Source organism: Trachemys scripta, chromosome 9 (assembly GCF_013100865.1).
Source record: "Trachemys scripta elegans isolate TJP31775 chromosome 9, CAS_Tse_1.0, whole genome shotgun sequence".
NCBI lineage: Eukaryota > Metazoa > Chordata > Testudines > Emydidae > Trachemys > Trachemys scripta.
The window spans coordinates 83338570-83410658 of NC_048306.1; the positions used below are offsets into that span (position 1 = coordinate 83338570).

At 44.4% G+C, this 72089-nt stretch overlaps 1 protein-coding gene across 1 annotated transcript; it reads right to left on the minus strand.

Moving 5' to 3' along the window:
- Window positions 1-26210: 26210 nt before the first annotated feature.
- On the minus strand, window positions 26211-46406 carry NMD3 (NMD3 ribosome export adaptor). The gene is made up of 16 exons (XM_034781562.1): window positions 46253-46406; window positions 45900-45960; window positions 45274-45408; window positions 44722-44818; window positions 43181-43261; window positions 42414-42542; window positions 39242-39332; window positions 38928-39006; window positions 38473-38569; window positions 36679-36796; window positions 35595-35740; window positions 34623-34735; window positions 33210-33282; window positions 29121-29227; window positions 27639-27709; window positions 26211-27271 (listed from the first exon to the last, which is right to left on the minus strand). The coding sequence occupies exons 2-16, from the start codon at window positions 45941-45943 to the stop codon at window positions 27138-27140; spliced, it is 1515 nt and encodes a 504-aa protein (XP_034637453.1). The 5' UTR covers window positions 45944-45960; window positions 46253-46406; the 3' UTR covers window positions 26211-27137.
- Between the last annotated feature and the right edge of the window lie 25683 nt (window positions 46407-72089).

Here is a 72089-nt window from a genome sequence, read left to right on the forward strand (position 1 = left end):
CAGAAAGCCTCTGTTCTAGGCTCTCCTGTCACTCTGCAGGTTAGAGATTGGCACTGTCCAGCACTTCCACCCTGTGAGCATTTCCCTGGATTGTCTAGCTCTTGGTTCACTGGACACTCGAAGTATTCGCAGATTTGCGGCTTCCCAAGAAGCAGTACATCCCAGCTTGCCAGTTTCATCTCCGATGGCTTCTCTGCTTAACACAGCACTTGGATATGTTTATAGTGAAAACAAGTGTTAGTCTATTTAACAAAGAACAGAGATTCAAGTAGTAGTAAGTAGAAGTATTGGAAACAAATGGTTACATATAAAATAAAATCATGACACATATTCTGGAACCTAGACTTAATTAACAAGATGCTCTCTGGTCTAACCAAGTATTGCTCACCCAAAATCCTTGCTGTACCTTGACAACCAGGTTGACTGTGACCTTTCTTTCATTAGTCGAGCATTGCCTCCTTGGTGAAAGATCCAGTATGTCGCTTTCCACTCTAAGATACACCTGAACAATCCTTTTTCTTTATTCGGGACACACCCCTGTTGTTTATTTCTTCCTGTAGATTTCTTCTCTTGCATATTTCACAATATCTCAATTAGCCCTTTTCTCCATATGCAAATAACCATTCATTATGAGTGTACCAAAGGGCCAGTACCCAAATGGAGATAGATATGTTACCTTCCGCCTGAAAAGAACACTTCTGGAATAGGCCACTTCCTGGTGGCCTGCCTTAACTCTTAGACCTTAAGAACATTTTTGGTATAGGTACATAACTCCTTAGATATTATCATTACATACATTTCACAATGATTATGATGACCAGGGAGCTACTGGCTCTTAGTGGAGACCTCACATACCACCCTATGCAGGGCCGGCTCTAGGTTTTTTGCCGCCCCAAGTAAAAAAAAATTTGGCTGCACCCCCGTCCCAGCCCTGGGCTCACCGGACCCCCCTGCTGCTCCAGCCCTGGGCTCTTCCCCCCCCACCCACACTCCCTGCCACCCCAGCTCTGGGCTCCCTCATTCCCCCCGACAGTTGCCCCCCCCACACACCTCCTGCCACCCCAGCCCTGGGCTCTCTTCCCTCACCCACCTGCACCCTCCTTCCGCCGCAGCCCTAGGTCACTGGTAACTCGCTCCCACGGCAGGTCATTCAGCAGGAATTTTAGATGCGCACAGAACATAGACAGGATTGGTTCCCATATGGTTACAGAACTGCAGTAAAGTAGAACAATTTTCAGCTTGTGTAATTGGAGGATATCTAGATGCATATTATAAGACTGTCCTACATAAATGAAGAAAAGTTGAGGTGCCTTTATTATTCTTTTGTTCCTCTCTTTCTTTCTATGGGGAATTTGCCAATGCAATATCACTGTCTTCCTTTTAAACAAACAAACAAACAAACAAAAAAAGGCAATGGCTGTTGAAAATAGCAATTCCAGTCCTAATAACCACTGGGAAGCATTTCTTGCTCAATTTTATCCTACTTTTTCTACAGCAAGTTACAGTGGATCAGTATATTTGATTTGGGAGAAATGAAGTAACAGCTGCCCAAACTGAGCTTGAGCACTCCTGAATTTTGAGGTGTTCAAATCTGGAAGGCAGGTGCTGGGGGGGGGAGAGGGGGAGAGAGGGCTGTAGCTCTGCGGGGGAGCACGGCAGCATGTATGCAGCAGTGTGTCTGGCGCTGCATGGAGCCAGACACGCTGGTCTGAGTGGCACAGTAAGGGGGCAGGAGGGTTGGATGGGGCAGAGGTTCGGGGGGGGGGGGTCAGGGGCAGGGAGAAGGGGGGTTAGATGGGTCAGGGGTTGGGGGGGCAGTCAGGGGACAGGCAATGGTTGGATATGCATGGGAGTCCCAGGAGTTTGTCAGGGGACAGGTAGGGGGTGGGGTCCTGTGGGGAAGTTGGAGGGGGCGGTCCTCAGGAGGGGCCAGTTGCGGACAAGGAGAAGGGAGGCTTAGATAGGGGGTGGGATCCTGGGGGGCAGTTGGGGCAGGGGTCCCGGGAGGGGCTGATCAGGGGACAGGGAGCAGGAGGGGTTGGATGGGTTGGGGTTTCTGTGGGGCTCAGTCGGAGGGAGTGGATGGGGGCAGGGTGGGGCTACCCTCCCTCCCCGTGGAGTGTCCTATTTTTTGAATGTTAAAATATGGAATCCCTACTCACAGTGCAGCTCTCCATTCACTGCAGCATGAGGTCTCAGCTACCTCGCTCCCTCCCCCTCTTTCCTGTTGGTAGTGGCCAAGGGAATGCTGGGAAATGTAGTTCTTTCCCTGCTCCAGGCCTGGCTCTATAGGCAGGGAGCTAACCAAGGAACTACAACTCCCAGGGGCCCCTGTTGGTTCTCAGCACCCATGCTGGATCCCTGCCACCCCTGCAAATGGCCTGCCCCAAGCACGTGCTTGCTTTGCTGGTGCCTAGAGCCGCCCCTGACCCTATGGTGAACTATTTGCAGATTTCTGACCCAAGGGATGCCTATAAAACAGTATGCATCCCCTGTGTCCTCTGCCAGAGATCCCTCACCAAGAGGCCCCTCTGTCAAGATGTATATAGATAATATGTATAAGCTGAATGTATTAATGATATCACTTGAAGATGTTAATGTTCATCACTTATGCAGCTCTGTACACATTCAAGGCATGAAACAAACATTAACTTCCACAATATCATCTGTGCAAATATTTTCCCAATTTGCAGTTAGTGAAACTGAGGCAGGGTGTGTAAAGACTGACTGGAGTTCAGAAGGGCAGTTTGAGCCTAACTAATTTCATTTCTGTTGAGTTGGTTGTTCTTTGAGCTCTGAAAACAGTTTCTCCTGCCTTCCATTCCTGAGATGCTTTCATATCAGAAACTGAGGTGTATAAGGTGTCTCTGCTCATTCTTCCTTTCCTGACACAACCACCTTGGGAAAGGGCACAGGCTGGGGTGATGAGTCCCTAGAACTGCTCCCTCCAGCCTGGATCAGGGGAAAGGGACCTTGCTGCAGTCCTCCCAAAGCCTGGGAGAGAGGGGTGACGAGCCTCAGGAGGAGCAGAGGTGAGGCTTAGGGGGCTGAACTGCTGGAGGCACAGGAGAATGAGTGATTTGAAGGTAGGGGCAGAATTAATTGCTGGGCAGGGATGCGCAGATGTGGAGGTGAGAGCTCCTGCAGTGGGAGCCAACATCCTGCCTTACCCAATACATTTCTCACAAACAGGATGGGCAGAGAGAGTTTAAAAATCACCACAGACCAAAAAATGCAATCTTATCTTTTGTTAAAATAATAAAAAAACCTCAGGTGTTTTGGGTTAACCTCATGATTTTTTTGGAGGTCTGACTTACTATTTTTGATCTCTTGAGATTGGCAATATGGAGTAACCGAAGACAATTGGGAAAAGTCCATGCTAAATGCAGCACAGTAAGTATTGGCCTGGGAAATAGGAACTTCAGAATTCTAATCTTTGCTCTGCTACTGACACACAGCTTGGCCTTGAGTAAGCCACATCACTTCTCATTGTTTCATATTCCCCACCCTGTAAAATAGGGAGGATAATTGCATGTGTCAAGACTGTGAGGATCACACAGTTAATTATAGCACTTCTAGAAAACTAGTATAGCTGCAGAAACAGATTTGTACAGTACCCAGTTATTAGTTCTTATGAAGGGAAATTCTGATTAAAAATGTAACTTGTTATGCTGGAAGATGTTAATAGCTGCTGTCAAGCATGTGAGATCTATAGGCAATTACAGACTTTGTTAAAGCTGGTGGGTGTGCAGCAGCTAGCCATCCTTCATTCAGGCTAAATGGAAGACAGCAGAAGCCACTGTCTGAGGTGCTAAGCCGCATGCAAATCTGAGGCCTGGTCTACACTACGATTTTAGGTCGAATTTAGCAGCGTTACCTCGATTTAACCCTGCACCCGTCCACATGATGAAGCCCTTTTTTTCGACTTAAACGGCTCTTAAAATCTATTTCTTTACTCCACCCCCGACGAGGGGATTAGTGCTGAAATCGGCCTTGCCGGGTCGAATTTGGGGTAATTCGTGGACGCAATTCGACGGTATTGGCCTCCGGGAGCTATCCCAGAGTGCTCCATTGTGAGCGCTCTGGACAGCGCTAACTCAGATGCATTGGCCAGGCAGACAGGAAAAGGCCTGTGAACTTTTGAATCTCATTTCTTGTTTGGCCAGCGTGGCAAGGTGCAGGTGAGTGCAGATCTCATCAGCAGAGGTGACCATGATGGAGTCCCAGAATCGCAAAAGAGCTCCAGCATGGACCGAACAGGAGGTACGGGATCTGATAGCTGTATGGGGAGACGAATTCATGCTATCAAAACTCCGTTCCAGTAAACAAAATGCCAAAACATTTGAAAAAATTTCCAAGGGCATGAAGGACAGAGGCTATAACAGGGACTCGCAGCAGTGCCACGTGAAACTGAAGGAGCTTAGGCAAGCCTACCAAAAAACCAGAGAGGCAAATGGCTGCTCCGGGTCACAGCCCCAAACATGCTGCTTCTATGATGAGATGCATGCCATTCTAGGTGGTGCAGCCATCAGTACCCCAAGCCTGTGCGTTGACTCCGTCAATGGAGTAAGGCGCAACACGGAAGCGGGTTTTGGGGACGAGGAAGATAGCTCATAGCAAGGAAGTGGAGAAACCAGTTTCCCCAACAGCCAGGATCTGTTTCTCACCCTGGACCTGCAGCCAATAACCCCCGAACCCACCCAAGGCGGGCTCCCGGACCCTAAAGGTGGAGAAGGGACCTCTGATGAGTGCACCTTTGTAAATATTAGATATGGTTTAAACGCAAGAGTGTTTAATAATTAATTTGCCCTGGCATTCACGGCCAGTACAGCTACTGGAAAAGTCTGTTAACATGTCTGGGGATGGAGTGGAAATCCTCCAGGGACATCTCCATAAAGCTCTCCTGGATGTACTCCCAAAGCCTTTGCAAAAGGTTTCTGGGGAGCAGCCTTATTCTGTCCTCCATAGTAGGGTTAGTTGGGTTTGTGCTGCACGTTAATCTGGAAACCGCAGCCTCTCCTTTTAAATTGCCAACCCATTTTAAATGGCCAACCCAACGGCTGTTTGGTATGGGAAATGAGGGCGCTGCTGTTTGAAACCATTCCCACATGTTATGAAGGTTAAAGAAGCCAAAAGACTGTGGCTTACCATGGCCGCCTGCAAGCCAAATTCTGTTGCCTGGCCCTACGTGAGTGATCTCTCACATCAAACCGGCAGGCCCTCAATAAGAGGCAAAATGTGACCTTTAACAAAAGCACATGTGCTATGTAATGTTAACAGCAAGGTTTACCATGAAAGAGTGTACCCATTGTTCTATAAAAAAATGTGTCTTTTTAACTACCGCTCTCCCTTTTTTCCCCTCCACCAGCTGCATATGTTTCTCCTTCCCAGAGGCTAGCGAAGATTAGAAGGCGAAAATTAAAAAGCACTTGGGATGAAATGTTCTCAGGGCTCATGGTGTCCTCCCACACTGACAGAGGACAGCAGAATGCATAGAGGCAGACAATGTCAGAGTGCAGGAAAGCCCAATATGAACGTGAGGAGAGGTAGTGGGATGAAGAGAGTAAGTGGCGGGCTGAAGATGATAGGTGGCGTCAGCTTGCTGACAGAAGGCAGGAGTCAATGCTCAGGCTGCTGGAGGATCAAACTCATATGCTCCAGCATATGGTTGAGCGGCAGGAAAGGCAGCAGGAGCACAGACCACCGCTACAGCCCCTGTGTAACCAACTGCCCTCGTCCCCAAGTTCCATAGCCTCCTCACCAAGACGCCCAAGAACGTGGTGGGGGGGCCTCTGGCCACCCAGCCACTCCACCCCAGAGGATTGCCCAAGCAACAGAAGGCTGGCATTCAATAAGTTTTAAAGTGCAGTGTGACCTTGTTCTTCCCTCCTCCTCCACCCCTCCCGGGCTCCCTTGGCAGTTATCCCCCTATTTGTGTGATGAATTAATAAAGAATGCATGAATGTGAAGCAACAATGACTTTATTGCCTCTGCAAGCAGTGATCGAAGGGGGGAGGGGAGGGTGGTTAGCTTACAGGGAAGTAGAGTGAATCAAGGGGGGTGGAGGTTCATCAAGGAGAGAGAAACAGAACTTTCACACCATAGCCTGGCCAGTCATGAAACTGATTTTCAAAGCTTCTCTGATGCGCATTGCACCCTCCTGTACTCTTCTAACCACCCTGGTGTCTGGCTGCGTGTAATCAGCAGCCAGGCGATTTGCCTCAACCTCCCACCCCACCATAAATGTCTCCCCCTTACACTCACAGATATTGTGGAGTGCACAGCAAACAGTAATAACAATGGGAATATTGATTTAGCTGAGGTCTATCCGAGTCAGTAAACTGTGCCAGTGCACTTTTAAACGTCCAAATGCACATTTTACTACCATTCTGCACTTGCTCAGCCTATAGTTGAACAGCTCCTGACTACTATTCAGGCTGCCTGTGTATGGCTTCATGAGCCATGGCATTAAGGGGTAGGCTGGGTCCCCAAGGATAACTATAGGCATTTCAATATCTCCAATGGTTATTTTCTGGTCTGGGATGAAAGTCCCTTCCTGCAGCTCTTGAAACACCAGAGTTCCTGAAGATGCGAGCGTCATGAACCCTTCCCAGCCATCCCATGTTGATGTTGGTAAAATGTCCCTTGTGATCCACCAGTACTTGCAGCACCATTGAAAAGTACCCCTTTCAGTTTATGTACTTGCTGGCTTGGTGCTCTGGTGCCAAGATAGAGATATGGGTTCCGTCTATCGCCCCACCACAGTTAGGGAATCCCATTGCAGCAAAGGCATCCACTATGGAGGCTTCTCAAAGCTGTTGTAGGGGGGTTTCAGGATTGCTGTACTGACTTCTGTGCTGCTTTCAGAGCCCAGCTCTGAAGGCAGCAGCTGCAGAGATTCCTGCAACTGGAGGAGGCTCCTGAAGGTAGGTCCGATCTCCCCAGTGCTGCTGGGAGTACCCCAGGCACTTCTAGCTGCTAGTCAGGGCCAGCGGTGGATTAACAGGTGGGCCCTTGGGGCCTGTGCCCAGGGGCCCCGGACAATTTGAAATATGGATGCCCCAGGCCTGGCAGGACCTGTGGGGGCTGAAGCCCCAAGCTCAGGTGCCCTGAGCCCCGGCGGGCACTGCAGCGGTGGAAACCCCGAGCCCAGGCAGAGGCCAGGAGGCAGGGGCAGAAGTCCCAAGCCTGGGTGGCCTAGAGTACAGGTAGAAGCCATGGGAGACAGTAGCTCTGAGTCTGGGCACCCTGAGCTTGGGCAGGAGTCATGGGGAGTGGGAGTGCGGAAACCTGAAGCTGCGGGGGGCGAAAGCCCTGATTCCTGGCTGGAGATGGGGCGGGGGGAGGCATGGCAGACCCCAACCCAGGTCTCTGATCCTAGGCAGGTGCTGCAGGGGGTGGAAGCTCCAAGTCCTGGATGGAGCCCGAGTGCCCCCTAGACCTTGCAGGAGCCGGGGGAGTGGGGCAGCAGCAGCCCAGAGCCTGGGCAGGAGCCATGGTGGGGAGGGAGTGAAAGCCCTGTAGCTCGGGCGCCTTGAGCCTGGGTAGGAGCTGCGGGGGCAGCAGCACCCATTCCGGGTTTCCCGAGCCCAGGCAGGAGCCACAGGGGGTGGAAGGCCCCAGCCCAGGAGCCACAGGGGGAGGGCGCCACCGTCATTTCTGCGCTGCCTGTGGAGGTGGGTCTAATCTCTCCCCATAACAGCCTTGCAGGGAAAGGACAAGGCCTGTTCCTCCCCAGCCCGGCTGATTTCAGGGACATCAGATTTCATGAGGAAGGGCTTATTTCGTCATCTCTGACATGTTTTTCACGGCTGTGAAATTGTTAGGGCCCTAAAGATAGAATCATAGAGATTCCACCACCTCCCTAGGTAACCCATTCCAATGCTTCACCACCCTCCTAGTGAAAAAGTTTTTCCTAATATCCAACCTAGACCTCCCGCACTGCAACTTGAGACCATTACTCCTTGTTCTGTCATCTGCCACCACTGAGAACAGTCTAGACCCATCTTCTTTGGAACCCCCTTTCAGGTAGTTGAAAGCAGCTATCAAATCCCTCCTCATTCTTCTCTTCTGCAGACTAAACAATCCCAGTTCCCTCAGCCTCTCCTCATAAGTCACGTGCTCCAGACCCCTAATCATTTTTGTTGCCCTCCGCTGGACTCTTTCCAATTTTTCCACATGCTTCTTGTAGTGTGGGGCCCAAAACTGGACACAGTACTCCGGATGAGGCCTCACCAATGCAGAATAGAGGGGAACGATCACGTACCTCGATCTGCTGGCAATGCCCCTACTTATACAGCCCCAAATGCTGTTAGCCTTCTTGGCAACAAGGGCACACTGTTGACTCATATACAGCTTTTCGTCCACTGTAACCCCTAGGTCCTTTTCTCCAGAACTGCTGCCTAGCCATTCGGTCCCTAGTCTGTAGCAGTGCATGGGATTCTTCCGTCCTAAGTACAGGACTCTGCACTTGTCCTTGTTGAACCTCATCAGATTTCTTTTGGCCCAATCCTCTAATTTGTCTAGGTCCCTCTGTATGCTATCCCTACCCTCCAGCGTATCTACCACTCCTCCCAGTTTAGTGTCATATGCAAACTTGCTGAGGGTGCAGTCCATGCCATCCTCCAGATCATTAATGAAGATATTGAACAAAACCGGCCCCAGGACTGACCCTTGGGGCACTCTGCTTGATACCAGCTGCCAACTAGACATGGAGCCATTGATCACTACCCACTGAGCCCGACGATCTAGCCAGCTTTCTATCCACCTTATAGTCCATTCATCCAGCCCATACTTCTTTACCTTGCCAGCAAGAATACTGTGGGAGACTGTATCAAAAGCTTTGCTAAAGTCAAGGAGTAACACATCCACTACTTTCCCCTCATCCATACAGCCAGTTATCTCGTCATAGAAGGCAATTAGGTTAGTCAGGCATGACTTGCCCTTGGTGAATCCATGCTGATTGTTCCTGATTACTTTCCTCTCCTCTAAGTGCTTCAGAATTGATTCCTTGAGGACCTCCTCCATGATTTTTCCAGGGACTGAGGTGAGGATGACTGGCCGGTAGTTCCCCGGATCCTCCTTCTTCCCTTTTTTAAAGATGGGTACTACACAGGGCCGGCGCTTCCACTAGGCGACCCTAGGTGGTTGCCTAGGGCGGCAGGATTTGGGGGGGCGGCATTTTGCCGCCCTCAGCGGAAATTCGGTGGCAGGGGGGTCTTTCCACTCTGGGTCTTCAGTGGAAATTCGGCGGCGGGTCCTTCACTTGCTCTGGGACCCACCGCCAAAGTGTCCCAAAGACGCGGAGCGGAAGGACCCCCGCCACCGAATGTTCAGAGAAGGAGTGCTGCCGCCTAGGGCGGCAAAAACCCTGGCGCCGCTCTTGGTACTACATTAGCCGTTTTCCAGTCATCCGGGACCTCCTTTGATCACCATGAGTTTTCAAAGATAATGGCCAATGGCTCTGCAATCACATCCGCCAACTGCTTTAGCACCCTCGGATGCAGCGCATCCGGCCCCATGGACTTGTGCTCGTCCAGCTTTTCTAAATAGTCCCGAACCACTTCTTTCTCCACAGAGGGCTGGTCACCTCCTCCCCATGCTGTGCTGCCCAGTGCAGTAGTCTGGGAGCTAACCTTGTTTGTGAAGACAGAGGCAAAAAAAGCATTGAGTACATTAGCTTTTTCCACATCCTCTGTCACTAGGTTGCCTCCCTCATTCAGTAAGGGGCCCACATTTTCCTTGACTTTCTTCTTGTTGCTAACATACCTGAAGAAACCCTTCTTGTTACTCTTAACATCCCTTGCTAGCTGCAACTCCAAGTGTGATTTGGCCATCCTGATTTTACTCCTGCATGCCTGAGCAATATTTGTATACTCCTCCCTGATCATTTGTCCAAACTTCCACTTCTTGTAAGCTTCTTTTTTGTGTTTAAGATCAGCAAGGATTTCACTGTTAAGCCAAGCTGGTCGCCTGCCATATTTACTATTCTTTCTACACATTGGGATGGTTTGTTCCTGCAACCTCATTAAGGATTCTTTAAAATACAGCCTGCTCTCCTGGACTGCTTTGCCCCTCACGTTATTCTCCCAGGGGATCCTGCCCATCAGTTTCCTGAGGGAGTCAGTCTGCTTTTCTGAAGTCCAGCGTCCATATTCTGCTGCTCTCCTTTCTTCCTTGTGTCAGGATCCTGAACTCGATCATCTCATGGTCACTGTCTCCCAGGTTCCCATCCACTTTTGTTTCCCCTACTAATTCTTCCCTGTTTGTAGGCAGCAGGTCAAGAAGAGCTCTGTCCCTAGTTGGTTCCTCCAGCACTTGCACCAGGAAATTGTCTCCTACACTTTCCAAAAACTTCCTGGATTGTCTATGCACCGCTGTATTGCTCTCCCAGCAGATATCAGGGTGATTGAAGTCTCCCATGAAAACCAGGGACTGTGATCTAGTAACTTCTGTTAGTTGCCGGAAGAAATCCTCGTCCACCTCATCCCCCTGGTCTGGTGATCTATAGCAGACTCCCACCACGACATCACCCTTATTGCTCACACTTCTAAACTTAATCCAGAGACTCTCAGGTTTTTCTGCAGTTTCATGCCGGAGCTCTGGGCAGTCATACTGCTCTCTTACATACAATGCAACCCCCCCACCTTTTCTGCCCTGCCTGTCCTTCCTGAATAGTTTATATCCATCCATGACAGTACTCCAGTCATGTGAGTTATCCCACCACGTCTCTGTTTTTCCAATCACATCATAGTTCTTTGACTGTGCCAGGACTTCCAGTTCTCTCTGCTTGTTTCCCAGTCTTCTTGCATTTGTGTAGGTAAGCAGAGTCAGGATGAGCTCTACCCTGACATCTGGTGGTGAATTAGGGCGAGTGTGGAAAAGAACTTCAGGGGCTGATCTTGTTTGCATAGGCACACCCACCCCCCCTAGCATGAGCCAAAAGCAGCCCAAAATGGTCACTTTAGCAGCTGTGGGATCCCCAGTTTCTCTGTTATTGGGGCAGGAGGAATAAAGTGTTGTTACCCTGATTCTTTTCAGAGTAACAGCCGTGTTAGTCTGTATCCGCAAAAAGAAGAACAGGAGTACTTGTGGCACCTTAGAGACTAACAAATTTATTAGANCACTCTGCTCACTCGCTATTCCATGGGCCGCTCCAACCATCCCACACACTGCTGTGCTCTGAGCTCAGTAATTTTAGCAATTTCAGCTTGTAGTAATGGAGCCTCAGGGCTGGTGCACTATTGGCCCAAACTGACTTCAGCTTACCAGTCTCTAGCTAGACTCCTAATAGAATCAAAACTAGCTCTACTATTCAACAATGAAGAAAAAAGATGGTGCAATTGGTGTTCTAGACCCTCAAGGGAGACCCAGCCCATCAGATACATATACCTACTCTCAACCTCTCTCAATTCACTGGGTTTTGGAACCCATGTCCCTTGTCTAGCGAGTGCTACTTAGGTGATGGTGAGACCCTCTGTCAGTTGTCAGTTTCATTTTCCTTGATTTACAGAATCAGGGTAAAAAGAAGAACAGGAGTACTTGTGGCACCTTAGAGACTAACATCCGAAGAAGGGGGTTGTAGTCCACGAAAGAGTTGGTAAGACAACTCCCACCTGTTTATGCTNTCCTCAATATATGTTCCATTCTATATGCATCCGAAGAAGTGGGCTGTAGTCCACGAAAGCTTATGCTCTAATAAATTTGTTAGTCTCTAAGGTGCCACAAGTACTCCTGTTCTTCTTTTTACCCTGATTCTGTAAATCAAGGAAAATGAAACTGACAACTGACAGAGGGTCTCACCATCACCTAAGTAGCACTCGCTAGACAAGGGACATGGGTTCCAAAACCCAGTGAATTGAGAGAGGTTGAGAGTAGGTATATGTATCTGATGGGCTGGGTCTCCCTTGAGGGTCTAGAACACCAATTGCACCATCTTTTTTCTTCATTGTTGAATAGTAGAGCTAGTTTTGATTCTATTAGGAGTCTAGCTAGAGACTGGTAAGCTGAAGTCAGTTTGGGCCAATAGTGCACCAGCCCTGAGGCTCCATTACTACAAGCTGAAATTGCTAAAATTACTGAGCTCAGAGCACAGCAGTGTGTGGGATGGTTGGAGCGGCCCATGGAATAGCGAGTGAGCAGAGTGGAGCAGTTTGCAGGGACGGCTGGAGTGGCCCCTGGAACAGTGAGCAGAGCGGAGCAGTTTGTGGGGATGGCTGGAAGAGCGGCTAGTAGAGTGGAGCCATTCGTGGTGAAGGCTGCAGCAGAACTCCATGGAGAGGTGGGGCAGTTGGCCCCGGACCATGTAAGGTGCCCCTTAACACCCCGTGTGCTCCCCCCATTTCCACCCAGGTTGGGGGGGTAAAACTCTGTGGATAAAATTTTGAACTCTGGGGCGGCACTGACCAGGGACAGAGACTTTTGGGTTGTTGGACTTTGGGGTGACTGGACTTTAAGACCCTGAGGGGAAAATGACACTGCCAGACTTACTTGGAGGTGAGTCTTTTGCTCATGGTTTGTGCTATGAATTCTGTTTGTGGTGTTTCCCCAACATAATGCCGCATTGTTTCCCTCCTTTATTAAAAGGCTTTTGCTACACTCAGACTTTGTGCTTGCAAGAGGGGAAGTATTGCCTCTTATAGGTGTCTGGGGGGTGGTATGCAATTATCCCAGGTCACTGGATGGGGACTCAAGCTGGTTTTGCATTGCATTATTAAAACGGAACCCCTAGATACTGAACCTGGCCCTTGTTGTTGCCAACTTAGAGGGGCAGAAGGGTTACATGGATAAGGGATACCAGTGAGTTGGAGGAAAAGGAGCCAGGTGGGGGAGAGAGAGCAGACAATGGAGAAGAGGGAAATTACAGAAGCAGCAAGAATGGACAGGCAGTGAGAGGAGATGGGATCAAGAAATTAGAAACAGAATAGCAGGGAAAACTGGGAATCAGAGGTGAAGAAAGGTTGGAGCTCTAGCTGGCAGGGGATAAGAGAAAAGTTCCAGCTGGATAGTTTTTCAGTTATGTTTTTGAAAAAAATATTGGCAAGCTCCTGGGCAGAGATTGAGGTTCAGAAAAGCGGGGTTGCAAGAAGAGTTGTTGAAAGTAAAGAGGAATTGGCAAGGGTTGAAATTACAAAGGTATATTTGAGAGAAGGCAAGAAGAGGGCAGACTTGTAAGAAGAGATAACTTCACAGTGCAAGAAGTCTGTATAGTCATGAGTCTTATGGTTATGGAGGATTTGGTTGATGGTCAGAGCCTGCTTTCTTTTCAACCATCACAGGACAAATGTAGATTATCCCAGGATCAGGAATTATGCAATCAGGTAAGAAGCCATTTCACTTAGATTCTTCTGGCAACTCCTTGCATTGCTATACACTTACAGGTTATTTTATAGATGCCTCATGCCATTTTAAATTGTAGGAACGTTTTTGAGGCTGTGTATTTTGCATATGCTGACTCAGTCTTTCAGTTGTTAAAAATAAAGGAGACAGACTGCAGGTGAAATGTACATCAAAATAATGAGTATTGGTGGTCTGTTTCGACTGGAGTAGCTAGTCAGGTTTCAGGGCCCTGAGGATGTTTCAGTTGGGAGCAGAAATTATTAGAGTCTGATATTTTGATACAGTCTTGTTTATGTACAAGGAATGTACAGAAGTCCTGATCCTCTGAATGCAGGAGGAACCAAGAACAGAAAGCCAATAGACCCAAAAACACACGCTCAAGCTTTTTCCAGGGTCACGGGCTACTGTTTGGCTTTCTTGCTTTTTTCCTTTCCTCTCTCTTGGTTTTTGTCTGTTTTCAGTTTCTGTGTGTTCTCACACCCCTGTGTGCGCATGCACACACACACGCCCGGGTCACAATACCCAATGGAACCCCTTGCCCCACTTGGTTTTTAGATTGTTAGGCCTTATTTTATATGTGGCCCTTAAGTGTTTTACAATTATTTTAAGTGAAGGATGTGTTCTATGAGTTTGAATTAGGCTTTAACGAAATCCATCACATGGTTACACCTAGCTCATAAGAATATTTTAACTTTGAGCCGCAGCTGTGTTTTGTATCTAAAGAACCATAAAATGCTCAATGCCTCCTAAGTTGTATCAATGCAGTTAAAAGGAAGAGGAGAAAAGATGAGAAATGGGAAGTGACGTTGCCACCTCTTTTCTGACACAGAAAAAAAGCTTATATTGGTCTGTTGCATCACCTAAGGCTACAGATGTTACATAAATGTTGGGCATCAAAGGGCGCTTGGGTCCAGATGCTCAAAGGTGCTTAGGTGTTGCTTGGCTCAGAATTGTAATGCCTAATCCCTGGGTGAACTGACACCTAGCGGAATCCTTAGCCTCCAGTTACCTGCCCAGGTTCACCATGTAACGAATGGGGAGAGTTTAGGCATCTAAGGGAGGGGCTCCTCAGATCCCAGTAAGGTGAGTAGGGAGCAGCCTGAGCTAGCCAGGAATGAAATGCAGAGGAAAAGGGAAGAACGTAGACCCAGGTTCTCAAAGGTAATTTAGATGTGTGGCCAATTATTTTATTTAATAGAGGATTTACTGCTGTGATTAAGTATAATCAATTAATGTGTGCTGAATAGGTTTAAGTAGGCTAGGATCATAGAAGTATAAACAAAGTAAGGTCGTAAAGCAAGGCTATCAGCCTGAGGCCTGTATGATTTCTTTAGCTATACTAGGCCTCAGGAGGGTTGATGTAAAAAGGTGACCCAGGAATACCCCTGTCCCAATAAAGTTACAAGATTACTGTAAAGAACGTGCCAATGGGTAATGTTTGGGAAAGTATGCCACAACAATGTACCCATCTAGACTGCAAGACACCTGATTGTCACATCACAGGAAATTCTGCTGTCACCACAGGTTACTATGGGGATGTGTGTACCTAGATGCTAATAAGAATAAGGGCAACTAAAAGGACAACCTATGAAAAGCAGGGTACCCCAAATTTTATGGGGTGTGGAAGTACAGATAATGAGAAAAGGGTTGGAACCATCATGCATATGTATAAGGTAGTAGGTGTGGCCATAACACAGGATAAAAAGGGTTCCCTGGTACGGATAGGGAGGGAAGATCCCAGCAGGAGACCCTGACTCTCCCCCCCCGCCCCCGCCCCCCCATGACAATCTGTTGAGAGATCTACCTCTGATATTTTTTGGGATGTGAATATGAATACAGTGTTTGCTATTGCATGGGCTCTTTCAGGTTTTGTAAGTGTGTGATTATCGTTGATTGTTAAGAGAAACTTATAATACAGACAAATTCCTTATTTTAACAACCTAAGAAAATCCCTCAGCGTAACTCTAATTCTGCTGATCTTAAAACTGTAGCAGCATAGGAGGTGGACGTACTCATTAGGGACACTGGTTTAACAGAGGACTATTGATTGCTATATTAATTCAATATAAATACAGGCTACCGATGCCTCAGGTGAGATCCACAAACGTATTTAGGCACCAAACTGCCTCTTCTGGGTTGGGACCAATTTATGGTTCTAGGGCAGGGTAAAGGTTTTGGCCAGTTTGTGGCTCTCGGCAAGGGTTAGGTTTAGGGCTGATTGGTGGTCCCAGGCTAGGGATGGTGCCAGTTTGTGGCCCAAAGCTAGGGTTAAGGTTATTGCTGGTTCCAGTCTAGGGTTATGGATGGTACTGGGACTAGCTGTTTGAGTCCGAGCCTGCTTGACGCCCCTCCCGCCCCACCCCCGGGTCCAAGCTTGGGTGGCTAGCTCAAGCTGCCACTTGTGCCACAACATCTACACTGCTATTTTTAGTGCACTAATTCGAGTGACGCTAACATGAGTCTATCTTCCCATGCTGGGAATGTAGACATACCCTTGCTGGTCCTTGAAGTAGGGTTAAGGTTTGTAACTGTTTTTGGCCCTATGCTCAGGGCTGACGAGGGGGGGAAAGCCGGTACAAATTACCGGGGTCTAGAAGGGGGGTGTCTTCCCCCCCACCCGTTGGCCCTGTTTAGCTGGTCCGCCCTTGCTGGGGGGCCCGAAAATTTTTTTTCACCAGGGCCCGAACCCGCTCTCAGCGGCCCTGCCTATGCTAGGGCTAAGCATGGGGTGTGTTGATGGCCCTGAGTGAGGTTTAGGGCAGGGGCCAATTGATGGCTCTTGGCTAGCATTAGGATAAGGATCAGTTGGTTGATCTGGGTTAAGATTAGGGTTGCAGCCAATTGTTGGTCCAGGACTCGTGTTTGTGCTGTGACCATTTAGTGACCCCAGACTACTGCTTGAGTTGGGGTTTATTGTTCCAGGCTAAGGCTAGTTTTGAGGCCCTGAGTTAAAGTTAGCATTTGGCTAGCTAATGGTCCAATGCTAGAATTAGGAATGAGGCTGGGTGGTGGCCTCAAGCTAGTTTTGGGGGTTTGTCCTGTCTGTGAACCTAGCTATGTTTATCTGTGTGAAATTATCATGGTTCCAGTCTGAGTGCTAGTGCACATGTATCAGAGACACAAACATCACAATTGTCCACAGCCCTCATAATGTTCCTTAACCATGTTACTAGCATCATCAATTGCCACTGGATGGAATGTGCAGTGCTTCTAGAATAGTTCTATTGCTAGAGAACCCCCAGGAACATGAGCAGGAAACATTACTTTGGCATCAGCTCTACAAAGTTACTATTAGTTTGCTTTAATTTTGATTTTGATTTATACAAGGAAGAAAACGGGGGTCCAAGGTTCTAGGTGCCTGTGTCATAAACTACGCAAACACAATTAAACTGCCCACAGAACACCGAATTCTCATCCCCTCATAAATCTGATTGCCTGTACACAGGTTGCTGCAAAGGAGAACTTTTAAATAGTGTGCCTTGCACTGAGGCCCAAAGGGCAATACACTTGTGCTATTTTGGACTGGGGGAAACGTGTTCCAGAGTTGAGAGCCCCTCACAGAGAACACGCTATTGCCCTGTCGACTGCAACAAATTTCTCAGCAACAGAATATTTGTCTTTTTAATTATAAGAACAGTAGATGCTATTACGTGCTGAAAGGTGTCTGGCAAACAGCTACAGCCACCATTTCAAATGATTTCAATCAAGACTACATCCTTGTTTACCTGTGAGATGACTGTGCAGTCAGCCTATACCAATTAGGGCATGTATTTAAAAAACACCATTTTTTTATTGGTGTTGCTCTGATCCGTGATTGAGCACCAGCTTGGGTCTTTCTGGGTTGGTAATCTTGGCTGTTTGTATGTGGGAACAATTATCCCAGATGCAGGTTTTGGAACTAGACAGGTGTTCATAGAATTTACCAATAATCTTTTCTCAGTGCAGATTGGAGCTGCAAACAAGTTTGTTATGCTCTCATTGCAGAGGCCCTGTTAAACACGTACTGTTTGTTATTAAACAGCAGCTAAATTACAACTCTGTCTCATTCCTAACCTGAGAGGGTAATTGCTATGAGGACTATATAGTGTGTTCTAAAATTAAATAAACTGGCAAGCAGGCTAAAGGGACTGACGATCAGCAGACTCCTTGTGTAACCAATCTGGTATTTTAAGCATAGTAGCTTTCTTGATGAAGCATGAAATAGCAAATATATAACAAAGGGAGTTTCTCATTAGCTCAGTATGGAAAATGTTGTGGTTGTGGCTGAAGAGTGCAAGTCAACAATCAAAGCACACAAGATGTACAGCTAGGAGTTTCTTTAATTTCTGACAGCAGTAAACAAGCTTGAAGTTGCTGAATACTACAGTAGCAAGGAATACAATCCTTAAACTTGCTCCCTCTAGTGACCAAGTGGGGTATTTGTAAGTCACTTCATGCTCATAGTAGGGGACATCCCCTGCCTCAGTTAAGGTGGGTATGACCATTTTGTTTAAGAACTGATTTTTTCCCCCAAAGTTCTTTAAAATCCATATGCATACTCTTGGACGTTGCTGTGCATCATCAGTCCTGGGGGGTAGAGTTGGTGCAAATGTGAAATTGCTTGTTTATGAGGTTCCTGAGCGACAGTGGTCAGAAGATAAGGACCCATCAGTAAAACATTCACATTCTTATGGATTTGTTTGCACATACCTGTGGCTCATATTGTTGCACTGATTTCCCTTGAAAACTGATGTTGCCCAACTGGGTTTGATCTCTGGGGCTCATTTGTGAGCAACACAGGGAGCAATATACTTGTGAGCACTACTCCTTGAGCCCAGGGACCTGAAATTTGAATCTTGCCCTGAGGGGAGTTGCATGCTATGCACATTAATGCGCTCTACCTGCTTTTGTTGGTGTCTGGGTTACACTGGGATTCCTTTTGGAAATGTGAGTGGTGTGTACAATTTTGAAGATGTTCAGCACACCACACATGTACTCCAATGCCATCTACTTGTCTGCCCAAGACAAACCAGAGACCGCGTAGTGAACAGTACTGTGTCTGGGATATGAAGCCTGGTATGGGGATGAGAGTCCAGGCTGATGTGACAGGAACTAGCTGCGACTCTGAAAATGCTACTAGACAGTATCATTGGCACAAGAGTCTTGGCTAGGACAAAATCAGTTCCATTGCTGAACTCCTGCTGAACAGAACTAGGAATGACAGAATGGATCTATGTCCTGCTGTGGGAACAGGTATGTTCAGTGTGCAAGGATTGGGGATGAGAACACCCACTGAGATCAATGGAGCACTTCATCCCTCTCAGTGCTATTGTTTTATTTATTTCTATGGGGTGTGCTCATTCCAGTGAGATCTGAGATGAAGGGGCCACCTCACATCTCTGTGTGCAGAGCTCCTTCACCCTGTACTAGTACACAGAGTGGATTTCCCTTCAGCTAGCAAATGAGATGTGTATCACTCTCATAAATGCCCTTCGATCTCTATGCTCTGAAAAGGAACAAGGCAGTCTTAGGCAACCTTAATTCTTCATTAACAACATGTTTTGAAGTGACTTACCCTGAGTATGACATTTGTATGACATGAGTGGCCTTTGCCGTGCAAAGAGAGAGGTTCTGAATCCCAAACCTCCCTCTGGCCTGAACTTAAGTGCCTAAGTCCCTTTGAGGGGCAGGTTGAATGACCCCTCTCATTAGCAGTTCCTAGCTGCTTAACTCAGGGCTGTGAATTCCACTGGGTTGCAAGGTGCCTAAAAGTTAGATACTGGAACACCCACGTCCCTTTGTGGATCTAGTCTTACATTTGTAAACAAGAAGTATGGTCTAACAGATTGAGCAACGGCTGGAAGTAAAGAGTTCTACTCCTGGCCCTGCCACTGGACAAACCTTAGGCGCCCAATTTTGAAAATGTTGGCTTTAACCAATCGGGGCCTCCGTTTCTCCATCTGTTAGATGAGGGTAAGAATACATACCTCACAGAAGTGTTGTGATGCTTATTCAGTCTATAAGCTTTCGTGGACTACAGCCCACTTCTTCAGATGCTGTAGTCCACGAAAGCTTATGCTCTAATAAATTTGTTAGTCTCTAAGGTGCCACAAGTACTCCTGTTCTTCTTTTTGCGGATACAGACTAACACGGCTGTTACTCTGAAACTTATTCAGTCTGTCTCTGTAAAGTGATTCAAGTGCCTCATGTACAAGGTGCTAGATAAATGTGGAAATTAATTATTATAATAAATATTTAGATTTAAATCCGCTGGAAATCCCAGCCTAAATAACAGGGCAGGGTTTTGAAATATGTTCTCTGGGGTGTTCTGCTGTCTGGCCCAGAGGCCCTGTTTGTTTCACTCTCCAGCAATGCTTCATGATGTTTAATTATCACAGGATCTTATTAATGGTTGGAACTTTGTCTTAAAGTCCCTTTACAATTGAAGTCATCACCTGCAAACCTAAACGGAACACAGCTGGTCTGGTCTCCAGAAAAGGATCAGTGCAAACTGAACTAGACTCATTTCTCTGAGTAGTTAGTACATACTCTTGTGGTTTAAGGGCAGAGCAGTTGTGGCAGGGAAAATGCTCTTGTAGATCAGATTCCTACCAATGCTATGTACATTAGGGAATACTGACATCAGGTGGCCTATTAACTTAATCACAGGGATGCCTCTCCTATGAATTTCCCCTCTCCACTTCTCTTGGTTAAAATTGTCAATCAAACAAAGCTGCTGCCAACCAACTGCCTTGGCTAATGTATTCTGACTGATCGATTGTGCCTTTCAAGTAAAGCACTCAGCCTTTCAAGCAAATACACACAACTATTCGCTGAAGAGTCCAGTGTGTTTATTTACGTGCTGTAACCGCAATACTCCACTCTCTAGCACAGGCTTTTTTAGTTACAAAAAGAAGAGCTTGTATAAGCTCGATAACTTGTCCCTCTCGCCAACAGACGTTGGTTCAATAAAATATATGATCTCACCCATCTTGTGGGCAAACTATGGCCCGCAGGCCGCATCCGGCCCGCTAGCCGTTTTAAGCTGGCCTGCAAGCCACACCACGTGGCTTGGCCCTGCTTTGGCCGGGGGGGGTGCTCACTACCTAGCTCGGACCCACTCCCTTGGCTGGGGCACTGGGTCAGGGGCTGGACCATGCGGCTTGGCCCCGCTCCGGCACTCCAGCCGGGGCACTGGGTCAGGGCCACACCATGTGGCTCCTGGAAGCCGCGGCATGGCCACGTTCCGGCTCCTACGTACTCCAATTGGAGTTGCAGGGGCAGTGCCTGCAGATGGGGCCGCATGCAGAGCTGCCTGGCCATGCATCCGCGTAGGAGCCAGAGAAGGGACATGCCACTGTTTCCGGGAGCTGCTTGAGGTAAGTGCCGCTCAGAGCCTGCACCCCTTGAGCCTCTCCCCATGCCCCAACTCCCTGCACCAGCCCTGATCCCCCTCATGCCCTTCAAACCCCTCGATCCCAGCCAGAAGCACCCTCCTGCACCCCAAACCTCTCATCCCCAGCTGCACCCCAGAGCCCGCACCCAAGCCCCAATTTTGTCAGCATTCATGGCCTGCCATACAATTTCTATTTCCCGATGTGGCCCTGGGGCCAAAAAGTTTTCCCACCCCGGGTTTAAGGCAACCAGAAATCTTACCTCTTGATTACCCCTGCAGAAAGGCAGAGTCTGAACATTCCTTGGGCAACAAGCATTCTCAAAATGGACTCTCTCTCTGATAATCTTGCTAGATAGAGCCCTGGATCCTAGTCCACCCAGGGCCTGATCCTTTGCCCAGTGATATCAATAGGAGTTTTGCCACTTATGGAAGTGGGTGAAGGGACAGCCCCATAATCTCCATTGCACTTCCCTGGAGGCTGAGGGGCAATATTCTAAAATATTCATTGAGCTTTCATTTGGAACTATCATGCCCAGCTAGTTCAAACTTCTTCTCTGAGTTTCCACACTCACCCTCTAACTGTATCACTCTGGTAGTGGTTATGCACTGAACATATGATTCTAACATCTCTGTTCTACATAGGCAATTTTTTAGTAAGATTAAACAAAGAACCAATTTGTCCACTGTGGTAAAGAGAGGCATAACAGTTTATTTTTTAAAATAGTGTCAAAAACATTGTTACCTTTACTACTTCACACTCTTTTTAAAATAAACTCTGTAACAAATGTAGAAGTCAGATACAGGACCTCATGAAAACAATTCAATGCAGAATGTTAAGCTTTTCCCTAGACAACTGAAAATGAATCTCTGTTCCTATGGCCATTTTAAACTTCAGGAAAATGTTCTAGACCAGTGGTGCTCAACCAGGAGTAAGTGTACACCTGGGCGTACAGGGAGGTCTTCCAGAGGGTACATCAACTCATGTAGATATTTGCCTATTTTTACAACAGGCTACATAAAAAGCACTAGCAAAGTCAGTACCAACTAAAATTTCATACAGACAAGTTGTTTATACTGTTCTATATACTATACACTGAAATTTAAGTACAATATTTATATTCCAATTGATTTATAATTATATGGGAAAACTGAGAAAGTAAGCAATTTTTCAGTAATAGTGTGCTGTGACAATTTTGTATTTTTGTATCTGATTTTATAAGTGAGTAGTTTTTAAGTGAAGTGAGACCTGGGGAAGGCAAGACAAATCAGACTCCTGAAAGGGCTACAGTAGTCTGGAAAGGTTGAGAACCACTGTTCTAAACCTCCCCCATACATCAGGGTAATCCCAGAAGCCTCAGGATGTCTGTTCTTTACTAACAAAACTTGACCCTGCAGAGAAATGAGTCACTATGAACAAAATACAAATGTAGGGATAATGAGGGAGTTAGATTTAGGCTTCTTTTTCTACTTGTGGGCAATTCTAGTAATTCATTGGCAAACTACAGCAAAATGTGATTGCTATGAAAAATCTCTTTGGTGGGAGAAAGTAATTATTTAAGCCATGGCTCCTGAGGAGAAATTAGGAGAAGGCAGGGCTGGAATTTGATAGGAAGCTATAGTCAGTTTCCCATTGTAAGTTTTATTTTTGAATGAACAAACCTGTGGCTGTTTCAAAGACAAAGGCTCTCCTGTGCTGACATGGAATCTCTTCAGCTGGTTACATTGAATTCTTTTTAAAATACTTTCAAAAGGAAGGTAGTTTTTGTTTCTAGTCTCACTACAAGGATTTCACTTTCAAGGCCCTTTATAACCCATCAGTGCCCTACCTATCGCCTCTCATTCACTGAGATATCGATTCCTCCCTCCGATCTGCCAATGTTGCCTGCTTCCACTGCCTGCTTCCATTACTCTCCTTTACTGTGATACCTACAAAAAAACTGGACAATGGGTTGGTTATTGATGCGCTGAGACCTTCGCTTAATACTATCTCATTGTTTCCTTGTACTCCCCCATCCATCTGTCTTAGCCATTGGTTGTCTCTAGTGTCATACTTAGTTTGGAAGCTCTTTAATGCAAGGACCATCTTTTTGTTCTGTGTTTGTACATAACCTACCAGAGCGGCAGGGTCCTGGTCAATGAATAGGGCTCCTAGATGCTATGATAATACAAATGAGTTAAAAGTATATTTCAAAGGTTGGCCATCATGTAGCCATTTTGGACAGACCTACTTTATTCACGCTAATACATTGGACATGTCATTATTTTGTGTTTCTACTGTGGTAGTACATGTCGGTCCCACTGTTCTAGGCACTGTATAAATGCATATGAAGACACTATTCATGCCTCAAAGAGCTTATGATACATTTTCCTTTAACTCCAATTTAGGATTCATCCAAATCAGTACTCGGGCAAATCTTTGTGATTATTAACTTTAAATTGACTTCTGTGTAATGTAAGGAGCGGAGGGCCTTGCTTGGTAAGCCGTATCTCTGCGTCTACAAATATGTATTTTTAAAAAGTAGCTCTGGAATCAATTAACATATTAAAAAGGTCTTGCAGGTTGCAGTGTAGGCAGTAAACGACAGTCCCTTATCTGGTGCAAATTAAGTACCTGTTATCAGATTACCAGCCACTATTAGTGTAATCAAGAAGGGTACATGTAAAGCAACAGCCAGTGAAGCATCTACTGAACCTCTTTTTGGCTCTTGACTTCTTTTGAATGCTAAAGGCAAATTGTCAAGGCTGGAGGGTCTAAAATTAGACTAGCTTTGATTGATTTCGAATAGGCACAGTACACTGCCAGCTGTGCTTGTGAAGGTTACCAGCTGGCAGACAAATGCACAAACAGCCAGCAGGAATTTTGTGTTTGTTTTTTATTTATCTAGCATGTTTGGAGTGAATGGCACTTTCTGGATAAGACCCTTGATCAGAGCTGGTTACAATCTAATTTAGGCTGATAAGGAGAAATGGTAGTAAGCTACAGGAAGGAGGGGAAACAAAAAGCTGCTGTTGGGAGAGCACTAGTCACACAACCCTTGGGTTATTTCATTTTGTGCTTTTTGGGGGTGTGTTTGTTGAATGGGCATTTCTGGTACATTTACAGGATGATTCAACATATGGGAGCAGACAGTGATAGTGAGGAAGAAAAGAAATCTCAGCAGAAGGAAGGGGGTTGGCCCAGGAGCTGGTGTGTGGCCTAGCTGAAAAGCTGGGATAACTTTTTAGCACAACTCTCCTACATTTCTCAACAGCCGGAATCGTGTGTTTAAAAGTTTACTTTTAGGGAAGGTTCCATTTCTGGGTATGTAAAGTCGCTTTAACCTGCGAGTACAACATATTGCAGGCCTGGATAATCTTCCCTATCCAGATCGAGATGATTTGATTTAATGTTCTAAATTAAAGTTTTCCATAGAAAATTTCCATACTAAATTGCAGCTCCAAGGAATTTTTATGGCCAAGTTTATTCACGCTTCCCCCATTCCTACTCCTACTGGCAGGTGTAGCTACAATACAATATATATTATAAAATCCATGTTTATTACAGTGAAGATTCACTTTGGTGACACAGCTGAATTCTCATAAAGATGTTTTTAAAATCCTTGCTTTTATTTTCTATACTGGCGCTGAACCACCGATCCGGCATAAAGGGTAAACTTAAACCAGCTCTCAACAGTTTCAGAGTAGTTTTTTTACTGCTCTTGGATGTGGTGAAAACTTTAATAAGTTCCTGGGAGAAGAGCTCACTGTGACAGAAATACACAATGATACGTAACCATCTCTAAGAACAGCTTTTACACACAATACCAAGAAGGGGCCTAAAGTGCAGCTAAATAAAAATGCCTACCAAATCTGCATTTTTCTGTACAAATGAGAATACTGCACCATATGGTCTTTTTAAAAGCAAGTTACGAAATTATGAAGTATAATTCAGAAGATAAGTGAGCCTAATCAAACTCAAATCAAAACATGACTCTCACTGACCTCAATGAGAATTGATTTGAGCCCTCAGGGTACGTCTACACTGCGCAGCAAGTAGCCTGTGGGACTCAGGTTTGTAGATTTGGTGTTTCCAAGCCTATGCTTGAGCATCCACACTGCATTGTAAACCTGTGCTTCCAACTGTGCTGATTGGGTCCATAGTGTACTACACTGACCTGAGTCATGCTGTATCTGAAGGCGTATCTGCCTGGGTTCCTAGCACCCATGTTAGATACAGCCACTCTAGGGCATGGTTCATAGTGGATTTGGGGAGAATTTGTCTGTCCATCCTGCGTGAATTGACTAGAAGTGGTGGGTGAGTGAGTCAGGCTTGCTATCCAGTCTCCTCCCCTTGTGTGGTTAGGCTGGGGCAGAGGGTGGTCGGTGCCCCTGCCCTGGGCAAGGAGGGCATTTTTTTTTTAAATAAAAAAATCACAGAGAGGTCACAGTAAACAGTAACTGTAACTCTTACTAAATTTAGTGACTGCTCCATGATTTTTTTGTTTAAAAAAAAAAAAAAAAAGCTGTGACAAATTACAGCCCAAGCCATGGCTTCTGAACCTGACTGCAACAGGCTTGGGAAAAGGAAGTTCAACTATCTGTAAGATGTTGGTTGAATGTGCATTTGGCAGATTGAAATCCATTGGCTGGGCCTTCAGAACCATTTGGATACCGGGTTATCAATGCTACCTGGGTTCTTGTGGCCTGTGGCTTTCTTCACGTCTGGGAGGACAAAGGAGAAACTGTCAATCAAGAGTAGATTCAAGGAACTCCTGGATTTCTAAACTGGCACGCACAGCCAGAAAGTGTCATAACTGGGCCTGCATCCCCAGGCACAGCAGAAATGATGGATGCTTTGTGCACCCAAGTAACAGGTTTACTTGATCCCAGGCAGGAGGAGGAGGGAAACGGTATTGTAATTGAGCTGTCCCATAGGACAGAGGCTTGAAGTGTAAACTGGATTATAGGATTAAAGTATAGGAATTCTTGTTCAGATGCAGTGTCTAGCCTCGTGTCAGGGACTTTTTAATCTTTCCTTCAATCCCAGAGAAGCTATCAAACTTAAGGGTCTTCACGACAAACTATTACCTAAGCTTAAGAGAGGCACGCTTTGGTTGGACCTCAGTCCTGCCTGTCTTCTGTGTTTCAATCTTGTACATTATCACAAAAATACATGTAGGAAGGAACAGTCCACACCCACCTATGCTATGTATGATACCATTAGAGACTATATCCACTATTAAATTGACACTATACATTAAATTTTCCTCTAATTTTCTACCTCTTGTTTAAATTTTACAGTGAAGCAAGGAGAGAGTTTATTCCTTACTTCACCTTCTAGTTACCATGCATCATTTTAGAAGTTAAAAATATAGTGGCAAGACTGGTTTTGCTGCACTGTATAGGTTTATCCTTTCTATGCAAGGAAATTATACATTTGTCAAACCTGAAAGCTCTCATGCAGTTCAGTAAAGCTTCTATTCTACCAACCCCTCTGCAGTAAAACAAAACAAAAAACTGAAGGATGTCAATATTTAATATTGTTATTCCAAAACAATTGCACATTTTGACCATGCTCTCTTTGGTGTTAAAACTTATAACAATTAAGCCAGTAACAGTTGACAGAGACATTTTGTTAATATATTGAGTTATTGGCTAAAAAGAAATGTTCAGCGTTCTAACAGTTTCAAATGTAAGATTCACAATTGGAGATATTTATTCATGTTAAATTAACCCACTGATACTGGCATTTAGGATAGTGCAGTATATCCCACAACGAGCAAGGGTGGCCACGCTTTGTGATTCAGAGGGCTGTACTGGCACCTGACTTACATATTATTTTATGTAAGGATTTTTATGCACACATTTGTATGTATAGCTTCTTTACTAGAGGAACAAACCATGTACTTGTATTTACCAGAAATATTGTAGTATGAATGTATTCAGCATCTTCCATTCAAAGACCTTAAAGCACTTTCCAAGCAAATCTAGCCTAACTCCTCTCCTGTGAAGAAGATAAAGGTCTCTTTTATAGGAGAGGAAGCTACAGAAAGTCGGGCAGAATCAGGAACAGATCCCATTGCTTTTGACTCATCTTGCATCTGAACCACATGACAATCCTGTGGAATACACCTGCAGTTTCTGCTTGCACTCACATTGCAGAAATTATAGGGAGAAGGCTGCAGGAGAATGTCTGAAAAATTTGCAGGCCTTATGTTGTGACACCTTCAGCAGGAATTTGATTTTACTAAATCTGAACCACATCAGCAGTTTGTGTAGCACACAATCTTATTTATGGGTAAGAAGGGTTACCTGCATAGCCTTTCATATTCACAAGACTACATGAATGTCTATGATTAGTTTAACAGTTCATTACATTTATTTCTGTGTGGGATAGTTTTTCTTCTCAAGAGAGTACACTGATTGCATTTCCTAATGCATATCCTTATTGAGTCATCATATCAGAACCCTCCCCACCAGTGGCATCCTGGGAGATATGGAGCTCCTCGAGCATCTCAGCCAGACTGATTCGTGGAGCACCTTCATCATCTGTGTCACTTTCCACTGGAATTTTTGAATCTAAAAAACCAAACAAGAAAAACCAAATAAGGAAATAATAGCTCCAAGAAATTTCATAGCTTAAAGCTAGTACATCAGCAATACACCCTGCCCCTTTCATATAGAGTGCTGAATTATAGACCAACAGTATTTTTTCCAAATTAGACTTCCATTCCAATCCTACCTTTGCTGCAAATACAAAACATGAACACACAGTAATCAAAAAGGCTGTAAAGTATCTATTGACATTATGACCTCAAGTAATATGTATTCTCCCAAGTGTATGTCACTTTACCCTGAGCATTCAACTCCTTCTGAATTACCAGAAGCAAAATAAAATCTGAAGTCACAAGTGTTATGCACAGTTACACCGTTCAGGAAAATTTACCTTTATAAATATTGACATTCTTTCTAATTGTCTCATCTTCTTCAAGATCTTCAAGGAAGTCCTGGTACTGCCTAAAAAGCAACAAACTCAATTGAATACATTAACTCTTCCTTTAGAATTATGCAAACTCTGGAGTCTGGCAGGCTAGCAGCCCAGTGGAATCCAAACTGGTTAGGGCCAATCCTAAAGGTGACACTCTACTGCACGTAAAAACCCCAATAGGGATGGGCAGGGAGAGACTTACTCAGAAAACTTCATGAGTTAAAAGTGCTCTTGTTTTATTATACACTGAGAATACTTACATTTTGTAGCAGTTACAGCTATGTGCTTCAAGTACAGATTAAAAAAAAAACTCAAGGAAGAGCTGCTTATATTTCTATGGGTCCTGTGGGGACCAGTGAACAAATAGCAGAGCCCTAGCTCCATCCCCCAAATCCCAAGTTGCCCAAATGTGTTCAAAAACAACAGGCACAAAACTTTAGGGTTAGGGGAGAAGGGTAGGCATGGACTCACTGACCACAGCCTTTCTACTTGCAGGGTTTTAAGGCACTTATGTCTTGGGTGTGCTGTCAGCACTTAAATAATAAGTGCTCTACCTCTCACTTCTTTGCTCCCCTTAAGGCCCATGAAGTATAGGGAAGCATTGCACATCAGGAAATGATTACAGGATTTGGTCCCTCAGACACATGCTCTTATAACATCCCCTTCCTTGTAATTCAGTCTTTGTGTAGTTTATATTTATAGTATGCCACTAATATGCCGTAGCTTTTACATTCTAATTTAACTCTGATCTTTTGCTTCCATTTACCAGTCAGTTAGGCATTAGAGTTAGTCAGCTGTCGTATATAATTTGTTACTGAACATACCAATGACAAACGCTTCCTCTCTCTTACAGATGTCTCTTCAGACAGCTTAATGTATAATCGGTTGTCCCACAGACATGGGGTCTGACTCCACTCACTAACGATTTCAGGTTTTTTTTTTTTTTTTTTTAAGTCTTTGTAGTCAATGCTTATACTGTGTAATTCTGTGTAACCTTTAGTAAGGGCTGTAAGATTGTGGGCAAAATTCAAGAAAGTTTTACTATATTGTCTCAAATATCAATCTCCCCTACAATTTCACAAAGCAGTCAAAAGCGGGATGAGATTTCACTCTGAGCACTCAGGACTAAATTGTGTCTTTAAGGCACTCCCTGCAGTAGGGAGCAGTGAAGAGGTACACCTCTCCCTAGAATGCAGGGACACCAGACCTGCTAAGCCATCCTCTGATATGGTAAGCATGCACTCCCCCTTATGGAGTGCCAGTTGTACCTGCCTGTGTGGAAGAAGAGGAGGAGTGGTGTCTCCACTTATTCTGGATGCCCTTTAGACCAGATAATGGTACTAAACCTAGTATGTACTCAGGAGAGATTGAGAAATGCTACCCATTACTGGACCCTGCACAGATGGTTCAAGGGGAAAAGCTACTGAGCAGAAACCAAACCTTTCATCATCTGTATCCATGCCTTCTCTGTCCCTTTCCAGCTCTTTCAGTTTCCAGTTCCTACGACGCTGACGTTTAGTGCGGTCATAACTCTTCTTTATTAATACCTACACAGAAGATATCATTTTAGACCAACTTTCAGAAAAACACTAACATTCTTTGGATCTATGAACCAAGGAATTGTACTGCATTGTGGATTCTGCAATACTATAATTGGTCACAAGAGGGCAGCAAGGGACAGCTGTACCTCAGCTGTGAATAAAGGATTGAGTCAGGCACCTCATTGAGCCTGAATAGTGAAGTTCTGAATAGTGAAGTTCTCACACTATTTATATAGTGCTTGTCCTACAAAGGGCTCCCAAAGTCCTTTCCAAGCTATATGTGTGTATGGGAGGAACAGTACAGTGTTTGCGCAGCACAGATAGGACACAATAGTTTAGAGAAGGAAATGGATATTACAGATCCAGAAGAGCAGAAGGGATAATTGTGATCATCTAATTTAACCTTCTGCATAACACAGGCCACAGGACTTCCTTGAATTAATTCCTGTTTGAGCTAGGGCATGTCTTTCAGAAAGAAAGCCAATCCAAACATCAGGGAAAGACTGCCAAGAATGACCTTGAGCAGATCACTGCAGACTACGTGGCTCTGGGAAGAAGGATAAAGGAGTTTGAGGTGCAAGTGGTGTTCTCGTCCATCCTCCCTGTGCAAGGAAAAGGCCGGGGTAGAGACCGTCGAATCGTGGAAGTCAACGAATGGCTACGCAGGTGGTGTCGGAGAGAAGGCTTTGGATTCTTCGACCATGGGATGGTGTTCCAAGAAGAAGGAGTGCTAGGCAGAGACGGGCTCCACCTAACGAAGAGAGGGAAGAGCATCTTCGCCAGCAGGCTGGCTAACCTAGTGAGGAGGGCTTTAAACTAGGTTCACCGGGGGAAGGAGACCAAAGCCCTGAGGTAAGTGGGGAAATGGGATCCTGGGAGGAAGCACAAGCAGGAGAGCGCAAGAGGGGAGGACTCCTGTCTCATGCTGAGAAAGAGGGACGATCGTTGAGTTATCTTAAGTGCCTATACACAAATGCAAGAAGCCTGGGAAACAAGCAGGGAGAACTGGAAGTCCTGGCACAGTCAGGGAACTATTATGTGATTGGAATAACAGAGACTTGGTGGGACAACTCACATGACTGGAGTACTGTCATGGATGGATATAAACTGTTCAGGAAGGACAGGCAGGGCAGAAAAGGTGGGGGAGTTGCGTTGTATGTAAGAGAGGAGTATGACTGCTCAGAGCTCCGGTATGATACTGCAGAAAAACCTGAGAGTCTCTGGATAAAGTTAAGAAGTGTGAGCAACAAGGGTGATGTCGTGGTTGGAGTCTGCTATAGACCACCAGACCAGGGGGATGAGGTGGACGAGGCTTTCTTCTGGCAACTAGCAGAAGTTGCTAGATCGCAGGCCCTGGTTCTCATGGGAGACTTTAATCACCCTGATATCTGCTGGGAGAGCAATACAGCGGTGCACAGGCAATCCAGGAAATTTTTGAAAAGTGTAGGGGACAATTTCCTGGTGCAAGTGCTGGAGGAACCAACTAGGGGCAAAGCTTTTCTTGACCTGCTGCTCACAAACAGGGAAGAACTAGTAGGGGAAGCAAAAGTGGATGGGAACCTGGGAGGCAGTGACCATGAGATGGTCGAGTTCAGGATCCTGACACAAGGAAGAAAGGAGAGCAGCAGAATATGTACCCTGGACTTCAGAAAAGCAGACTTTGACTCCCTCAGGGAACAGATGGGCAGGATCCCCTGGGAGAATAACATGAAGGGCAAAGGGGTCCAGGAGAGCTGGCTGTATTTTAAAGAATCCTTATTGAGGTTGCAGGAACAAACCATCCCGATGTGTAGAAAGAATAGTAAATATGGCAGGCGACCAGCTTGGCTAAACAGTGAAATCCTTGCTGATCTTAAACGCAAAAAAGAGGCTTATAAGAAGTGGAAGATTGGACAAATGACCAGGGAGGAGTATAAAAATATTGCTCAGGCGTGCAGGAGTGAAATCAGGAAGGCCAAATCACACTTGGAGTTGCAGCTAGCAAGAGATGTTAAGAGTAACAAGAAGAGTTTCTTCAGGTATGTTAGCAACAAGAAGAAAATCAAGGAAAGTGTGGGCCCCTTACTGAATGAGGGAGGCAACCTAGTGACCGAGGATGTGGAAAAAGCTAATGTACTCAATGATTTTTTTGCCTCTGTCTTCACGCACAAGGTCAGCTCCCAGATTGCTGCACTGGGCAGTACAGCATGGGGAGAAGGTGACCAACCCTCTGTGGAGAAAGAGGTGGTTCGGGACTATTTAGAAAAAACTGGACGTGCACAAGTCCATGGGGCCGGATGCGCTGCATCCGAGGGTGCTAAAGGAGTTGGTGGGTGAGATTGCAGAGCCATTAGCCATTATTTTTGAAAACTCATGGCGATCGGGGGAGGTCCCAGATGACTGGAAAAAGGCTAATGTAGTGCCCATCTTTAAAAAAGGGAAGAAGGAGGATCCGGGGAACTACAGGCCAGTCAGCCTCACCTCAGTCCCTGGAAAAATCATGGAGCAGGTCCTCAAGGAATCAATTATGAAACATTTAGAGGAGAGGAAAGTGATCAGGAACAGTCAGCATGGATTCACGAAGGGGAAGTCGTGCCTGACTAACCTAATTGCCTTCTATGATGAGATAACGGGCTCTGTGGATGAGGGGAAAGCAGTGGATGTGTTATTTCTTGACTTTAGCAAAGCTTTTGATACGGTCTCCCACAGTATTCTTGCCACCAAGTTAAAGAAGTATGGGCTGGATGAATGGACTGTAAGGTGGATAGAAAGCTGGCTAGATCGTCGGGTTCAACGGGTAGTGATCAATGGCTCCATGTCTAGTTGGCAGCCGGTTTCAAGTGGAGTGCCCCAAGGGTCGGTCCTGGGGCCGGTTTTGTTTAATATCTTTATTAATGATCTGGAGGATGGTGTGGACTGCACTCTCAGCAAGTTTGCAGATGACACTAAACTAGGAGGCGTGGTAGATACACTAGAGGGTAGGGATCGGATACAGAGGGACCTAGACAAATTAGAGGATTGGGCTGAAAAAAACCTGATGAGGTTCAACAAGGACAAGTGCAGAGTTCTGCACTTAGGACGGAAGAATCCCATGCACTGCTACAGACTAGGGACCGAATGGCTAGGTAGCAGTTCTGCAGAAAAGGACCTAGGGGTCACAGTGGACAAGAAGCTGGATATGAGTCAACAGTGTGCTCTTGTTGCCAAGAAGGCTAACGGCATTTTGGGCTGTATAAGTAGGGGCATTGCCAGCAGATCGAGGAACGTGATCGTTCCCCTTTATTCGACGTTGGTGAGGCCTCATCTGGAATACTGTGTCCAGTTTTGGGCCCCACACTATAAGAAGGATGTGGAAAAATTGGAAAGAGTCCAGCGGAGGGCAACAAAAATGATTATGGGTCTGGAGCACATGACTTATGAGGAGAGGCTGAGGGAACTGGGATTGTTTAGTCTCCAGAAGAGAAGAATGAAGGGGGATTTGATAGCAGCCTTCAACTACCTGAAGGGGGGTTCCAAAGAGGATGGAGCTCGGCTGTTCTCAGTGGTGGCAGACAACAGAACAAGGAGCAATGGTCTCAAGTTGCAGTGGGGGAGGTCCAGGTTGGATATCAGGAAAAACTATTTCACTAGGAGGGTGGTGAAACACTGGAATGCATTACCTAGGGAGGTGGTGGAGTCTCCTTCCTTGGAGGTTTTTAAGGCCCGGCTTGACAAAGCCCTGTCTGGGATGATTTAGCTGGGAATTGGTCCTGCTTTGAGCAGGGGGTTGGACTAGATGACCTCTTGAGGTCCCTTCCAACTCTGATATTCTATGATTCTATGAAAATTTAAACAGCCAGAATATAATTTCCAAAACTGGAATTTGACCAGGATGCTGGTGCTAATACCTCGTTTCCCCTGATTTTTAGGCTAGGACTACAATATACATTTTATAGACCATAATGTTCTCATTTTCAATAATGCACAAGAAACAAACTTGTCTACAAGAAAGGAGAGTCCAGGACCTTACCACATCAGGAACGTTGTGTGGGTTCATCTTATTTGCAAATTCGTCATTGAGGTTACAATTGGCCAAGTCAAATCTAAAAGGAAGATATTTACAAGACACTTAATAGCTTGAACATTTAACCTTTCATGTTTTATTCTTCCAAGAAGAAACATAATATAATTACAATTTTATAGTTCATACAAAAGAGACCAAACTTCCAGAAAGAAGTAATGATACACAAAAGGGAAGAAAATCCATGCTACTAAGCATCCTTGATAAACAAGTTAAACTCTTTACATTTTAAGGTAAATCAGAGATTTTATATATATATATATATATATATATATATATATATATATATATATATATACACACACACACACAGTGATCAAGTACATGACATGCTATACCCTTCAACCTGTTGTCTCCATCCCATCTTGACTTCTGACACACTCCAACATGCTTGGTCTTTGAACATGTCACTACCTTGGCATCTTAGAAACCCGCCCAAGCCTCGCCATGTCTAAGCAGTGTGTTTGTCATATGTGCATTCTATATACTCACTGCTTTGATTGACTGCTAGCTGACTGACCCCATTCCAATCCGGCTTTTGTCCTTCCATACCATTGAGACTTCTCATATTAAGGTCACCAATGACCTCTTCCTGGCCATGTCCAAGGGCCTCTTCTCCACCCTCATATTTTCTGTCACTTCTAATTTTAAAATTAGAACAGTTCACAATTCTGTTGGTAAAGCATGAGCCTGAGCTGAATCCAGATCGGCTGCCCACAGCTGTGCTAGCTCTTCAGCTCTAGCCATAGCAAAACGTGGAAACACTGTCATTAGATACAATTCTGAACATGCACAGGCAGCAGTACTGAGTCAAAAGGTGCCATTTTTACAAGTTTTGGTTTAGACCAGGGGTTCTCAAACTTCATTGCCCCGCGATCCCCATGTAACAACAAAAATTACTACACGACCCCAGGAGGGGGAACTGAAGCCCAAGCCCTGCCACTCCGAGTGGGCTGGGGGGGGAAGCCGAAGCCCAAGGCTTCTGCCCTTGGCAGGGGGCCTGTAACCTGAACCCCACCACCTAGGGTGGAAGTCAAAGGGCTCGGGCTTTGGCCCTGGGCCTCAGCAAGTCTAATGCCAGCCCTGGCGAGCCCATTAAAACAGGGTTGCAACCCACACTCGGGTCCTGATCCACAGTTTGAGAACCACTGGTTTAAACGGACACTTTAAAAACAGAAGCCACCTCTCTTCTTCTACCAACTCAAAACCCTTTTCCACAATGACAGAATAATAAGATCTTTCCTGTCCCACATGTCTTGTAACTTTGGGGTCAGTGTTACAGGAAGTTGAGATTTTATTAACCTGCATGATCTGTCTCAGTCAATCAAATATTGATTGAAAATAGCATATATCAATACAAACCCCAAGACTAGGTCTCCAGGATTTAGAAGGTGCCCCAAGTGAGTGCGGCAGAAATACTGATTATCTGTATTCATCTCTGAGGTTTTCTGTACCCAGGCTTCAGCAAGAGTGTGCTTGAGAAATGGAAATAAACATTTTTGTAATGAGATGCAGATAGTTTCATTTGCTGCTGCACAATTAAAACACATCTATTGCTGTATTATGTAACATTTGATATTGCATCAGTAACAATACTGGCTTCTTCTGTATCCAACTTCCATTTCCTTAGCATTAATGATTGCCTTTTTACTGAAGACAAACAAATGGAAACAATGGGAAATTTTCACACATCCCATTTAGATTTCCTCCCATAAATATGATCACAAGGATTGTTTTTACTTCATTATGTACCACAGAGTTTTTGGAACAAGCAATATTGTTTGGTAAGGAAATATAACAGTCTTGTGTTATTAAGAAAGAACAACTGCCTCAAGATCTATAATAAAAAACTAATAAGAGAGGTGAATGGACTTCTGAACACCAGTCCCTAGTACTAATTTGACCTAGGCAATCAGGTAGAATATTTGTCAATATATTTGTCAAATATGGTTCATTTAGTTATAAATAATCTTAGCTGGTATCCGCAATCCTCTAAGTGTTGGACTGCATACAATGCTTCATTACTAAATTGTGATCTAAAATATTAACCTAAGAGAAAGAAGCTTATAACAAAATCAAATTTTAACTTCATTTTGAAGCAAAATAATTTTTGAAAATGGAATTCATGTGATGTGTATGCAATTCCCAATGAATGAGAATGATGTATTGCAGCCTTCTTAGGGGAGGGCTTCACCAGCTAACAATAGTCAGAAAATTTTTGGATACATTTGGAAAAATGTGCAGTTTGTTTTGTAACATCGAGTGAGCCAAAACAGAATTCCAGACAAGGAACCAGGTTTCCAGAAGTGGTAAATAAGGCAAATAAACTCTTACTTTGTTTGATCTCATCCCTGCACCTGCACCTTGTTTTCTCTCTTGGACCCTGGTGATATCTATTACAATGAACTCCTCCAACTGCTTTGGATGGAACAAGCTATTGAAAGGGTGACGCCAGTAAGTGTTTCCATCAATGTCAGCAACTGAAAGAGCAAATACAGACCTTTGGCGTCTGAAAGCAATTTTCCTTTGCCCACACATACAAAATATGCATTACTAAGCCAAAAATCAAGGCAACTGCCAAATGATCAGTGATATTACACTTCAACAGAGTAGACGCATTAAGGGCCAGATGTACACTATAAACTACTGCTGATGCAGCATTGTCAAAATCAGGGTGTGATCTGACAAGAGTCCCTAGTGTAGATGCAGTTATACCAACAAAACTGTACTTTTGCCAGTATAGCTTATTTTGTTAGGAGGGGAAGGGAAGACGGGAATAAGCTACACCCCCACTAGGAGTGCTTTGCCAGTAAATATACTGGTAATGCTATTCCCGCGAAGTGCTCCTCATGCAGACCTGACCTGAGTCACAAGTTAGTTAGCATTCCGTATCTCCATCTTAATTCTAAAGGGATTTGTCTATGATAGACTAAGGCCTAGTTTACACTTAAAAAGTCACTTCTAACTGATACACCTGTGCTGGCAAAACCCCTAATGTAGACAGTTTTCTCCTGGTATAAACTACACCGGCAATATAGAACTCCACTATCAGAGTTGGCCAGTAGAGCTATAATAGTAAACCCTTTCTAAACACTGCTTACGTGGCACAGCAAGGTGACAAAAGGAAAGAATCATCCAGACAGCCTCTGCAAGGACTCAGTCTGTAATTCTTTAATTTGTGGTACACTTTGTATACGACAGTAGAGAATTCAGGGACTAAGAGATTAATTTCTTAGTTTGCCATTAATTTGTTTGGCAATGAGAAGACTGATTTAATCTTTCAAAATTAAGGTCTGAAACACAAGATGTGCATCAGGAAAACATTCAGTAAGAACAATGCCAAACAGAAGAATTACTACTAGACACTAGGATTAACTTTCAAGGGAAAAAATAATAGAACTCCCCTCCCTCAACTTACTTTGCAGAGTGTTGGGATCAATGAGGTGGATGGTACTTGTTACTCTGATGCACACACAAATCTGGCTCATATTCCCAAGGCTCTGTGCCAGTTTTGGAGACAGACATACAACATTGTCCTGTGCAGCAAGAGACAAAATTGCACACATTTGTTTTCTTGTTTTTAGTTATATTTAGATTTTTAGCAAAGTACTAAAATTTTTAAACAAGTCCTTAAATTGAGCTTGAGAACAACCACTATTACCATTCAACATAGATGCTATGAACAAACAACTGGGGGCGGGGTGGTGAGGGGAAATCTACTTCCACAATACTGTGTGGTTGAGGAGTGAGTTTCTAACATTCCCATGGTAAAACTTTGACACTTGGTAAGAAAATAGCTTTTTAGTTACAGCACAAAGTCATTTTTCCCAACCTTCAATGGAACAAAGGAGGAAGACATTGTCCATCTGCATAGTGCCCTTTGCATGGTTCTCCTACTTATCAGAAAGTTTTGGATAGTTCTGTAAACTTGAGGAAAGATAAGATTTTACTATATTCTGTTTTTAAGGTTTCTCCAGGGATCATTCTTTACTTTTTCAGGGATTAACATTAGTTAAGTTTTCTCAGGGTATAAAGTAAGAAGTCAGTAGTGCAGGTCTCTGTCTCCTAAATTAGCAAAAATGCTCAAAGATGTTTTACACTAACTATAGTACATATTCAGTGGGGCTCAATTTGTGACCAGCAATATTTTTCTTAACTACCCAAATGACTAGGCTATTTTGGATATATTTTCAGGCAAATTGTCTAAAATACAGACCTCAATTATCTACAGATAACCACCCCCATTTTTAATATAAATATTGTAATAGTACCCAAAGGGGCTAATCAAAATCTCATTAAAGCCCCACTCTGCTAGGCTCAGTATAAACACATACCAAGACTATCCCTGCCCAGAAGAGCTTTTCACACTTGGGTGCAGTTATACTTTTTTTAACTTGCACAGAAGTTTGTTTTCCCTATATTTTACTTCTCGTGCTACTGGACTAAGACAAATCCACATAACACCCTGACAACCACTACTACTGCTAATGATCATCTTCATTTGGGTCAAGTAAACTTTCAACATGTAAATCAAAGAAGTGCAAATGAATACATAATGCATGGAAACACAAGGGTACGCTTCAAGTGCATTGGGATATGTATTTACTTTAATATTTAAAGGTGTTATTACATAAGCCCTACTATACAAGAATCCTCTCGAAAGCATTATTACATGTTAAGCAATACAGAACAGAGGTGCACTTTGAAGGTCATAGGTAAATCTGCTTTTCAGCGATATGAGCCAAAAACCCAGTTTGGAGGATATCTGAAAGTGAACATGGAAATTCTCAAGCCATTATCTCTCTCAAACACTTCATGCGATTGTGCACAAAACTTTTCAGTCAAATTCTACCATGGGATGAAATTTAGCATGTAAATTTTGAGGTGCATTGGTTTTGTTTTTGATGTAATTATACAAATATGTTGCACATTGGGTTTGTAAGTGCTGGTTTCAGCCAGAAATATGGAGAAACAAGCACTCTATCCCCTTCCAAAATGATTTTGAGCAGACTTTTTAAAATACTTTCCAAGCTAATGGAATGCTTGATGAGAGCTTTTTTCACTAAGAATGCATTTACCTTAAAAGATCCTGTTAAAAAAAAAAATCCTGCCTCATCATGATCAAAAATGTAAATTACAGCCATTGTAAGTTGGTAATATATTTTATCCTTTAAAAAAAAAAAAATAAATAAATAAAAAAGAGGAAAGCTACCTTGCATATTGGAACAATCTCCACAGAGAAAGTGCTTTTGTAATTGTAGGCATTGCTATGAATATCATGAGAAATCAAACGCTGGGATGATTTTGATCTAAAAGACATAAGTAAAACTTTAAAGTAGCAAAACAAGGCATAAGAAATATACAGAAGATAATTCATTCTATCAGCACAAAATATCGTAGTAGAAAAAGACTTGCAAAGATATGGCTTCATATCACAAGAAAATTAGGAACAACATGGAAAACAGGACAATGGACAAAAGAGTTAGTTGCATGATGTCTTAGCTGATGGAAAAATTTGGAGACTTAGATGGGATGAGTCTTTTGTAATTATAACAGAGAACTGCTGGTTCTGCACTTTACACACGATTTTTAAGATAAAGGTTCAAAGTAATTTTCCAGCAGCTCTTGAAAATCTGAGTTAGAATGTGATAAACTATGGCAAAATACCTGGAAGGAACTGTACACTGAAGAAAGTCTACCATCTTCTGGGCATGTTGCTTTGAACCATAATAGAAATCCAGGCCATCTTAAAGAAAACACAGCTACATGAAGACATCTATTTAAAGTACAATATAGTATTTTTCACTGTAAAATAATGGGCTATATATTCAAAATTAGGCATTTAAATCATTCCTGTAAATAACCAATGTGCACAAAAATTGAATACTAGTACTTATTTTTCGGGCCCAACACAGACTTCCAAATTCAATTACTTCAGTCATTTTACGTAAAGATTATTATTGACAAGCCACTTCTCTTACCATGAATCTCTTTGATCCGAAGAGTATTTTGATGAAGCCTGTGTTTTAAAATCAATTGTTCCAAATAGTAGAAAGTCTTTTTGTGCAGAGTCTAAAGTTAAAAAGTCAAATCAAGGTTACATTATGAAAATTTAACAACCTTCAAGTATTCTGTAAATGCATCAACAGGGTAACCATTAACATGGAATGATCAACTGAAGCAGAAATAATAATATGTAGTTCTTATATAGTGCTTTTTATCTGTAGATCTCAAAGCACTTTACAAAGTAGGTCAGTATCATTATCCCAAAATTACAAATGGGGAAACTGAGTAAGTTTAGACACTGAACTAAATCTTTATTACAAGAGAACTACTGAAAATTTACCATACATGTGCATAAGTGTGCAAGCAACTGCTCTATTTATGCCTTCCTGTGTTGCTTTTAAACCTCTTTCTTATTTACGTTTATATCTTGCTTCTGTAATACTGATTTTTCAATAAATTAGATCCTAAACAATTATAAATAACCCATCTTTTTTATTCTAATGGGATTAATTTAACTGATATTAAAAAACCAAAATGATTAAAAAAAATAATCTATTTTAGTGCCATGTAGCTCATGGCACTAGTTGTAGTATGCACCCATTCACTTCCTTTTCTCAAGTGGTGAACCTGAATACTGGTTAAAGAAATGCAAATATGGACATTTATAAAAACCAAGCTATTCAAATGTTTAGTTTATCTATCTGATCACCTTATCAAACACTGCATAGCCTAGAGATTGTCTAGGAAGTGTGTTTTCCACCACTTTAGAAGCAGAACAGTTTCAGAAGGATGCAAACTGCCAGCAGGCAGTCTGCTGAGAACAAGATTATTTAGACTAGTCAAGTCTTAGGCAGCCCTGTAAGGAATCACAAAAGGACTGTACAAAACTAAGGGTACGTCTACAATACTTGCAGTTGGGAGCGTGCCTGCCAGCCTGGGTAGACATGTGAACATTTGTGGCACTGGCTAGCTTGCTGAGTACAAGCCCACTCGACCCCCCAGGTCCGTACTTGGGTGGCTGGACTGTACTGATGATGAAACATCTATACGGCTAGCTTGAGTGGATTTAGCATCTCTGTATACCTGGTTGGAAGGCCCAGTTCCAGCTGCAGTGTAGACATACCCATTAGTGTCTGAGCAACAGAATGACTGAAGCTGGCTGTTGGTCAAAGCAAAATATTGGGGTAAAACAAAACACTTCCTGCTGCTTTTTCCTAGCAAAAAGTGAAATAGTCACAAATGCAGTTAAAAAGTCTGAGAAATTTTTCAAGTATATTAAGTGTCCTAAACATTATTTTCAAGCAGGAAAAATCTAAAAACATTCTTAAATGATATCAGGTCTTATTTTAATAAAGCACATTTTACATTCTTACATTACAAGGTTTTAGAATTTTTACATAAGGCAAAGGTGCAGCCTCTAGAGAAGCTCTACATATTGGTAGGAGTGAGCAAGACAGAATCATGTTATATTTTCATGTTTAGAAGATTACCTTTGCAACCAAAATGGCTAGAAACCATATTTTTTAAATAAAAACTAGTGGCTCTCCAGTTGTAGTGAAGTTTAAGAAAAGCAAAAATTGAAGAATTCATGACAACCTGTGACAGCATGACAAATAACCTGCCTTAACAATGACATATGAAATGCCTGCCAGACAGGTGCAAAATAAAACATATCAGAAGGTGCAACTTAGATGCTCAGACACTCACTATATCTGAATTAGTTTTAGACTTATGGAAAAAAGATGTAGGTGTTAGCTCACTGTATGGTTAGAGTCAAAAAAGGAAACAAGAGGTCAGCTAATGTTAGGAGGAGGCTGGAGAATAAGGAAAATATTTCAATACCACTATCTTATAGGTGGGGCTGGTAGCATCACTTATTAAGATTGCCCAGCACTTCCCATTATTAGACCCTGTTTTAAGCTGCTTATAATTTCGCTGACCTTTACTGTTTGGGCTGAAACTTCTATGCCAAGAATCTGCCTCTGGCTGATATATTTTTATTTTTTAATTTCAGCCAAAAGGGTTCAGTCATTTTCAAAAACAAGGCAGGGGAAAAACTAGTTTTGCAATGTTAAAGTAATTCTGGTGACCTTTTCTTTGAAAAGCTCTGGGGGTCCCACAGTTTGGAGCATATGTACAAGGCTGGCAACCTTAATTCTGGTATTTCCTAAATGCCTGATTGACTTTGCAACTTTAAAAATGTTTCTTAAACATTTTTGTAAGAGCAATATGTATGAGACTGATGGTTCATGTTCACTTTAAGTTCTGATGCTCACCCTTTTAGGCCAGGAAACAGATATTCTCATCCCTTCCCCCAAAGCCAGGTGAGCTGGAAACAAAGAGAAGCAGGGTTTTCTTCCTCCTTTCCTTATGGGTGGGTGAGGGTAAGTAGCTAATATCATCTCTACATGCTTCTTCCATAGTCCCCGGTCCTCCATCCAAGCATGTCAATATTGAATAGTGCGTGGCACATGAAGATGCAAGCCAAAGAGGCAGATCGGGAAGGGTGTTTACCTGTCTATATGAGACCACTCTCCCAGCTACTGGCTTGGTTTGCTGGGAAGCACAGGCTTAAATGTTTTGGATAAGAGGAGAGTAAGAGTTGCTATCATAGGGTATGTCTATACTACTAGACGCGATAAATCGATCCCCGAATCGATGCCTGTACTCCATCTCGGCAGAAGGAGTAAGCGGAGTCGACGGGGGAGCCACGGCGGTTGACTTGCCGCCGGGAGGATGGCCAAGCAAGTCGAACTAAGATACTTCGACTTCAGCTACGCGAATAGCATAGCTGAAGTTGTGTTATCTTAGTTAGAACCTCTGCCCAGTGTAGCCCAGGCCATAGATTGATTAGTTTAGAAAAAAAGACCAAGAGGGGATACAGAATAGCACAAAGAAGGCTAGTGAAACATCTGCAGTTACTTTAATTGGGATACAATGTGAAAGGGCCATTACTGTTCATGCCTCAGAGAACAGACTGGCTGGGGTGAGGGAAAGATTTCCACCTTATTTTTGCAGACTGTAATATTCCTGTATTGACCAGATGCATTGTGAGAAGCTTACACTTCAAAAGAAGGCATTCAGTATTGGTCACTTGACAGGTTACTGAACTAAATGGATACTGAAGAACATTAGTATTGTTTTTACCTTTTGTCTGACCTGAACCACTGCTTTCCAGAAATCCTTAGCTTCAACTCTATGACAGTCATCACACATTTGAGGCTGAACAACATACTCCACCACAAACACTTGTTGAAGGATTGCTCCATTCATCACCTGCAGAATCAAATTTAAATTTAAGAATGATTACAAATTTCCTTTCTTCTGGTTGAAGATAGTGCCATTTTATAGTTTACATCACTGATGCAAATATTCAACCAAAAATTAGTACCGGTATATTATAGTTCAAAGTAACTGATATAGCAAGATTACTTGACAGCCATTGTTATGCTGTGCATGGAGGTTGGCACTACTATTCATGGAACATAAATGTCATGCTTTTATAAAGACCTCAATTTTCCAAATAATTACTCAGAAAATGAAGATAAAATAATATTTTAACGTGTTTAAAAAACAAAGTTAACTTCTGAACACAAGCAGGCAATTTCTTTATTATAAACCTGCCTCTTTAGACGGTTGAATCTTTCATTAACTTCTCTGCCTGCATATGATTATCTTTCCTCCCTGCAGCTGAAAAAGCAAAATGCCTGACTCAGGCCACTGTCAATACTGCTCCATTTGTAGGCTTTAGGCACAGTGAAATCACATTTTCCTCCAAGATAAGCAAATAACCTTTGGAACATGCTTGGCCTCCACCAGCCAACACAGAATTGCCTTTCAGTACGCTACTGTATTTGTCTCCTAAAATAGTGCTTAGAAAAAAACCTATAAGAGGTGCAATGGATCTCAATTACCTCTTTTTGTACTGTCAGCTTTATTTTAAGTCTCCTGGAATGTGGTTCAGTCCAAACAAAGCTTGCTTCAATCAGCCGCACCTGTCAGTAGAAACAGAGAGGCTTATTCATTATCCTATAGTTGATAAACTGTCAGACTCTCTAACATGCATGTTTAAAGCATGAAAAGTTAACCATTAAGAACACAAGCTTCAGGTACTGAGTTACAAAGTACACCATCAGCAAACTGAGGACTGGAAGATGTCTAAAACATGCTTAGCAGTACAACAAACCCAATCAATATTATTAATGCTACACCTCCACATAATTACGTTGAAAAAATTTCTTCTAGCTAAAACCGCTGACATAGAAATACTACTACTGCCATTTGTGCTTTTCACTGCAAATTGTCAAGTAACAAACTGCCAGTTACTTAAAAATCAATGTAAAAAAGGCTTACTGAAATTGTTACTTTACTGTGTACTACTATAAATATAACCAAGTAAATAAAATAGAGTTAAAACCTAAGCCGTCTATTTTCTAGTCCAAATTGCGATGTGGGGCACAAGACCAACCAATATCTCAGAGGTGGGCAAACTACGACCTGTGGGCTACATACAGCCCACGGGACCATCCTGCCCGGCCCTTGAGCCCCTGGCTGGGAGGCGAGCCCCTGGCCCATCCCCTGCAGCTCAGCTTGCCACACCGCCAGTGCTCTGGCCCACAGGGAGGCCCCGGGGGAGGGAAGGGGGCGGTCAGGGGATGGGGAACAGGGGGCGGTTGGATAGGTGTAGGAGTCCCGGGGGGCCTGTCAGGGGTCGGGAGTGTGGATGGGATTGGGGCAGTCAGGGGACATTGGATAGGGGGTGAGGTTTTGAGGGGGGCAGGAAGTGGGGGTGGGGGGGTTGGAGGCCAGGCTGTTTGGGGAGGCACAGCCTTCCCTACCCAGCCCTCCATACAGTTTTGCAATCCCGATGTGGTCCTTGGGCCAAAAAGTTTGCCCACCCCTGCAATATCTGGTAATACTAACATGATTGTCAAATGCATAATATATCTGTTTGGTTTAACAGTGGATATTAATTTCAGTAACTAAATGCTTTCTTTAGGGATGTGTTTTGTTTGTATTAGCCAGATCTAGCTCCAAACTCTGGGTGAAATCCTGGCCTCGCTGAAGTCAATGGGAATTTTATAATTAATTTTTTTTTTTTTTTTTTTTAAGAATATTAGGGTTGGAAGGGACCTCAGGAGGTCATCTAGTCCAATCCCCTGCTCAAAGCAGGCCCAATCCCCAACTATTTTTTTTGCCCTAGATCCCTAAATGGCCCCCTCAAGGACTGTACACACAACCCTGGGTTTAGCAGGCCAATGCTCTAACCACTGAGCTATCCCTCCTCCCCATTACTATGGACTTCAATGAGGTCAGGATTTCACCCTCCATCTTTAAAATGAATCAACTGATATAGGGTAGAGGTAAATGTGGTAAACTACCCAGAAAGTTCTAAAGTCTATACAAGTTAATCAGATCTTATTTTATACAGTGCAAATGCAATTCAGTGACTAACCTTACTAAGCGAAGCTTTGATTTTTTTAAGACACAAAGTAAGAAGTTCTCTCGATTCTAAGGCACACTGAACCCAAGTTCCTGGAGGCTGAAGATATCTGAGATAAGGGGAAACTTTCAATGATTTAAATTATTCAGAGATCACTCTTTATTTCAAACATTATTAGGTTTAGTAAAACAAAATGTTTATGATAAACCCAAAACTGGTGCTTCTGTAAGAAAACATTAAGATCCATATACTTCAGAGGTACAGTACTTGAACTTTTCCCCACCTCTGACCCACCCATTCTTTCCTTCAGAAATGACTTAAGCCATCTACTTTTTTCTACAGGTGGGCCCACATCCCAGAATCATTAATATTGCTTCTGCAAAACAAAAGCCTTAAAAATAATAATTAAAAAAAAGTACCAAATAAGGTCAAAACAGATATTTGCATTCTATGAATATAGACTTGGTCATTTCCAACCATCGCTTATGATATTAATGAAAATATCATGAATTAAACATTTTAGTGACATATTAGCCTAAAACCTACAGTGTAATCATATCATACCTCTCACACTGTTTGCAGAAGTGAACAGTGACTTGTTTGGGGATTCCTTCTGTGATATCCACCTGAGTTCGTAAACATGCCACGCACATGTTCGCAGGGTTTGGTGGGATTGGGGTGCCACACCGGCAGCACAGGCTTGAGTAAATGAAGCAGAATTAACAAATGAAAAATAAGCACCATACTTGGGGGGAGTGAGAGGTATAAAGGCAAAGAAAAATGTTGCGATGGGAGGAAGGCCTGCTGCCAGCCAGGGCACACATCAATACATCCTGTCACTGTGCACTTAGTCTGGAAGGTTGTATGGGTTTGGCCTAAAATGAAGACCCAGATCCCTCCAGGGTGTCAGTGACCAATGGCCAATCCATCTCAAGCCCACCAGAGGAAAGCGGCTGCGCTGGGGAAAGGTTCCCGACTCGTGGCCCTTCGCCAAGAGCTTCCCTCGCAGGGAATTTCAGAGAGGTCCGAGCTTACGTTTCCTGCCCTCCCCTCCCGCTATGGGCTCCGGGGACCCGGCCGGGGCCTCACAAGAGACCGGGCAGTTCGCTCCAGTCCTACCCAACCCGACCCCATAACTCCCCCGCGGCCCCACCGCGTCCCGCGGGCAGCGCCAGGCCCGTGTCACTTACATGTTCCCCTGGCTGGGGGCCACCGGCTCCTTCATGTACTCCATGTCCGGGCACACGGCTCCTGGGAGGGCGGAGAGCAGGGTCAGCGCGGGCTCGGGGCACCCTGGCGGCGAGCTACTCGCAGGGCTCCCCCTCCCGGCCCGGCCCACGGGTCTCTCCCCGCACACAGGCGGAGGGCGCGAGGCTCCGGTAGGCCCGGGGCGGCGTGTGCGGGCCTACCAGGGCTCTGTGCCTGGGCAGCCCACGCGGAGACACGTGTCAAGCCGGGCCGGTCCCGCTCCGTCTCCGCCCACCCCTTCCCGCCGATCCCGCGCCCCTCTCCCACCCGGCGGCGCGCGGGACCCTTTACTCACCAGCACCCGCTACCCCGTGCACGCTCTGGGTTCCTTCCGGCAGAGCTGGGACCTCGGGCCCGGCCTGCCGTAACCGAACTCCCGCGAGAACAGGGCGGAAGCGAGGACGATGGTTGTTTACATCAAACAAGGCTGGGCTAGGCTGAGCTTCCCTTGCAGTTTCTTAGCCAATCCGCGGCCGCGGAGCCTGTGGTTAACGCTGAGGGGCCGCATTCTGAGGTGCGACCACATGTCCCGCCCCGGCTCAGCGAGACTGGCAGGGAAGCCCCGCCCCCGCTTTTGCCGACAGCCAATGGCCTGCAAAGATTTTTTTTTTTTTAAGACCGGGAGCAGGGGCACCTGATTGGCCGGGCCATTCCGCCCGCTTTTTAAAGAAAGCTCAGCTAGTCACAGCGGAGCGTGGCCCGTGCGGCTGTAGGGCAAGATCTGCGGTCAGGGGCCCCTCTCCCGGGCGAGGTGCTGAACGGGCCGCGGTCAGTGCGGACGGACCCCCCCCTACCTGCGTCGGACGGGTTTCGCTTCCGTCTGCAGGTGCAGCCCCCGCTGCTGTGTGTGGTAGAGCCCTGCTTGGGAGCTTCCGGCCGCTGCGCCACATGGAGCAAGAGAGCTGGGCATGTTAGCTCGGGGGTCGGTGGGTGAGACCAGGGCCATGCCGGGGCTAGGGAGTAGGGACAATGGGCCCGGGCCTGGTCTGCCTCTTGGGGAGTAGCCGGGTGGGCCTCCAGGGTTGGGAGTGTCCCCGGAGTAAAGGTGTGTGTGGGACCTGCGGTGGGGAGGGGATGAGATCAAGGCTGCTGGGCTTGGTCTGCATAGTGTGGCCAGAGGCAGGGTGTTGGAACAGTTTGCATAGCAGGGGTGCTGCAAACTATTGAGCCACACTATAAACCCTGTATGGAAACCACTTCAAGCCAGGGCGTGCGGCAGTACCCCTAGTTCCAGCACCTGTGCACGTAGGCAGATAGTTTCCCCTTTGTTTAGGAGTCAGCGTTGCTATGCCGTGAAAACTTGATCTCCCTCTCCTGCTTGTTACATTTGCCCTAGGATTGCACTCTGTGGAGTTTCTTGGCCTTTGCATTTGTCATAGCAAAGAATGGACTAATGAAGAGGTGTGTTTTCTGTCCAAGCTTTACATGTTCTGTTTGTTCCCCTACATTAGCTAAAGGAATAGCTTCTGGTTCCAAATTTATACCCTTCTCAAGCTAATAGGCCAAGTATGGAAAAAGGAACTGCAAGCAATGGCAGGAAGAAAAGTACCAGAAACCATGGATTATAGCTGTGTTCTGGGATGCTAGACTGGCTGGCTGCAAATTCTGCAAACATACACTTTGTGCCTGCCATGCAGATATTGTGAAGCATATGAAGATTGGAAAAGCACAAGAAAAATGCTGTTACGTTTTCCTCAATGTGCTTGACTAATTTAGGAATTAGTGTTTCCCAGCAGGTCTGCTCCCACTTCACTTCATCAGAAGGAACGAAGAGTGGCATGCTGTAAAGCAATCCAATCAGCCTTAAGAGCCATGGATGATTTGGGGGACATCGTGAGCTCAGCATTTAACAATGATATGAAGTTGCATTGTTCAAAGTATACAGCATTGTTATGCAAGGTGCTATGTCATTGTTTATTCTCCAGCATCTTGAAGGATATAGGTGACACAGACTATTCACTGGTCATTGATGAAAGCACTGACGTTACCATAATGAAGCAGCTATGTGTTGGTTTGTCAAGCATTGAATGACATTACAGAAAATTGTCTCAACACGTTTGGGTTTGCTTACCTTCGTGGTGGGGATAGCTGAAGCCATTTTTTGAAGCCTTGCTTTGCTTTGCTGAAAGCATAGGCAGCTTCTTCACTTCAATGTATGGGGGGACCTGGGAGGAGGGAAGGTACAGCATGGTCTACTGCAGTAGTTCTTGAAGTGTGGGTTGTGGCCCCATGGGGGCCGGAGCCGAAGCCTGAGCCTCAGTGCCTGGCGCTGAAGCTTGAGGGCTTCCACCCTGGGTGGTGGGGCTCATGTTACAGGCCCCCCACTTGGTGCTGAAGCCCTTGGGCTTTGCACCCTTTCCCTCTCTGCACTGGGGCTTGTGCTTTGGCCTTCCCTGTCCAGGGTGGTGGGGTTTGGGTGGGCTCAGGCTTCGTTTCCCCCCCTGCCCCAGGGTCGTGTAGTAATTTAAAAAAAAATTTTTTTGGTCAGAAGGGGGTTGTGGTGTAATGAAGTTTGAGAACCCCAGGTGGGCAGCAGCCAGTCTCATTACAGAGTAGCTAGTTCTCCTTCCTCCTCTACTGTGGTGTTCATTTATAGTTGGTTAGCATCCTCCATCCCTGATGTTTCTAAGTGTGTGCTACTGATGAAGTCCTCGTGCTCCTGGATCTTATGGAGATGAGCCGTCTCCTCCTGCAGCTCTTTCCTGCTTCCCTATGGGACTCCACCAATAGACCCCTCTCACATGTGGTGGTTCCCCCTGCCTGTTTTTTGTCAGTAGGGATATATGCAGGTCCTATTCCCAGCAAGTCAAGACCAGAGTCTGGACAGAAGTCTCCAGTGTCACATGCCTGGCTTGTGCGGGGCTCCAGATGTGCAGGAAGAGCTAGTGGTGGTGGCAACATGCCGTTTTCCTCCTGTGGTGGGTTCTTCCTTGTAGAGTACCTGCAAGTTAAGGAAACAAAGGCAACACCCAACCCTAACTTGCTGTCTCCCTCAGCTGGCTAACTCCCTGGGCTACACTAGCGGGCGGGGGGGGGGGGGGGGGGTTCACACTAAGATACTTCAACTTCAGCTATGCAAATAGCGTAGCTGAAGTTGCGTATCTTAGTTAGACTTACCTGTCTGTCCTCACGGCGGCGAGTTGACCGCCGCAGCTCCCCCGTCGACTCCGCTTACTCCTCTTGCCAAGGTGGAGTATGGGCGTCGATTCGGGGATGGATTTATTGTGTCTAGAGGAGACGCGATAAATCGATCCACGATACATCGAACACTACCCGCCGACCCAGCAGCTAGTACAGACATACCCTTTGTGACGTTGTGCAATCTATATGGTTTTATAAAAACACGATAATAAGTGAATATAATGTAACTGGGATATGCTTCATGCAAAAGGTTTCTTGTATCATTACAAAGCTCATAATCTACTGAGTGTGATCATCCTATTTGTAGAAATGTACCACTCTTGTATCTAAAACTAGAAATATAAAACATAACTCTGAGGGCCTATTGTAATTATGTAAAGTGTGGGCCATTAAGGATGGTTTGGAATCTTGATGACTCCCATTGTCTGCAGATGGCTGTATTTACCTAAAAAGAACAGGAGTACTTGTGGCACCTTAGAGACTAACAAATTTATTAGAGCATAAGCTTTCGTGGACTACAACCCCCTTCTTCGGATGTTAGTCTCTAAGGTGCCACAAGTACTCCTTTTTGCGGATACAGACTAACACGGCTGCTACTCTGAAACCTGTATTTACCTGTGAGTCTTCCTGTATGTGTGTGCTGGCAAGTGAGTAATGAAGTCTTGCAGTGACATGTGATCATGTCACCTGAACTGGAATCCATCTTTAACCTGGTGCTTTTCCAGTGAGGGGGGGTGGAAACCCAGAGGGACAAAGGGTTCCTGCCTTATGCAAAAGATATATAAAGGGGTGGAAGAGAACAAGGGGGTGAGAGGAGCCATCATGAAGAATCCCCTAGCTATCACCTGAGCTGGAACAAGAGCTGTACCAGGGGAAAGAATTGTGCCCAGGCCTGGAAGGTGTCCAGTCTGAGGAAAAAACTTACCGAAGCATCTCTGAGGGTGAGATTATCTGTATTCAGTTTGATTAGGCATAGATTTACGCATTTTATTTTATTTTGCTTGGTGACTTACTTTGTTCTGTCTGTTACTACTTGGAACCACTTAAATCCCATTTTCTGTATTTAATAAAATCACTTTTTATTTAGTAATTTACTCAGAGTATGTATTAATACCTGAGGGAGCAAACAACTGTGCATATCTCTCTATCAGTGTTATAGAGGGCGAACAATGTGAGTTTGCCCTGCATAAGCTTTATGCAGGGTAAAATGGATTTATTTGGGTTTAGACCCCATTGGGAGTTGGGCATCTGAGTGCTAAAGACAAGCACACTACTGTGACCTGTTTTCAGGTAAACTTGCAGTTTTGGGACAAGTGATTCAGACCCTGAGTCTGTGTCTGGAGCCAGACGGGAGTGTCTGGCTCAGCAAGACAGGGTGCTGGAGTCCTGAGCTGGCACGGAAAACAGAAGCGGGGTAGTCTTTGCCCATCGGGTGGCAGCTCCCAAGGGGGTTTCTGTGATCCAACCCGTCACACCCTTAGTCTCCCCGCTGCCATTGTCTTTCCAGCCACAGGAAGCCTATATGCTTTTTAAAGATTGGGCCCCACACACAGTTGGAATGGGTGATTCAACCCCTGTCAATCATCCACTCTAATCACTACCCTATTCAATAACAAACTGCATTGATCTCATTTCAAAGGACCCCTTGCTAGAAAGCAGGGGCTGACACACCTAACTACAGGGCAGTTTAGCCCAGTTTTCAAAACCCAGCAACCACTGTGGAGTCCTACCAAGTTCTCAGCACAGAAAGTGCTTCTCTTTTGCCCCCCTCCCAAAAGTTGATCAATTATACAATAGAAGTGCCCTAGAGATACTATCCAGCAGCTTGACTTCCTTAATCTCCCAGCTGTCTTTGACTCACCAGCCACATGTCTAGCAGTGCAGAAAATAGGGGTCTGGACTATTAGATAGTGAAGGCTAATATAAAAGTAAGTAGAAACAAATGTTTACAGCACACAAGTCTCACAAATCCCAGATCAATCTCTGTTCCTCTATATATGGTGGGCCTGATCCTGAAAGTTCCTGAGCACTTCCTGCAAGCTGCTGAAGGCCCTCCACTCCCATTGATTTCATCTGGGCATTGAATGGGCTCGGCACCTTATAGAATTGGGTCTTGTAGTAGTAATGGATACCTAGGTAACTTAGCATTACCCAAGTACAAAAGGACAAAAATGTCTCTCAGTTGCTCTGGTGTACAGCTTTGCTCTAGGAAGTTCCTTCTCAGGAAGTGTTGATTCCCACTGTGTAACTTCAGATGGACTGAGACAAGAGCTAGGGAGTCTGTAAGGCCAGGGAGAAGGAAGTTTTAGTGACCTATACAGGAGGTGAGCAGGGGTTGGATGACTACAGTCTTAGTCTGTAATGGCAGTCAGACAGGTCAGTGAATGCCTGTCAGAACAGCTGGAACTAAAACCTATTGCACTGTTTGTGGTGCACACCTGATAACATTTTCCTGCTTCCCCCAGCGTTAATCTTGAAGGGTTTATAAAATGCACCAGTACAGTGTTCCTTTTTTCCAGTTAAGGATCTTCTCCAAGTTCCCCAGCAGGACTTGACAGCTCTTCCAGCACTAATCATCTTGCTCTGAGGGTGGCTCTTGGGCTTTTGGAGTTCTGCTGCAATTAACTAGCTGAGTACAAATGCTTGCCACAACATTCTGAAGGTGAAATCACTTGAGGCCCTCTGTTCCACTTAAATCCCATATTGGGGGCTAGAGGGAGAGGCTCCAGTGGAGCCATATAGAGGATGCCTGCTGTGTGTTGTAGGAATTATTGCATAGCTCTCTAGTGTGTATGGAGGAACACAGCAAGAGGAATATGTTGGCAGACATTCCTGTCACATGGATCCAGTGGCCCTAATATTCTGCACACGTGGTGAGTAATGTACATGGGGCATTGGTTGCAGATACTGTTCCAAACCACATGGTGGAGTACACGTTGTGGAATGGAAAGAGGTGCACTGGCTCCACATTGTGCATTTCCCCAGTGTTACCAACTCATGATCTTACTGCAAGTCTTGTAATATTTGGTGTTTACCTTAAAGTGCCAGCTCCAGATTAGATGAGAATCTCAGCTTTCATTTAAAAAGAAAAGTAAATTTCTAACTCACGGATAAAGAAGAGTCTGAAAATTGTGAGCCAAGTGAACCCTGAAGACTCAAGCCAGGTCTGTACTAGAAAAAATTTGCCAGTATAGCGGTACCACAAATCTAGATGCAGCTTATATTGTCAGTCCTTTTGTCAGCGTAGCTTCTACGGGTTCCCTAAGTGAAAAAAGTTATACTGGTAGAAGAGTGCTTTTGGTGGTATAACTGCATCTATATCTGGGCATTTGCTGGTATAGAAATGTTGCAAAAAAATCAGTCACACCTCTTAGGGCACATGACTGTACTGGCCAAAGTTTCTAGTTTAGACTTGGCTTCAAATGCTTGGAGCTGGCAGTACTGCTAAACATATTTCACCAGCATATAGCTTGCTTCCTTGGCCTTTCTGTGTTTAATGCGACTTATACCCTAAATGAGGTGCTCCCAAAATATTTTATTGCACATACTTAGTGTTGCATTTGCAAATATTAATACCGGTATTTCCCCCACAGTTTAGTAAAGCATGTACAGCTCTTCTCATGAACACTTACGTGGAAAATTTGAATTTCTGAGATCAGACTTTTTGCTATTTCTGTGAAAAGCAAGTGGTGTTTAATAAACACCAAAACAAAAGAATGGGGAATAATTACATTCACTCAAGAGGAGCTGAAAGGATTTTGCTGAAATTTTCCAGTTTCCCCTTCCAGCAGAGACCAAGTGCAGAAAAATTTCAGCTCAAATGATGCAAGATTTAGAAAGTTCAGATGACATGAAAGCTGTTTTGCAATCTTTAATGTGACTTCTATAATTATAATTGCATAATCTTTTGCTTTAGAAGAGATAGTATAAACTGATTAGAAATTGGGTTACAGTCTTCTCACAATAGTACAATAATCAGCCATTCCTTTTGGAAGACAAGCCCAGTACTGGACTGTCCTAATGTGAAAGATATTTTTGCAGACCAGTGTCCAGTTTCCATATTGTTGCAAAGGCGCAAGAGGGTAGTGGAATGATGCTGTTATATCAACTCATTGCATGTCATATATTTAATGTCATATAATATCTTAATGGAAAATTAAGTGTTTTTGCAGCTTTGGAATTATGATAATTATAGGTTATAGTGGCACTTTTCTTTGTCCTTCGTTTATAGTCTGCTGCTTGTTTTTCACTTTTCCTCATTTGAAATTAAGTTCCTTTGCAAACCTTACCTGAGATTGACTACACAATTGACTACAAAAAAAAAAAAAAAAAATTTCCCCAGTACTTCAGCTGTTTCTGAACACCCGCCTTAAAGGGAGTGTTGTACATGTCTCACTTGCATCCCTCATTGCAACAGTGAGTGGTTGATTTCTTTGATGCATGAAATGACCTATCTTGCAAATAACAGGCTTTCATGTGTCTAGTTTCATGTTGCAAGAGAGGTTGGGGGGGGGGGGGAAGCTGTCATCTATGTGAGTCAAATTTGTTATGAAGCTACTGCAGGGAGGGTTTTATTCTAAATGTGTCCATTCCAGGTTTATTTTCAACTTTGAACTTTGCTTCACTGCTAAAATACTGAACCCTGTCTAAACTGAACACATGAATGCTACCTGTTGTCACTTAAAATCTGAACTGTTATCTGGAGTCATTAAATAATTTTGTAGTACACCTGGGTGTGGTGATCTGCCCCATCTCGTGGCACTGAGACCACTTAGACTAATGCAGGGGTGGGCAAACTTTTTGGGCCAAGGGCCACATCTGGGTGGGGAAATTGTATGTAGGGCAGGGGGTGGGTGTGTGTGAGGGAGTGTCGGGTGCAGCAGGGGGCTCAAGGCAGGGGGTTGGGGGTGGGGTACAGGAGGGGTTCGGACTCTGGCCTGGTGCCGCTTACCTCAAGCAGCTCCAGGGTAGCAGCAGTGCGCATTGGGGCCAGGGCAGGCTGCTTGCACATCTGCCCTGTCCCCAGCCCCATGACGCTCCCGGAAGCACTGCGGCCCCTGGGGGAGAGGGGGCAGAGAGCTCTGCGTGTGCTGCCCTTGCTTCGCCTCCAGGTACCTCCCCAAAGCTCCCATTGGCTGCAGTTCCCCTTTCCTGGCCAATGGAACTGTGCGGGGCGGGGCCTGGAGGCAAGGCACAGAGCCCTCTGCCCCCCGCTCGGGGGCTGCAGGGATGTGGTGCCGGCAGCGCTGCAGGCAGGATCCAAAGCCCTGAGGGGCCGGATCCGGCCTGTGGGCTGTAGTTTGCCCACCCCTGGACTAATGAGTCTGCTCTACAGTCTTAGCTAAGAGCCATATGGCTTTTAGCTCAAGCAGTAGAGGCTCAGGCACTAAGCTCCAGACATCCCACGTTCGATCCCGTCTGCTGATGACGGGCATTACAGTATATCTAAATGGTTTCCCCCACGCGCACAGTTCTTGCTCCATAGTGCCACCAGCCATTCCACTTACTGAACCAAAATGTTAGTAATATATGGCACTGCCAATGTTCAAAGAACTTGTACACCTGATATACTGTATACAGGATAAGAAACCAATCATGAAATGCCTGTCTCAATGAACTTGCAATGCAAGGTCTCAATTTTTCGTTCTATAGGGTTAGAGGGGTTCTCAAGACAAATTATTTAGTGGCCTCAGACTGCGGCCACCAACTCTTGCTTGTTACTGTTCTCACACTTTCCCTAAAATACCTAATTAGCTTTAGGAAAAACAAATAAATATACATGTCCAAATCATTGTAATGTATTTATTACTAGCTAGTACGTCTGTTGTGAAAAGTGATATTAATAAACATACAAGTATCACTTTTCACAACAGACTTACTCAGCCCCTACAAGCCTGGGGACAAATTAAACCCTGGTTGAGCATAAGAATGGCCATACCGGCTCAGACCAATATGGGGGAGGCACCAGGGTGGGCACTGGGGGTGGGTAGCCAGGTTAGGCACTAGGAGGATTGGAGCCTGAGGCTGGAGCCCAAAGGCCCAGGGCCAGACCTTGCCTCCTCTCCACCCCAGAACTGAAGCCCAAACCCTGAGTCCCACTGCCCCTTGGAAAGTGGGGACCACACCAGCTGCCTGATTGTCCAGTGTTGTGCCCCAGGTATCTCCAGAGGGAGTCAGGGCCCATTCCATTGCGCCTCTCCTGCTCTTGCAATCACAGCCCGGGGGTGGGGTCATGAGGTGTCAGTTTCCACCCCAAATCTCGCTTTGCCCCCAGTATTTATAATGGTGTTAAATATATTTGTGTTTTTAATTTATAGGGGGGGAGGAGGTTGCACTCAGAGGCTTGCTGTGTGAAAGGGGTCACCAGTACAAAAGTTTGAAAACCATTGTTCTAGAGACAATATTAAGACTAGAGAATTTAGATCTTACAGACTTTTATGCTGAATCATATATGCTTTTACATTTTCTTATCTTCCCTATTGCCACTTTCCCACACAGGCCTTTAATATTATATTTATGGTGTATATTAGTTTGCTACTTTTTACTATCATGCTCTTTAGTGTCTAATGAATTTGTCATAAACCTACTTCAGCATATTCTCTACTGGATTTCATTTGTTTGTTAGGAAGATGATAAAATACACATAGTATCTGATGACAAACAGTCAAAAGAAAAAAGTCTTATTCATTTATATCATGTAATGGCAGACAGCTAAAAAGTGACAAGTTTTTAAAGTGCTTATATACAGACGCTAGAAGTGCAATAAGATGGGTGAACCGGGCACTCCTACTGATCATCAGACTCCCAGAGCCTTCACTCAGAAGAGGGGGCAGGGATCTGGCTTTGACAGGGAGTGGGCTTGGGGGATGCAATCCGTACCGGGGTTGTGGGGGAGCTCCCTGCATTAACTCCGTTTTCTGCATGACCTGAGACAAAGCATTAATCAGGATGCTGAGGGGCTGGCGATCATATTTTCCCATATCATCCCCTAAATTCACTAGCTCCTTCCAAATCATGTTCCTAAGGGTCTCCTTGGGTTGGCGCTGCCCAGGGTTGTGGGAGATGGGGGAATTAAGATTAGGAGGGTGCCTGGCAGAGTGAGGACCATTATTTGTAAATGTGATAGCCTGCATGGGCTCTGAGGTAGTCTTTTTGCTGACTTGTCTTTTTAAGATACCAGTTTCTCGCAGCAAATCTCCTGCCTGTTTGATTTTTGCCACTAGTTCACTCCAGGTTAGGTGTTCTAAATCCACAGTCCCCATGGTCAATTTTGTCTGAGAATTTAGTCCTGCATAAGTGCTCTGTACTAATTTGTGTCCCTGATACTGGAAAGTGATAATCCCATTCTCTTCTGAATGGGATAATGAATCAGAGACGGCTGCCAGCATTTTCTTTCGAATTAGGTAAGCTTCTGGGGCCACTCCTGGTTTCTGCTCTTCCATTATATACTGTTTCTTAAGGGAAGACGCAGGCAGTAATATTTTAAGAGCACTTATCGTCCATTCCCAGGGTCCAGTGGCAGTCCACTCCCAAGGACCTATGCCATCCGCATCACAAGGAGAGGCGCATAACTGAGCCAATTGAGTTAAGTCCATGCCATCAGCAGAGGGGTACATTTGCCAAACATGGGCCAGCCATGCAATGGCTGTGTCATGGTTCAGTGGCCCCAGTCTCTCAGCAATAGCCTTGGCTTGACTAGAAGACCATCTTACTACATCTGTGACCAGCTCTGTTGTGGGAAGATCAGCTCCTGCAACTATGCACTTAACCTCCCTTGTGGAAATGGGCAACATTATGCCTGTGTGGCCAATCAGGGTTAAATGGGTTTTGGGGGACAGCAGCAGGGGGTCTCTTTATTTTCCCAGGGGGCTCTAAATCACAATCCTCTCTCAACCTTATAGCTGCTACCACCCCCTTATGGGCACTAAGTTGGGCACACAATTTACTAATTTTTGCCTCACACTCCTGATGGTCTGCTGCTGCCTTTGCTGCCCTGTTCTCTTCTGCCAAGAAGCGAGTTGCTGCTCTTGCTTCTTCTAACAGAACTTTTGTGTGTGTTAACTCTTTTCTATACTGTTCTGCATTCCTGCTTGCCTTGTCTCTCTCCTCTTGTATATCTCTGAGTACAGTCACCATTCTGAGCTTTTCTGCAATCAATTCACACCCGTCTGTCTCACATTTATTCAAACGTTGCTGTAACTGCTTTTTCTCAAGCTCTAATTCCTGCCCTCTCTTTACCATTTCAACCATGTCCAGACATGCATAAAATAATGCCCAGGCAGCAGCTGCATCCTTTGCACAACCACATGGCTTAAAGGTTGTGCAATGTTGTTCAAAGCTCAGACTAGCTTCTGTCAGGGGATTTTCACCCTTAAAACACCCCCTTTCCCAGGGGCATTTCCCCCTTTTTATTACCCATCTCTCTAACCTGTTGGTTTGCTCCTGTCTCAAGAGAACAGCAAAAAGGTCTTTTTCAGCCATCGCTATTTCCTTATTTCACTAATGATCCCCACCAACAGATCTTTCTAACACTTTTACTTTGAAGGCACTACTCTTAACTCCTTATTTCACAGTTCTACAGGTATTCTAAGCACAATTCTTAACAGAAGTTTACCAAATAGTGTATGAGAGAGAGAGAGAGAGAGAGACCTTGCTAAAGGAGCTTGGTCTGAAAAAAGAACAGAAAGAAAGCTTACTCAGGTCTGTGCCTCAGTTTCTCCCCTCCGCAGCAACTACTCAACAATTACCACGTGATTTGGGTCACATGCTGCCCGCATTCTCCACCAATTTACCAGATGTGCCCACTACCTTGGGGTATGCTCATTTATTCGGGTTACTCCTCTGGGGAAGGGGGTTCTGTAATCCTGTCAATGTACTGCTTGTGTCACTTGTGTTTACATCTGGAGCTCTACTTCTCCCTTCTGCAAGTCCCCTCCCAATGGAGCTATCCTGCAGGACTTAGGGTCTCTAGGGCTGGGTTACTCCCACCCCAGAACCGGGTGAACACCCACACGTACATTAACAGCAAGTCTGAGCGGACTGGGTCAATCAGCACTGTCAAGCTGTTACCCTTATGCGTCGCAAATTCAGCACGTCCCTATCCCCACTCCCCCAACACAATTGTAACCTACTCGATGAGCAAACCCCACAGTATTTTGGACGCTGCAGGGATCTTTAGCTTAGGTAAAAGAAGCACTGCTGTAGAGTGAATGGGGGAAGCTAAAAACACAAACGAGTAAAGTTCAGCAAGAGAGAGAGAAGCAACCAACTTAACCATAGAAGTTATTTATTGAATAATAGTGATAACTACACAAGGAGGACAAAACCAACATAACATACATAATTAAAGGCTAATACTTAAGGTAGACAGGAAAACAGAGAGAGAAAGAAAGAAAGGGGTCTTACTGCTCCCTGAAGCTTGAACTGGTCGGGGTTCCCAGATGATGATGGTAGCTGAGGTCCTGAGAGCAAGAGGCAGGCAGTCCCCAGCACGATCAGTGAGGAGATGATGGAGTTCCAGTGGAACTGATGCCTAGTTTGGATCTAAGCATCAGAACCCTGACTAGAGGGTGAGTAGGGATTTTTGTAGAGAAAATACAATGGTTCAAGGGAGAATACTAGATTTGTTTATAGGTAAACTGATGACTTAAGGGTTTTCTTTAGACTAGACAATAGGAGCTGATCACTCTTGGCTATGGGCGGTGTTTTCTTCCAGGGAGCTCACAATGCAACTAGGCTGCTTCAGTATTTGGATATCAATTAAGGATTCTTTACTAGAATTGGTCTGATAACTGCTGAGCTGGGTGTGTGTGCAGGCGTAGATTCATTAGCATCTGGAGCAGAGATTCCCAGGATGCAGTGTTTCCCTGCTTTTTCTGGTCCCAGAATTCAGTGTGGTTCTCTGTTCTCCATTCTGTATGTAAATTGAGATATCTTCCTGTCCCATCTTTCATGCAGATGAGGATAGGGGAGTTGTCTCTGCTCTTCATTCTGTATGCTAATGGGGATGTCTTAATCTTGTCACCCTTGTCAGGAGGGGTCTAGGTGTGTCTCCCAACGCCCTTCACTGCTCTCTGCAAATTTTCTTCCTCTGATGGGTTTTGGTTTAAGCAGAGCCTGCAGAGAGGGTGGTGTCTTTCATGAGTCAGGCTGGATACTGCCCCCTGGTTCCCCAAGAACACAGAGGTATCTGGTATCCAGGAACTACACAAAAATGAGGAAGTTAGCTAAACAGAAATTAAAAGGTATAGCGCCAAAAGTGAAATTCCTGCAAGCTCCATGGAAACTTTTTAAAGACACAATAATAGAGGGTCAACTTAAATGTATCCCCCAAATTAAAAAACATAGGAAGAGAACCAAAAAATAGTCACCGTGGCTAAACAACAAAGTAAAAAAAGCAGTCAGAGGCAAAAAGGCATCCTTTAAAAAGTGGAAGTTAAATCCTAATGAGGAAAATAGAAAGGAGTGTAAACTCTGGCAAATGAAGTGTAAAAATATAATTAGGAAGGCCAAAAAAGAATTTGAAGAACAGCTAGCCAAAGACTCAATGTAACAGCAAAAAAAATTTTTTGGTACATCAGAAACAGGAAGCCTGCTAAACAACTAGTGGGGCCATTGGACGATTGAGATGCTAAAGGAACACTCAAGGACGATAAGGCCATTGCACCGAAACTAAATGAATTCTTTGCATCGGTCTTCATGGTTGAGGATGTGAGGGAGATTCCCAAACCTGAGCCATTCTTTTTAGGTGACAGATCTGAGGAACTGTCCCAGATTGAGTGTCATTAGAGAAGGTTTTGGAACAAATTGATAAACTAAACAGTAATAAGTCACCAGGACCAGATGGTATTCACCCAAGAGTTCTGAAGGAACTCAGATGTGAAGTTGCAGAACTACTAACTGTAGTCTGTAACCTATCATTTAAATCAGCTTCTGTACCAAATGACTGGAGGATAGTTGGCTAATGTGATGCCAAATTTTAAAAAGGGTTCCAGAGGTGACCCCGGCAATTACAGGCTGGTAAGCCTGACTTCAGTACTGGGCAAACTGGTTGAAACTATAGTAAAGAACAAAATTGTCAGACACATAAATGAACATAATTTGTTGGGGAATAGTCAACATGGTTTTTGTAAAGGGAAATCGTGCCTCACTAATCTATTAGAATTCTTTGAGGGGGTCAACAAGCATGTGGACAAGGGGGATCCAGTGGATATAGTGTGCTTTTCAGAAAGCTTTTGAGAAGGTCCCTCACCAAAGGCTCTTAAGCAAAGTAAGCAGTCATGGGATAAGAAGGAAGGTTCTCTCATGGATTGGTAACTGGTTAAAAGATAGGAAACAAAGGGTAGGAATAAATGGTCAGTTTTCAGAATGGATAGAGGTAAATAGTGATGTCCCCCAGGGGTCTGTACTGGGCCCAGTCCTATTGAACATATTCATAAATGATCTGGAAAAAGGGGATAAACAGTAAGGTGGCAAAATTTGCAGATGATAGAAAACTACGCAAGATAGTTAAGTCCTAGGCAGACTGCAAAGAGCTACAAAAGGATCTCTCAAAACTGGGTGACTAGGCAACAAAATGGCAGATGAAATTCAGTGTTGATAAATGCAACGTAATGCGCATTGGAAAACACAATCCCAGCTATACTTATAGCCTCTGTTTACTAGAAGCTGGGAAGGGCGACAGGGGATAGATTACTTGATGATTACCTGTTTGTTCCTTCTGGGGCACCTGGCATTAGCCACTGTTGGAAGACAGGATACTGGGCTAGATGGACCTTTAGTCAGACCCAGTATGGCTGTTCTTATGTTCTTACCCAGATTTCAAAATGGTACTAAAATATACACTGAAGGCCTGAGCAAAAGACCATTCAAGTTGATATGAATGGTCCATTTACTTGAATGAACTTTGATTGGGCCCTTAAACATATAGCTCACCCTGAACTGCCTGTGGATAGAGGCCAAGTTACTAACAAAATTACTATTTTTATTGTGGTAGCACCTAGGAGCTCCAATCATGGACCAGGACCCCATGGTGCTAGGTGCTGTACAACAGTAGTTCTCAACCAGGGGTATGTGTACCCCTGGTAAGCAGAGGTCTTCCATGGGGGATTTGACTCATCTAGATCAGGGGTTTTCAAACTGTGGGTCGCGGCTCTGCAGGGTTAGCCACTGGTGGACTGGAGATGCTTTGTTTACCTGTGGCGTCCACCGGTATGGCTGATCGCAGCTCTCAATGGCTGCGGTTCGCCGTCCCCAGCCAATGGGAGCTGCGAGAAGTGACGGCTTGGCCCAAGCTGCTTCCTGCAACTCCCATTGGCCGGGAACAGTGAACCACGGCCACTGAGAGCTGCGATCGGCCATACTTGCGGACGCCGCAGGTAAACAAAGTGTCTCCAGTCTGCCAGCGGCTAACCCTGCAGAGCCGTGACCCACAGTTTGAAAACCCCTAATCTAGATATTTGCCTAATTTTACAACAGGCTACATAAAAAGCACTAGCGAAGTCAGTAAAAACTAAAATTTCATACAGATGACTTGTTTATACTGTTCTATATACTATACACTGAAACGTAAGGACAATATTTATATTCCAATTGATTTATAATTATATGGGAAAAAGGAGAAGCATTTTTTTTCAGTAATAGTGTGCTGTGGCACTTTTGTATTTTTATGTCTGATTTTTATAAGCAAGTAGTTAAGTGATGTGAAACTTGGGGGTACTCAAGACAAATCAGACTCTTGGAAGGGGTAGAGTAGTCTGGAAAGGTTGAGAGCCGCTGCTGTACAACCACAGAACAAAAAAGACAGTTCCTGCCCCTAAAGAGCTGGGACCACATATACCGTTTTCCAAATACATCACTCTATTGCTTTCTTTCTTAAATATGAATAGACTGGACTCTCCAATAAATTATGTATATATGTTCCTGGAAAGGCTGATTGCCAGTGCAAGAGACACAGGAACAATCTGTTAGTCAAGATGTGCGGGCCAGAGCAGTTGGCTGGTAGCAGTTTTATGTAGGTTGCATTTTTAACAAACACGAGGAGCGGAGAGTGGGAAAATTTATAGGAGAGGCATATCTGTGATTAAGTGAATAGCCCACCTGATGTCAGTATTCCTTCCCAGAAATTAGAGCCAGGAAAGAATCTTATCAGCAAAGCTATTAGAGCTGTTTGTTCTGCCACAGCTGCACTCCCCTTGGCGGGGGTGGGGGTGGAGTCTGTACCAGCTGGTCAGAGATTAATCTGGTTCAGAAGACCAGCTGTGTTCAGTTCAGTTTCAAGATTGTCAATTCAAGTCTGAAGGGTTTTAGGATTAAAAAGCAAATGAAGAAAAAAAAAAAAAAAAAAAAAAAAAAAAAAAAACCCCAAACCCAGCCATAATTTCCCCCCATGACTGTTAAAACAACAACAACAAACACAGAAACTGGGCCCTAGGAGGGAGAGCAGCAAACCTGGCCTCTAGGACAGGCAGCAGCACCAGACAGTGGACAATTAAAAATAAAATCTGCCTCCTCTTTAACTGCAAAAAGAGGATGGGGAACAGCAAGAAAGAAATGTAGGAAGGCACCAAAAGAGTAACAGTTCAACAGAAAGAATGAGGAGTACTTGTGGCACCTTAGAGACTAACAAATTTATTTGGGCATAAGCTTTCGTGGGCTAAAACCCACTTCATTGGATGCATGCAGTGGAAAATACAGTAGGAAGATACACACACACACACACACACACACACACACAGAGAATGTGAAAAAATGGGTGTTGCCATACCAACTATAAGGAGACTAATGAATTAAGGTGGGCTATTAGCAGCAGGAGGAAAAAAAACTTTTGTAGTGATAATCAGGATGGCCCATTTCCAACAGTTGACAAGAAGGTGTGAGTAACAGTAGGTGAAAAAATTAGCAGGGGAAATCGTTTTACTTTGTGTAATGACCCATCCACTCCAACTCTTTATTCAAGCCTAATTTAATGGTGCCCAGTTTGCAAATTAATTCCAGTTCTGCACTTTCTCGTTGGAGTCTGTTTTTGAAGTTTTTTGTTGTTGGAGAATTGTGACTTTTAAGTCTGTAATTGAGTGACCAGGGAGGTTGAAGTGTTCTCCTACAGGTTTTTGTATATTGCCATTCCTGATAACACTTCAACCTCCCTGGCCACACAATAGCAGATGTAAAGGTAGCCATCTTACAGCAAAAAAACTTCAGGACCAGACTCCAAAGAGAAACTGCTGAGCTCCAGTTCATTTGCAAATTTGACACCATCAGATCAGGATTAAACAAAGACTGTGAATGGCTATCTACAGAAGCAGTTTCTCCTCCCTTGGTGTTCACACCTCAACTACTAGCAGAGCACCTCACCCTCCCTGATTGAACTAACCTTGTTATCTCCACACTGATTTATACCTGCCTCTGGAGATTTCCATTACTTGCATCTGAAGAAGTGAGGTTCTTACCCACGAAAGCTTATGCTCCCAATACTTCTGTTAGTCTCAAAGGTGCCACAGGACCCTCTGTTGGTTTTGAATGTTATAATTCTTGATGTCTGAGTTGTGTCCATTTATTCTTGTGCATAGAGGCTGTCTGGTTTGGCCAATGTACGTGGCAGAGGGGCATTGCTGGCACCCATGGCATATATCACATTGGTAGATGTGCAGGTGAATGAGCCTCTGATGGTGTGGCTGATGTGATTAGATCCTATGATGGTGTCCCTTGAATAGATATGTGGACAGAGTTCGCGATGGGCTTTGTTGCAAGGATAGGATCCTGGATTAGTGTTTTTGTTGTGTGGCGTGTGGTTGCTGGTGAGTATTTGCTTCAGGTTGGGGGGCTGTCTGTAAGTGAGGACTGGCCTGTCTCCCAAGATCTGTGAGAATGGGGGATCGTCCTTCAAGATAGGTTGTAGATCATTGATGATGCGCTGGAGGCGTTTTAGTTGGGGGCTGAAGGTGATGGCTAGTGGTGTTCTGTTACTTTCTTTGTTGTGTCTGTCCTGGAGTAGGTGACTTCTGGCTATTCTTCTGGCTCTGTCAATCTGTTTCTTCACTTCAGCAGTTGGGTATTGTAGTTTTAAGAACGCTTGATAGAGATCTTGTAGGTGTTTGTCTCTGAGGGATTGGAGCAAATGCGGTTGTATCTTAGAGCTTGGTTGTAGACAATGGATCGTGTGGTGTGGATGAAAGGTGGAGGCATGTAGGTAAGTATAGCGGTCAGTAGGTTTCTGGTATAGGGTGGTGTTTATGTGACCATCGTTTATTAGCACTGTAGTGTCCAGGAAGTGGATCTCTTGTGTGGACTGGTCCAGGCTGAGGTTGATCGTGGGATGGAAATTTGTTGAAATCATGGTGGAATTCCTCGAGGGCTTCTCTTCCATGGGTCCAGATGATGATGTCATCAATGTAGTGCAAGTAGAGTAGGGGTGTTAGGGGATGAGAGCTGAAGAAGCGTTGTTCTAAGTCAGCCATAAAAATGTTGACATACTGTGGGGCCATGTGGGTATCCAAGGATCTCCATGGTCATTAGACAGTTTGTCCATGGTTAAGGCCTGAGCCTGCACTCTTTACTAAGGGTTTGACTTTGTTCCTTTAGCCTTAGTGGTTAGCTGATATTCAGGGCCTTTCCATTAGGAGGAGAAATGGCTGATTTGAGTCAGGTATATTCCTTGGTGTAATTCTGTTTGTTTACAAAGAACATTTACAAAGTCCTGTTTCCCTGAACACAGTAGAAACAAATAGCAGGTGGTTTCCTTGCTCATAATTTCCAAGTCTCTACCTCCAATTAAACCTGTGTCCAAGGAGCTTTGTGTCTCTGCTCCCTTTCAGGGCCATGCTATGATTGCTTCTGTTGCTGTTTGCTGACTTTTTTTTTTTTTTTCTTTCTGCCTCTCTTGCGCACATAACTTGCCAAACAATCTACTGACCCCTCTCCCCATGTTTGCAACCAAGGAATCTCTCAGCCCACACATGGACAGTAGCTTCCCCCTGTTACCAGCTATCTCATTTCATAAAAGAGCTTAATTGCTCCATTAAATGTGAAAGGAGACTGTGTAGGGTGAGGGAGCATTTCAGGGAAGATAATGCCTTTCCCTTGCGTACCCAGCTTCTCCAGTGGTGTGATGATGGTAGGGGAATGAAAATGGAATAGTATTATGAAGGCAGCTGACCCCCTTCCAGATGGGGCTCCTCCATGTGCTACTCTCTGGGGGATGATCTGCACTATAATTATTGGAGCATGGTTCTAATTAATTTCACATAGATGCGCACTGCATCTGATGTTTTGCACTATTTTATCTAAATTCAACAGACTCATTAAGGCTTTAATGCCTGCTCCTCAAATGAATTGCATGCTGCCGCATCATAGATGCCCAAACCAAATAATCTATAGTATTGTATTTTATTTTCTGTTTATGCCTCTTCTTTACAACAAACTCTCTTGTTTGTAAATCAAGCAGACAAATTAAAATAAGATTCATGAACCATCTTGTTAGCAATTCAGATTTATTATTCTAGATCTTGGTACATACCCGCTCTGGACCTTTGAATGTTAAGATTTGCAATAAACCTATTAAATACATACAAGGGTGTAACTGAAATTAGGAACCCGGTTTCAATAATATTTTATTGGAGCCTGCATTTTACATAATCAAACTTTAATTGGCTTCTTAACAAATGCACAGCTGTGATTTGATCTCCGATACATGCATTCTTCTTTTAATTGGGTTATATGTTGTTCTTGACTTCTTGTTAAAATATGATAGGAAAGATAACAACATGGCTGAGCCAGTATAACGCAGAAGACACTCCTTGAAAAAATGTTTATTAGAGCAGTAGGTTAAGTGTCAAGATTTTTCTTTTGTTCTGCAGTGTAATGGGTGCAATACATACAGTAACCTGCAAATGCTATCTTTTCTCACCTGAGGGAGCTAGTTCTTACCATTTTTTGCTACTATGTGAGCAAGCTTGAATTAGCGGAATACTGTGTCTGCCAGAAACAAAGATGGAAGCAGTGGATGTGTTATTTCTTGACTTTAGCAAAGCTTTTGATACGGTCTCCCACAGTATTCTTGCCACCAAGTTAAAGAAGTATAGGCTGGATGAATGGACTGTAAGGTGGATAGAAAGCTGGCTAGATCGTCGGGCTCAACGGGTAGTGATCAATGGCTCCATGTCTAGTTGGCAGCCGGTTTCAAGTGGAGTGCCCCAAGGGTCGGTCCTGGGGCCGGTTTTGTTTAATATCTTTATTAATGATTTGGAGGATGGTGTGGACTGCACTCTCAGCAAGTTTGCAGATGACACTAAACTAGGAGGCGTGGTAGATACACTAGAGGGTAGGGATCGGATACAGAGGGACCTAGACAAATTAGAGGATTGGGCAGAAAAAAACCTGATGAGGTTCAACAAGGACAAGTGCAGAGTCCTGCACTTAGGACGGAAGAATCCCATGCACTGCTACAGACTAGGGACCGAATGGCTAGGTAGCAGTTCTGCTGAAAAGGACCTAGGGGTCACAGTGGACGAGAAGCTGGATATGAGTCAACAGTTTGCTCTTGTTGCCAAGAAGGCTAACGGCATTTTGGGCTGTATAAGTAGGGGCATTGCCAGCAGATCGAGGAACGTGATCGTTCCCCTTTATTCGACATTGGTGAGGCCTCATCTGGAATACTGTGTCCAGTTTTGGGCCCCACACTACAAGAAGGATGTGGAAAAATTGGAAAGAGTCCAGCGGAGGGCAACAAAAATGATTAGGGGTCTGGAGCACATGACTTATGAGGAGAGGCTGAGAGAACGGGGATTGTTTAGTCTCCAGAAGAGAAGAATGAGGGGGGATTTGATAGCAGCCTTCAACTACCTGAAGGGGGGTTCCAAAGAGGATGGAGCTCGGCTGTTCTCAGTGGTGGCAGATGACAGAACAAGGAGCAATGGTCTCAAGTTGCAGTGGGGGAGGTCCAGGTTGGATATCAGGAAAAACTATTTCACTAGGAGAGTGGTGAAACACTGGAATGCATTACCTAGGGAGGTGGTGGAGTCTCCTTCCTTGGAGGTTTTTAAGGCCCGGCTTGACAAAGCCCTGGCTGGGATGATTTAGCTGGGAATTGGTCCTGCTTTGAGCAGGGGGTTGGACTAGATGACCTCTTGAGGTCCCTTCCAACTCTGATATTCTATGATTCTATGATTCTATGCTACTAATGTGCAAATCTGATTGTGACGTTCCCCTCTGGTGTTATCTGTACCAGTGATCTTCTAGGTCACCCCAATCCTTGCTTCTGGGAGCCAGCCTTACCCTGCTGTGGTATGAGAACCCCCACTCCTGGGCTGTTCACGCACAGCCTCTGGCATGTAAGCTGCTCCTTGGTTTGTGCAATCAAATGACACTAGCCAATATCTCCGGTCCCAGACACAACCATAGGAACCTCTGTCTTGCAGTGTCCAGTTATGCCTGCTGGATGCTGCAAGCTTATATGAGTTCGTCAATTTAACAAAGAAATTGATATGCACCAGGCTTGTTATCCCAAGGGGAGTCTCTGACACACTATAAACCAAACGCACTGCTTCAGGTAGAATAAACAAACAGATTTATTAACTACAAAGATAGATTTTAAGTGATTATAAGTCCAAGCACAATAAGTCAGATTTGGTCAAATGAAATAAAAGCAAAATGCATTCTAAGCTGATCTTAACATTTTCAATGCCCTTACAAACTTAGATGCTTCTCACCACAGGCTGGCTGGTTGCCCTTCAGCCAGGCAGTCCCCTTTGATCAGCACTTTAGTTGCTTGGTGGTGGTGTGTGTAGGTGGAAGAGAGAGGAAGAGCATGGCAAACGTCTCTCTCTTTTATCGTGTCCTTTCTTCCATCTTGGCTTTGCTTTCCCTTCCCCGGCATCCCCCGCTTCAGAGTCAGATGAGCAATACCTCATTGCAGTCCCAAACTGACCAAAGGAAGGAGGAGTGACTCACTCGAGAGTCCAACAGCTCCTTTGTTGTTGCCTAGGCCAGTGTCCTTTGTTCCTGTGAGGCTGGGCTGGATTTGTCCCATACATGCCTTGATGAGGGGTGAACTGACCCTCTGCTTCTAGAGAGTTTTTGCCTAGGCCTGCGTTAAGCCATGAGGGCACATTTTCCGCCTCATAACTATATAAATGAAATTACAACCTATAACGTTACTATAACATCACTATAACAACAATTACTGTAACATTACCATAACAACAATGCTCAGTACATCATGAGCCTTCCGAAGACACCCGACATGACAAACTTTGCATTAGATACTACGCAATCATATTATAAGGATGAACATGGGAGTGCTGGGTGTTCCCCTGAAGTACAGGACGTCACACCTCTCCCCTTAGTTTACTGCAAGAGGGTTAGTCACTGACTATCTCAAAGGCAGTGTGCCCTGGGTCCTCTTTCCTGGACAGGGTGTCTGCTACCAGGTTTTCCCTTCCCTTTAAGTGTATAATTTTCCATGTCAAATTCCTGCAGGATAAGGATCCAGTGCAGAAGTTTGGAGTTTGTGCCTTTGGTTCTGTTTAACCATACCAAGGGCGAATGGCCTGTCAGGATCCTAAATTTTCTATTAAAGAGATAGGGCTTCAACTGTTTAGCTGCCTGCACCATGGCATAACATTCCTTTTCAATGACAGAGTAATTTTCTTCCGTTGGTGACAGTTTTTTATTCAAGAAGGCAATTGGGTGTTTTTTTTACCTTCCCCTGTCTGCATCAGTACAGCACCCACCCTGATGTCTGAGGCATCTGTACATAGCTCAAATGTTTTTTCGAAGGCAGGACTGGCTAGTATGGGTTTTCCAGACAAGATTGTCCTTATCGTATCAAAACCCTTTTGGCATGCTTCTGACCAAACCACCTTATTGGGTTGGTGCTTTTTACACAAGTTTGTGATTGGGGATACAATGTTGCTGAACCCACACACAAACCTTCTGTAGTAGTTTCCCAGAATGAAGAATGATTGAACCTTTCTTTTAGTTTGGGGCACAGGCCAATTTACAATGGCTTCCACTTTAAGGGGATCGGGGATATCTGTCCCCCTCCAATCCAATGTCCCAAATAAGGCACTCTGGCTGTTCCTATTTTGCACTTGTATTGATCACCTTTTAAATATATTTTAGATATTGTATTGAGGTGATTGTAGCAAGTTATGGTGATTACACCATAAATATATATCGCTGGGCAAATTACACTCATCAGTTACTTAAATTCCTTGCAAATGCAAATAAGAAGCCATTCTGTTCATGCTTTCCTCTCTATAGGTGACACCAACAATTTCTTCATTAAGAGGCCCCTTTCCTTTACAATGACATTTTCCATCTTAAAATGTGGCAATTATGAGTGAACATGTTTGTGAAATGTGTTTCATTAAGAAAACCATTGAGCACTCAGTCAACTATTCATTTACTTTAAAAATGTTCCCAAATGGGAATGAATTGGTGTCCCAGGTTTAGAAATGTGACCAGTCAACAATTTGGCCCGGGTCAGGGTCTCTAAGTGACTGTGCATTTGTATAAACTTGTCTGAGGGTTGAATCAGGTTTGGAAAAAAAAATCAGTAAATTCTGTGTCCTTGATTTAGTTCAAGAAGCTACACCTAGAAAAAAGATTTCCCTCCACAACACAGACAAGGAACCAGAAAAAGTGGGCACCAAAACCTGAGAATCACTAATCCATGTACAAAATTTACAATCTAAATGCTTTCCAGAATGCTTTGACAGGAAAACAAGGTTGGAGTCTCGAACAACATTTGAAGAGATGCTGGCATATACTATTTAATTTTAAATACTTAAAGTACTCAATATACTGTCACTGAGAACTAACAAAAATATTAGTGCAGGTTTTGTAGGACTGATAGAAAGATAATGTTTCATGTTCTTGTGCTCCCTGTGCTGGTTATGTTTTTGCCAGGGACTGTTGTTCCGAGAGCATTGCCCACTCCTTTAGATTGCTAATAATAAGTAGCTGTGGTAGTAACATTACAAAACAGCACTGGAAATCTTTGTATTCTTATTTCATGTGTGGACAAATAAAATGTATTGTGATGCATCCACCTCTTTGAAGTTAAGATAGTGCCACTTAGTTACTAGCCAAAATTTTCAAAAATAGGAGCCCAGAGTTAAGCTCTGAAGGTGAGATTTTCAAGGGTGTCTCAGTGACCTACAATCCTAACAGCACTCTTCAAAATCCCCTGGTTAGGTGCTTAAACAGGGACTTAGGAGCCCAACTTTAGACTCTTATCTTTGAAGGTTTGACTACAAATTTTTTTTTCTTTAAAATTGTTTTTAGTTCTGAGTCACAGCCATATGACCCAAACCCCTTAGTTTAGCTGCAGGATAGGTACAATAAAGTGCAAGCCTCTGAATGCCATCCCATCAATATGTGCCTCAACTCAGCCCTGAAGAAACCATCTCCAGCATTTAATTTTCTATGGTCCATTCAATACGTGGCCTTTCTGCTGAGACTACAGGCAAGGCTGTGCATCATTGTTAATTATGGGTATTGCAGTCAAACACTTGTGGGTGGCCCGTGTCAACTGACTGGGGCTCAGGCTACAAGGCTGTAAAATTGCAACGCTGGGGCTGGAGTCTGAGCTCTGGGATCCTACAAGGTAGGAGGGGCCCTGAGCCCAACCACCAACACTGCAATTTGACAGCCCCGCAGTCTGAGCCCTGAGTCAGCTGACGTAGGCCAGCCCAAGGTGTGTGACTGAGGTCTAGACATACCATGTGATGACAGTTTTTACTAAGATATACATTTCTGCCTGTTCAATGGGACCTATTCTGAGACCATGATCTTTTCGCATAGATAAATTGTAATTTAATAATCCCTTTTATCAGAGGTGAGGTTTTTGCTTTGTTTTAAAAGACCTGGATTGGTCTTGCTATTCACTGCCTCCTATATTTGCAACTTTGGAGTTTCTGAGTACAGCCATGCTTAAGTCCTTTTAATCTTAGCTCAAAAACATGTTATGAAAGGCTAAACCCAGTGAGCTGGCTGTGTGTGGAGGGAGGCACTGGCATGCAGGAGGGAGGGACATAGGGCCTTAGTGGTGCAAGGCAAAGGAGCCACATTGCTGAAAATTACATAAACAATCAGTAAAGGAAAAACATTGGGTAGAAGAAGAGTGATTGGGGAGGGTGACTAGCTCACCTAAAGCAGTTTGTGAGTCTGAATGTACTAATGTATGGAATATCACACACAGGTGAGTGGTGTATCGAACTGACTGAAGTGTCAGGACAGAAATGTTGTACTTTTAACCAATATAAAATATAGTTTACCTGTTTTGCAGTAGCCTGTGTGATGATTTACACATTGTTTAAGCTGATCATCAAGATAAATTCCTGTGTAAAGGTGTTGCAATTTTTCATGTGTGAGGTGGCGCTTCCGCTGCCCCCCTTTCTCTGAGCCAGGCACATCATGGGGGCCTGGCACATCACTTCAAGCTGATTGAAAGAAGTATGCAGTGTTGCTCTGCTTAAATATAATGAACTATAAAATTTGTTCCAGGTATAGCATGCTGCTCAAAATAAAGCACAGACTATATAGATCAGTCTGACTGTCTTAGGGGTGCTGCTCTGGTACTGGTCAGGGATGGTTCTAGCTAATCTCAGTAGGAGTGGTGTGTGTGTGTGTGTGTGTGTGTATTTCAAAGACTCAAGACTGCTGTTTCATTGCTGCAGATTTCTTGGATAAACCATACTACGCATCCAGGACCGTTTCCACTTTTCACACGCTTTACTACTTTTTTGGGGAGCTCACTTCAGTGCCAATTTCCCACTTTCTTATAAATGCTGTTTGAGTTGCATGGGTTTTCAAAGGCACAGTACTTTGACTAGAAAGCTAATGCTGAAATGGATTTCGGGGTCCGGGATATGGATTAACAATGTAAACTCAATAGCAACTATTAGGTGTCAAAGGGCATATTTTTCTATATTTTTAAAAAAAGATCCTTTGGACAACAAGGACTGGGCCTAATGGGATCTGAGTTGATC

What these genes read in the sequence shown, in the direction of transcription:
- NMD3 (XM_034781562.1), bottom strand. Translation starts at nt 45,943, where the DNA reads ATGGAGTACATGAAGGAGCCGGTGGCCCCCAGCCAGGGGAACAT. An exon ending in AGCTGACAGTACAAAAAGAG is followed by an intron (nt 42,543 to 43,180) that starts GTAATTGAGATC and finishes TTGATTCTGCAG; the next exon opens with GTGATGAATGGAGCAATCCT. An exon ending in GAATGTCAATATTTATAAAG is followed by an intron (nt 27,272 to 27,638) that starts GTAAATTTTCCT and finishes TTGGTTTTTTAG; the next exon opens with ATTCAAAAATTCCAGTGGAA.